Raw genomic sequence first — 61,617 nt, forward strand, 5'->3', positions numbered from 1 at the left:
AATACATAGAGCACGGCTAATATTAATAGTCCATTTCATACTGCAGTATTATTTTGGCCCATTGGCGAGGAAAGATTTTCGGCTTGGGCACTTTGGGCACCAAGCGAGGAAGACAAAACATTATTTATTTATCAACGAAAGGTGAAACCGGTGTTGAAGGCCCACCCAGAAATTAAAAAGAGTAGAAAAACATATTGTTCAAGCAGAAAATGCTGTATCTCATCCGATAGTATATAAGGTTATAGTATGTAGCTCATTTAAAATACATGATTTTTCAGGATAGTTCGGATAGTTAATTTTCTTAGCGAATTTACGATAAGTAATTAGTAAAATCCTCCAAATCCATACATGCGATTTGTTTTAGGTGGGCTACGATATACAAGAGCCCATTCACAACATGGAGAATGGGCCTTAGACCAATCCGAAGGCTGCTTTCGTTTTGTGCTGTTGGGAGCTATCTCTACGCACGTGAAACGAAACAACTCATTAGCATATGATTAATTAAATATTAGTTATTTTTTAAAATAAAATAGATTAATATGATTTTCTAAAGCAATTTTTCTATAGAAAACTTTTTCGGAAAAAAACATTGTTTAATAGTTTGGAAAACGTGCGCGTGCAAAATGAGAGCGGTGAGTCGGGAAAGAACACACCCGAAATCGAGTTAATCAGTACTTCAGTAGTAGTTCGTTTTTCCTTGTTATAATCTCGTTTCACAGTTTGGAGGCAGAATTTTGAAGTAGACTTATCTAAAACTTATTTCGTTCTAAAAAAAAATCTAAAACATATTTGTTCATGCGGATGAAGATTGAAGATGTTGATGATGAAGACGCCGCGTGCGCTTACACGGATGAAGATAAACAACGTTTTGTGCTCATTTACAAGAGGAGGAAGAACTGAATATATGAGAGGTGCAGAAGTGCCAAGCTCAAGAGTTATTCAGAAGACCAGAACCTGAAGATAACTTCAGATGATAAAATTCTGAAGGATGACTGTGCATCCGTATTCACCTTGTTCAAATCAGATACACTAGAAGTTTCAGAGACGCAGCCAGAAACTCATAATCACCGGAAAATTTAGCTGAAGATTGTCTGCGAAATTGCAAATCGACAACCTTTTTCTGAATTCTGAAGGCAAACAACCTGGAAAAGGTTAGGCTCAGGTTAGTGAAATAGAATTTCTGAATATGTAAAATCAATCTAGGTCCCCCTCCCTTCGTGGCACAAATCATACGATCTTCCTCTTCTTGGCGCGCACTCACGCTGGCGCAGGCCAGGAAGAGATGAAGAGGTGATGTAAAACTGATTATTTTTACATTTTATACCTTTTTAAAAACTTATTTTACAAATATACTCTTAAAAACTTATTAGATCATTGGTGCCATGATCTTGTTACTTACTTCTATCTATTAAACGTTACGGGTACTTAGTTACCGTGACTTAATCATGCTCTGTACTAAACCTTTACTACGTAGTTCATTCAAGCTATACTGACCTTTCCATGATTTGTACTCATCACTTGCCTCTTCGCTTAGTGCACTCGAAACAGAGCTTCAAGTAAGATGTTTGTGGAACATCTCTATAGCTTGTCTTACCCTAACATGACAACGCCAGCGCCGTTCCCCTTATCCCCCGGAAAGCTAAGCCATCAATGTGAAGGGGATCTGCGCAAATGACATATTTGTAAAAAAATATAAAAAGGACAAACATGTAAATATATCTATTTTTTGAAATAGGTTATCGGCCAATGAAACTGATGTCTAGAATCTATTTATAAATATATTTTTTATTACAAATAAGTTATTTTCAAACAGGAAAAAATAAATTGGTCTTTGGTGTCGACCCTCTTCACGCTAATGACTTAACATGAATAACGCCAATAACTCTAGCCACGAAAAATGTTTATTTCTGAAATAATTTTTTTCAAGTGTTTATTTGTAAAACAAATTTTAAAAATATCAAAATGTTAAAAGAAAAAAAATCGGAGTGATGTAAAACCTACCGAACCCACAAGGAGAAAGGACGAAAGCAACATGAGAATTGAGGAAGTCAGCCACGTCGCCGGCGGTGTCAAGACGCCCCGGGGGTCAAACGCCATGCACACGCCGAAGCAAGGAATTTTTGCGACACGGCGACGACACGCACAATCGTCGCCTCCTCACCAGCGGCACAACCACGCGCTGTAAGCTGTAACCTGCCTAACCTGCGCGCGCGGTATGCAAGAAAAATGAAAAAAAGAAGAAAAGAAAATCCACAGGAGCCTTTTCTTCCCGTTCTTTCTCCATCGGCAAAGTGCACAGATGCTTTCATCAAGACGACAACATCCCCGGTCCGGTTGTAACTCGTAATCCATTTGTCCCATAAAAAACCAATCTATGCTAAATGTAACATATTCTAGTAATATAAATTTAGATATACCTATGTTTAGATTCATTGTACTAGAATATGTAACATTCAGTTCTAGATTTGTTTTTTTCGGGACGAAACCTCTCTGAACAAATTTGTTTCCCTGTCAACACACACAGTGATCTGATCTCTACTGATCGATATTCTTTGGCAGATTTGGCTCTCCCTCCCGGTGCATTGGTCGGTCGTGCACGGGTGTCGCCGTGTCGGTGTCGTCGTACGTCGCCCGCCGCGTGCGAATGCAACACCCTCATTTCGTAGCTGCAAACAGTGCATACGCGCCGCGGAGTCCTGCAAAGCAGCGCAGACGGGTGGTGGTCGGCCGCCACCTTAGCTCCAAGGCTTTCTTCACCAGCATGCACCTGAGCCGTCCAGCTGCTTTGCCACACACATGCCTCTTTCGTTTCGTTGTTTCTAATTAGAGGGATTTTACGGTAGGTGAGAAAGTATTTTGAGGTATCTAAATTTTTCACTAAAATTTTTGGTACCTGGAACCTAAAGTATTAAATTCTACATAAAAAAATATGATACCTCTACGTATGGTAAGATTATCCTTCTAATTAAGATATAGACTTTATTTTAGTTTTTATTAGTATGTCTTTTTTTAATTGCTAAATGATACAGTTCATATGAAAACTTTGTATATAGAAGTTGTTCTAAGATATCAAATAAATATATTTTTAAATTTATAATAATTAAAACACAATTTATCATACGTTAATGGTTTTCTCATTTTACATGCTCTTATTTAATCTTGATCTGACTAACGTTCGAAGGGACCAATATAGTAGGAACTTCCAAACAAAATGCAAGGAATAGGGGCACTGGTATCAATTTGTTTGACAGGATAAATTATCAGACTTACATTTTTTTTAGGACTCACATTGTGAGGGGTTTTGTTGAACAGCGGCAACTTTTTTTTTTTTTGCCGGAATGACCGAAGGAGGTCATTCAATATAATTAAGATTAGAAGAAAAATTAGAAAAGTTTTACATCGACAGCTGGCTGTCGAGGAAGGAAGTGCACCAAGGCACACACCCCGAACCATGTACCAACCGCCCAAACACACGCTACAGAGAGGGAAGCCGAGTACCGAACCGGCCGTCGCTATGTGAGACCGATCGCCACCGGGCCAACAACACCACAACGGCGTGAATACTCTAAAATGACGCCCTCACGAGGGTCGCGACGCCAAGAGACGCCGTCGTCATCCGTCCCAAAAACGGGACAAGGTTTTCACCCAGAGCTCCTTACCAAGGGAGGAGGGGTACCTCAACAATGCCCTCAGGAGGGTTACCACGCCCGAAAGCATAGTCACTGTTGGCCCAAAGATTGAGCTAAGCTTTCGCTCGGAACCGCCTACCGCCATGGTCCATCGCTTAATCCGAAACCACCCACTAAACATCGGCGACACATGGTTTCTGCCACACCCGACCGACACAAGGTTGCATGGCACAAGAAACGAACAACAATGCGGGAAAATTTTCCAAAAGGTTGCATGACAGTTGATCGTCTGACGAGTGACGAGATCTAAGATAAATCTGTCGGGAGGGATAGGAAAAGAAAAGGAGCTGAAAAAAATATGTAGTATAAATGACCGAACGGGGATAGCAACAACCAGTATGGACGCCTTTGGTAAAAGATTCAGCATTAAACAGTTTGAATGAATGGACTGGATTCCATTCAAATATGTAACAGAAAGCGTTTGAAAGTGCACCTCCCGGTGATTATTACCGACGACGAATTTAGTGCGTGCTTTGCTAACTGGCAAAGAAAACACCACTGCTGAATTTACTTTGAGTAGGAGGTACTCCAATTTAATTTACCTTCGCAATTTAGAAGCAACGCAACACTCAGAATTCCATTGACTGCATAACATTAGGTAGGGAAAAAAAAGAAGAGATTTTTTATGGTCCAGCAAATTGTACCGCTTGGTACTAGTACCGCTTAGTACCAGTACAGTTCCGGCATGGGTAGGATCGGAAGAGAGTGGCACCTGCATGCGTTGAAGCAATCAAGTGGCGGTGAGCAGCGGATTTTGGCATGTGTTGAAGCAGGTCACGGCGGCGGCATCGAACTCGTCCTTCCCAACGGCGCGGCGTTGAAGCAAGCGGCGGCGGTAGCGAACTCGTCGTTCCCGGCGGCGGCGGCGTCGATGTCGTCCTTCCCGCGCGGCGGCGTCGGCGTCCAAGTCGTCCTTCCCGGCGGCGGCAACAGCGAACTCGTCGTTCCCGGCGGTGGCGGCGTCGATGTCGTCCTTCCCGGAGGCGGCGGCATTGATGTCGTCCTTCCCGGCGGCAGCAGCGTCGATGTCGTCCTTCCCGGAGGCGGCGGCATCGATGTCGTCCTTCCCGGCGGCGGCAGCGTCGATGTCGTCCTTCCCGGAGGCGGCGGCGTCGATGTCGTCCTTCCTGGCGGCGGCGACAGCGACGGCTGAGTTCACCTCCAGGAGTCAGTGGCGTCGATCCACGAGGCAGCGGCGGCGATCGAGAATCCCGCCGCTTCTAGGGTTCGAGCTACCCGTCCATCCCTCCCGATCTGGTTATTGCACACGAAGTTACGTTTTTACCCTTCTACCTCAGTTCTTCGTGTGGTACTGGATAGGGATAGAATTGGTACCGCCTGGTACCAAACTCTACTAGCCGTTGGATCGGGCCAGATCCAACGGCTAGGATTTTGGTACTGGGCGGTACTGGTACCGACCGCTGTACCGTAACAACGACTCAAAAAAGAAACTTTGAACATACCGCAACACCATTTTCCCCTACATTTAGAATTCCTCTATTAAATTATCAAAGCACCAAGCAAAAGCTCTGAATGTGTCATTCCAGCACAAAACATTAAGACCAGCACCAACTGCATGCAGATTTGCATCATGTTAAATAAATCAAATTAAAACACCAGACCTCCAAACTAGCCATGCATTTGCACTGCACTGCACTGGTGGTCAAACAGGAGGTGTAAATGCAACATCAGCAAGAAAAAGAAAAAGACGATGATGAAAAGGAGAGGGGAAGGAAGAAGATTTTGTTCAGAATCCGAAGAAGGTTAACGAGATCAAGCCTACTTCACCACTTTTCCTCCATCCATTTTGTCAACTCCTCTCCGCTTTTCATCCATCCAAAGTCCGCGCGTTCAATTCAACGCACGTCTCTTGTCCTGCACTTCTGCTATGCCTCCTCCATTTATATACACATCTTCTTCTTCCTCCCAGCCATGGCCAACCTCTGCCAATCAAACACCCTTATTACTCCTGCTCCTACGACCGCGATCTTCTTCATCTTCAAGATAGCTAGCTTGTTCGAGTGTTCTTGGCAGCGCGGCGGAGTTGGGGATGGGGTTTCGGTCGTCGTCGTCGTTGTCGCTGATGCAGCTGGCTGTTCTTGTGGTGGTGGTGTTGCTGCTTTGCACGGCGGTGGAGTGCTCGAGGCCTCTGCGTGATCACGTTGGCGGCGGCGGCGGGTTCTCGGTGGGGAGGCTGCCGGTGTTCGCCGTCGCCAGGGCCGGACCGAGTCCACGAGGCCCTGGGCATTAGTAGTCTTGTGTTGTGGAGAACTGGAGACATAGCCCTGGGGATCTCAAGCTCTGTGTGATAATCAAGATCTTCTCAGTTAGCTTCTACACTTTCTTCTCAGTTAGCTTCTACACTTTGATCTTCTACTGCTGCTGCTTCTCAGTTAGCTTCTACACTTTGATCTTCTACTGCTGCTGCTGTTTAAATATTTAATTTGTTCATTTTAGTATGGATAGTTTTTTTTTTTTTGGCCCAAGTTGTCTTGGGTTCATTCTATGTGTAGGATGACAATAAATTGTAAGTTGTAAAGCATCAAAATTTGAGAGAGTTGGCTCACTAAATGTTCCGTGAAAATCTGTTAGGCATCAAGCATGTCTCTTATCTCTTATGCAACGAAAGATTCAGTAGAGAGGAGAAATATTTCATTGCACGGTTGCACCACATAGTAGGACTTGTCATTGTTTTTCTTCAACCAAGCATAGCTGCACAAGAGTCAGACAGTACACATACGTATATATACATACAGAGAAAACTCTGATATTGACTAAGTTAAAGGTATATATTCCAAGTTATGCCAGGAGCCACTTCTCATCGTGTTGAAGTAAGAAGCATTCATATCATGCTGACAAGAATGTAATTTTGATTTTCATTTCAGAAGAACAAAGCAACACGTGTGAGATACAGTTGGCAATCTAGATTGCTATGTGCCTTTAGTTTTTTTGGAAGACAACCATCTCCCCAGCTTTGGCCGAGTTCGAGTATCTCTCTTTTCGCAGGAGGATTGGATGGCATCCTCTGAATGTGTCCTACTGTTGCCCCTCAATCTAGAATAGGAGAACCAACCGCTAAAGAAGCCTCCCTTCTTGCGACTCTCTTCCATGCGCTCCTCATCGTGCTGATAAACATATAGCCCTTCCTCCAAAACACTAGTAGAATGCCTCGTGTCGATAAACTTATCACCATCATCTTCGCCGAGATCGTCCAACAAACTCCTTGACCTAGCACTGAAATCATCCAATGAAGTCCTTGACCTAACATAAGAAATCATTAGGAATGTCATCAATTCTGAACATCCAATAAAGTTGTACAAAATGGAAGATGTAGATCAAATAGACGAAAAGCCCTCAGGGGCGTTTGAAGCTCAGGGTACCTTCTGAGGGAAAGGGACTTGCAGGGTCTGTATTCAACAGAAAGATGCTGGGCAAAATGAAGCTGCACAAAAGATTGAAGGCGGTAAACACAAGGAGAGTTATTTAGAATCATGACTCAATTTACAAAGGATTTCTTAAGACTCGAACAGATGTAATTAGTGGACATGCATGCTTGAATGTGCTTATCCAGTCAAACCCATGTGAGCTGTAAGAGTGGATCCTTTTCTTAGTTTAGTCGTTCTTTACACAAAGCAGACCATGCAAGATCTCGGTAACCACCTAAATCTCTAAGACCAAGAAATAGAAGAGATCAAAAGTAGTGCAAGATTTTGCTGAATTAGATTTGCTCTTACCCTATTTCTGAAAACTGAAACAATAATTTGATGTGAGAGGACCACAAATGGCATCATGAAAAGTCAACAGGAATTCAGACAAATCAATGGTAGTACTTGACTAGAGAGCTTACCCACACGCAATAGTGTCTATTCTGAAAATTGCCTAATATCATAGGCATATCTTGTGCATGAACAAAGAAATTATGCCTATTTTTATTTGCAAATACAGCAATCTATCGTGTACTAATGTGTCACAATTGCATAAACATGACACATACTCAAGAAAAATAGGAGAATTAGTCGGCACTAAAGATTCATCCATGAACCAATCACAAATAGAGATCATGCATATACCTCATCACCATCTCTTATACCAAATGCACGCAATGTTGCCTTGTCATCTGTCAATTTCTCGTCCTTGAAACATAAGCAAAAGTGGCTCCACACGTGCTGCCTAAAACAAGCAAAACAATGCTTAGTTACCAATATATCAACCCAACACACAGACTAAACTAAAAAAAATCTCAGGAACCACCGAAATCATTTTCACAAACCAAGATAGGAAACTATAATGAATATTAGAAATTCACAATGTAATGCAAAGAGGGGAAACTTTTTTTTTTCGCCGCATTTGTTGGTACATTTGCAAATCAAGATTGATGTGCATGCAGCCGTACCAAGAGATGGCCTTGTTGTCCGTTTCATCGTAGAGCGCGGCGAACACGTCCTCGATGGCCGCCTTGAGCTCCCACACCGCGGCTGACCTCGCGATTTGCACATCTACCCAAGCAGCAAGAAACGAACGAACACAGCAACGCGTCACCCCAAATCCAATGGGAGGGGATTCCATGGCAAGAAGGAAGAGAGCCGATTTGGTATACCGAAGTAGGAGTCGTCGAGCTTGCGGACGGTGAGGCGGAGGCGGCGCGGCTCGGGGAGGCGGCGGTAGGAGAAGCTGGTGCGGCCGCAGGCGAGGGCGGCGGCGATGCAGTCGGCGTCGGCGCGGGCGAAGTCGTCGAGGGCGCTCTCAATGTCGCCGGCGGCGGCGTCGGGGGACGGCATCCCGCAGCATCGGAGGCGGAGGCCGACGAGCCAAGAGAGCAAGAAAGCGGTCGGCCGCAACAACCACACGAAATCCACTCCTCCAATCTTCGGTGAAGAAGAAGATGCAGCAGCCACCTCCTCCAGGATCAAAACTAGAGGAAAACTGGAGGAGAAATCTTTCCCCCTCCACCGATCGAGACCCGCCTCGCCCTTCCTGCTCCTCCAAGAACACAAACAAATAATAAATCCACCGATCAAGAAATCAAGAAATTGAAAAAAACAAGAATAAAAAAGAAAGAAAGAAATGGTATGTACATGAAGGCTGCTGCTCCACCGATCGGAGGAGGAGCAGCGGCGGCGGCGGGGGCGAGGAGAGAGAGATGGTTCCCCGTGGATTTGTTAGGAGGAGGAGGCGGTTGGGTTGTTGAGGGGGGAGGGGAAGGAGGAGGCCGCGTGCGGCGGCGCTGCGTTGGAAGCAGCGGTAGCCGTTGGAGGGGGATGAATGTCGTGCCGTTTCTGGGGTTGCGTGAGCTGGCCCGACGACACGGAGAGAGAGAGAGAGAGAGATTTTGGGCCGTTTCTGGGCTCCTGGCTCTGGTTGTGATGGGCCGAGGCCCAGTTGTATGGGCTCCCATATGGGCCTGATTGGGCAGCCCAAACTTGGTGGGTTGGATTTGGGTTGCTGCTGCCACCGCTTCAGCTCTCGGCCGCCCACACCGTCGCTCGAGCGTCCGTCCTCCCGACCCCGCTCCTCGTAGACGGGCTAAGGAGAGAAAGACAGAGATAAGGGAGGGAGAGAAGAATAAGGGTTGGAGGGAGGATGACATGTGAGCCCTACATGTTAGGGGTTCCATTTTTTTTGTGTGAACAATAAATAGATCTCACATATTTTTTTAAATTCTAAAGTCACATAAGCACCGTGGAATAAAATCCTGGTCAACATAATCACGTAAGCACCATGTCAGCGAAACTGTTCTCCAAAACCTCTGTCGGGGGGGGGGGGGGGGTCAAATTACACTTGTTTCAATTGTTCGAGCAGTCGCCCTACTCGGTCTACTTAACTCAATGGGTAAAAATTAGATTCTACCTACTTAAGGAAGTTAAAGTGAACTTAAGAAAGTTAGTTTGAGGAGTTGTCCTATTCTTTTTTTTTTAACAAATTTGGTCGCCGAGATCAAAGAGGAGGCAAAAACTTAGACCCTGACGGGAGCAAAGAGCCTTTGTGGCCTGGTCCCTAATGACTCAAGCTTTTTCTCTCTTTTTTTAAATATTCCGTATATGTTGCCTAGATTTTTCTCATGCTATATTCAATAAAATCGGGGTTGTCTTGTTCGTTAATAAAAAAAAACGGTGGACTTTTTTCCCAATAATGGTAGCGGCCCACGTTTTGTGGGCCTTCATAGGTTGGGCTAGTAGCTGTTCACATTGACTGGGCCGATGGCCTGAGGCTACTGTTTCGCCTCGTTTTATCTGATCCACACAATCTTAATCGAACGGCGCCGCCGCCGCACCCCCCCTCTCGCCGTTCACGCTGCTCCGCCGCCGCTGATGGCCGAATCGGCCTTCCATAGGATTCGAATTACAGACGCTTCGACGTCTATGCCCGATCCTTCAACGTTCATCTCCGACGACGGCCTCCGGCGAATTCGTGGCGCTCCGCCGCCGGAAATGCAGAATTGTGAGAGACGCGGGCACAGAAAGGCAGGCGATTATGTTTGTAGAAATTTGTTCCATTTTGAATGACGTGGTTAATATATAAGTATGTTAAAGATTTTCTATAGATTTGCTTGTGATCGAACATAAACTGAACAGAGGAAGAGGCATCCTCTGCTTTCATGAAGGAGATCGATGAACACTGAAGATTGAACAATACCGATATATTAACAACAACATTTTGGAGATATCAGCTAGGAGAATCACACTCTAGCAACAATTCTACATGACATTTTCCATCTTGTTTTCAACCTTTTTTTCCCCTCTTCTCGATACAGAGCAAGCAATGCAAAATGCAAGAACCAATAAACAGAGCTACGTAGTCAGTTAAGAAGATGATGATGATGACGATGAAGATGGTGCAGCCATGGCAGCCTTGTTTTCAGTGGCCGAGGATGGTCATGTGGGTGTCGAACGACGGCAGCTCGTCGTCGTCGCCGTCGTCTCCGGTGAGGGACGGGAAGGACGGCAGCCGGACGCCGAACCCCCCTTCCTCCTCCTGGTTCTCCGGATCGTGGCGGTCGTCGTGCCGGCACGTCTTGTCCTTGAGCGGGTTGCACCCGTGCCCATTCGACGGCGCCGGCGCCGCGGCGGCGGCGGCGTGGCCGCTGGCGTGGCCGGCGCGGGCAGAGCGGACGGCGATCGCGCACGCCACGAGCACCGCGGCGAGCACCCACACGCGCGTCGACGCTGCCATGGCGGCCCTAGCTTCGCAACAATATATACCAAAGCTTTCCTCGGAGATGTCAATGCGATGCGCGGCGCGATCGAACACGGCACGACGACGACGACGACGACGACGACGGCGAGAGGGAGAGGAGGATATAAAAGGCGGCGATGGAGGTGCCGGATTTAGGCATGGCGAAGGGTTGGTCGGTGTCGCGGCAGTTGCGCCATGCGTGTGTGGCTGAGCTCCGTCTTCACGGTTACATTGGGGACCGGGTGTTGAGGAGAATATATACTTTACATTGTTAATCAAGAACAATAATGTCCTCTCAAAATAAATAATTATGAGCAAATGATTCTGCTATAGTGAAAATCTCTAGGATTTACTCATTGCTCAATAATCTTGTGTCAAAAATACAAGGGAGGTATAGAGTTAAGTACAGTAGTTTACAGGGCACACTTCATACCTAGACAATTCACATAATATGCGTTCGCGAAAAAGAAAATTCTCATAACATGTCGTCTGTTTAGCTATCTCAAATAGATTCATACTCCTATGTATTTGGACATTCATCATGTCAAGATATATATAGGATTTGTCTTTTTTTTTTTGAGACGGGGGAGTATAAACTGCTACATCCGTTTCAGGTTATAAGACGTTTTTGACTTTGATCAAAGTCAAACTGCTTCAAATTTGACTAAGTCAGTTTGACTAAGTTTGTAGAAAAAATAATAACATTTTCAATCTAAGATAAATTTATTATTAAAATATATTCAATTATTGATTTAATGAAACTAATTTGGTATTATAAATATTAATATATTTGTTTATAAACTTTGTCAAATTTAAAGTAGTTTGACTTTAACCAAAGTCAAAACATCTTGTAACCTGAAACGGAGGGAGTACTAATTAGATTATGATAGACAATTGTACAATGATAATGGTGGTATTAAAATATCTATCACCAAAATACTACTCCCTTATCTTAATTTGATCATCATATTTGCAAATAGCGCCGAGACCAAGGCAAAAAAAAAACCTTCTTCCTTAAATTAGCTCATTGATCAATGAGTTTCTTCCGCAAAACTAGCTCTCATTGATCAATGTGTCGTGTGAGGTATGTATGTGGGCAAACAACAATACCATTTACTCTTGCACAGATAAACGAACAGACACAGTGATGCCATTTAGGGGAAATATAAGGGGGTATGAAGAGAATCTTTTCACTGTAACAAAGCATCTATACATTACAAACACATGACTCAAACACCAAGCATAGCAAATGAGCTCTTCCCTTGATATCAGGTACCTCAAATTAAAAAAAAAAGAAGAAGCATAGCATAGCATAGATCCACCTTAATACTCATGGGTGTGGATCCCATTATAGGCATGTGCACTATACATTTCACAAATCTCTCTATTGCCTTATGCATATTAGGTGGACCCCATCTTAATACACATAGGATATTCTACAATGTGAATGTTCTTCCTCCTACACACATAAACGAACATACATACCACTATGCCATTTACTCCGGCATAAATAAACGAATAGGCACTAATTAGATGTTGATCAATTTGGAAAGACTAAAAAATCTAAGGCGAAGATCAAATTAGGATTGAAGGGAGTAATATATTCTTGCAAAAGCCGGTGTCACAATGTCGTAAGCAAGCACTTCTTTATTTCTTGCTAATTTGCACTTTAGTCACTCTAACGAAGAAGTCACAAAGTTTACTTTTATAAAAGGTTACAGAGGAAATTATTATTACTCCCTGATCCATTTTTAAATATTACATTATATTTCATTATCCATCTTATTAAAAATTTAGTGTAAATATAAAAAATAATGACACATAAACTTATTTTATTGATAAAACAAGTCACAACAAAACAGTTTTTTTTCCTAACACGAATGGTCAAATGTCAAGCATAAAGTAGTATTTTATTTACTTCTTGATTTTTTTTACTTAGCCATCTCATTATATATGGAATGTGGTACGATACGCAAAAATGTGTTACACATATACCATTATTAGTATAACATAATATCAGCCTTAAAATGCCAATTTCGCCATCAGGACAAACCACCCTTCTCTGATGCGAGGGGGGCTTATCATCATGCCAGACTTATCATATTTCCTTGGCAATTATAGATAAGAGTAAAGAAAGACTGAGGGTAAGATACCGGGTGATTGCTTTGAGATTCGTGTCAGACGCGTTTAGATCATGAAACCAGGTCCTCAAATTGGAGGAGGATCAAGGTTCTTGTAATTTCCTCTTTAAAACAGATACTTGAGGGCTGGGGACTCAACGCTTGACATGAGATTCACGCATGGATCGCACGAGGTATGCTCTTCATCTTGTTGCTTCTTCCCTCTTTGAATTTCATTTTTACTAATCGATTAGCTAAGATCTTGGAAAATCTCAGTCGAAGGCGTCTTCAATCTCTCGCAACACCTCCTCTGGCGAGGTGGCTTGATTAGGAATCAAGGTACGGGTAGGGAAAAGAAGGAGATCAAAGAAAACTCACTGGCTTTGGGACCTAGAGGGAAATTTTGGGATGTGGAAGCTACCGCGGTGGTTGGTGGATGTGTGGTTGGGTTAGCAAGGCCACGATGTCACCTCGCCTCAGCTGTGGTAGAGGAGGAGGGTGGTGGACCTACCCTGACGATGGGGCTACCTGTCGGAGTGGTTAGGAGGCAGGGACAGATGTGACTGGTATATATTGAAAGGTGCGAGGCACTGGAGACTTGGTAGTTGAGGCGGGGTGGAGGAAACTAACCGGACTTGAGGAAGATGAGACATCAAGATATTGGTGGTGACGATAGAAGGGGAAGGCCGACGGCAGAAGCACATTGCGCCGGTGAGGCAAGTGGTGGCGGCGCATGTGCTAGGGGGTGGATCTAGTTGGGAGGAGGGCAAGGTGCTTAGGGTATTACATTTCACGAATCTCAAAGCGATCTCAACCGTCCAAAAATTACAGTAGAAGATAAAATAGGCAAGAAGTAAATAAACAAATCCCAACTATCTTTGATATTGTCATGCTATCTCAATTCTCGAGTCCTCCTAATCGAACCATGGCTTGCTAGGAATTATGACTTTCTCTTACTAATTCTTATTCTTTCCCATTTCTGCAGCGCACCACCTGTTCGACGAAACGCTTATGCGTCATCATCGACCGCCATGAATGGCGGTTGCCCGCGCGGCAAGCGCGGGCGGGTCAGGGCCTCGCCGCACGCCACCGCAACCGCTGGCTCAGACTTTCTCAGCGCCCTCCCCGAGGGTATCCTCCACCACATCATGTCCTTCCTGAACGCGCGCCAGGTCATTCAGACGTGCGTGCTGTCGTGGCGGTGGCGCGACCTCTGGCGCTCCGTGCCCCGCATCAATGCCAACTACGGCGAGCTCAGCATGTCCCCGATCGCCGCCTTCACACCAGACAACGAGGCGGCGTTCAAGAGGTTCGTCAACCGGCTGCTCGAGCACTGCGACCCCGCCGCCGTCATCCACACCTTCAACCTCAGGTACACCATTTCCAACCCGAACAACCGCGATAACGACTCGGCGGACGCCAACAGGTGGATCAGCCAAGCGTTGCAGAATCAAGCTAGTTTCCTCAAGATCATCGTGGATGCGCACGAATTGCACCTCGATCACACGGTGTTCACATCATGCTACTTGGGTAGAATCACTCTCAAGAATGTGTTCTTGGACCAAGGCTTCTTCCAGCAGCTGGAGATTGGCTGCCCACTGCTGCAGGATCTCCTCTTGTACGACTGCATCATTGGAGATGACGAGATCTCATCCGAGACCCTGAATGTTCTCACCATGTACGGATGTCAGTTCCCAACTCTGCAGGAGAGCTGCATTTCTGCGCCGAATCTGACATCTCTGATCATGCATCAGCCTGAGAACTTCGTGCCCGTACTGGACGACGTCGCGTCGCTGGTGACGGCAACAGTTGACCTGTTTCCTCTCATCGAATTTTGTGCTTATGACATGCGCCAGTTGCTCTGGAGCCTTTCTGGTGTTAGAAATTTGGACCTCGATTACTATGCGTGTAAGGTAATGCTTATTGATCTTACATATTCCCTCTTGTTTAGTTTGGTACTTAACAGTTGTAATAAAAAATGCAACCTGTCTCTGACTTCTCGGTGATTCTTTTTCTTTTAATTATGTTGCCGTTACTAGCGTATATAAGTGAGAAATAAAAAGGTGACGTAGAGATGGAAAATGCGAATGAAATCTTTAAATATATATTATTTTGTTGTAATTTTGTGTATATATACACACACATATGTTTTAAAAATATTTAAAGAAATATACATTCCCCGTGTGGTAGAGGCGCGTGGGAACGATGGGAGGGACGGTGGCGCGGAGCCAACACACGCGTGCGCCATCGCAGTGGCCGGCACAGAAGCATATGGTCTCTGTGTGACCAATCCGTTGGACCATGTCGATCCAACGTGACCAATCCGTTGGACCGCCCCTCCATCAGTTTCATGCCTTCGAGCTACGTCGACGGTGCGGTAGCGTGGTCCGAACCCATGGAGAATGTATAGTTCCGCAAATATTTTAAAATTTTGTATATATATATATATGCAAAATTATGAACAATAATGTATATTTTAAATTTTAGTTTTGGAAAATGCTTCAACTATTGTTAAAACATGCACTCCCACAACCACCTGATGGGTTACTTCAGCAATTGTTGATGCACAGTGTAGTGGGACATTTAACTATTTACCACTTTTAAGACGTGGTATTTAATAATTTGCCACTCATAATCTGTGACATGTGGGCCCTCATATGTCTATGACATGTGGATTCAGTAGCAAATTATTAAATACCACATTTAAGAGTGGCAAATAATTAAATATCTCAGTAGTATTTAGTTATCTTACTTTCATAGAGACTAGAAAAAGCGATAAGTTTGCATATATGGGTGTTCTAGTTTCTAGTTCTCTTTTTCCATGTGCATGCTTCCTAATCTATTAAATGGTACAATTTTTGTAAAAAGTTCTTAGGGAAGTTCCTTTAGAAAAAAAAATCATATCAATCCATTTTTAAAGTTTTTAGTTGATACTTAATTAATCATGTACTAATCTACCGCTCCATTTTGCTTGTTTGAAGGGTTAGTTCCCAACATATACTAATGAACACAATGAGCTACCTGACTTTGAGGAAGTTTTGTATATAATTTGGTATAGGTGTATTGTGACCTTCTAAGAGCAAGTTTAATAGTATAGTCAACTACTACCTTTAAAAATTGGCACATCATCTATAACAACTTTAATAGCCTACCTATACAATAGTTTTATATAAATACATGATGCACCATTATTATTTAACCCACCTCTACACATATAATATTTTAGAGTCCAATCTGTAGCCCGTTTTTCTTCGAATTTGTTTTGAAAATATACTATTTTAATGAAAAATTAAAAAATAGAAGCTGTTCGGCTACAATCTCAAGTTTAATACCCTGTCGAACAACCGCAGTTGGATAGGGTTGTTGGTCCACTAAAAAAATAAAATGTACATGAAAGGGCATTGGCAGGGGGCCTATTGAACTCTGATGTTCAATAGGTCCTACATGCACACAGTGGCGTACAGTGGTTGTTCTCTCTTTTATTTACTTTTTTTATCCCCTGTCGATATATACCCTGTTGAACTTTGCTTGTTCGATGGGTGCTAAACTTGTAATTTTAGTCTGTTAACCTCTATTTTGCAATTCTCTATTAAAAAGGTATTATTTCTAAAAAAAATCATTTTCTTCTCTCTCCTCTCCTCTATCTTTCACATGTGTTTGTATCTATAGCATGCTCTTCTACATGGTCTAATAATCATTTGAATCGTGCAGATGACAATAAAAAACAATCCTCAGTTATGCCCGAAATTTATCAATCTTGTCGACCTGACTCTCGGACAATGGTGTCTAGATTCAGACTTCTACGTGTTGATTATTTTCCTTCAGAGCTCACCAAAACTGGAAAAGCTTACTCTGAAACTCGAAAAGGTAAATGATTTTCTTCAAATGTATGCTGATCCTATTTATTTTAAACCATTTCCTCACGAGTACGTCTTTTCGGGATACAACTTACAAGTTCTTTTTTATCTGATGCAGTATTATCCGCATCCATATGAACATATCATTGGTGATGAGCTTACAGAAAGATCGTTTACATGTGAGCATCTTAAGATTGTTGAGATCATATGCATGGAGGATGATGAACCCCTGGCCAAGATCGTGGAAGGCTTGTTTGTTGACAATGGCATGAACTCTGTTCGGTTTGATATCAAATATTGGAGTCAGATCCCGTTTCAGTTACCTGCATTTTACCGAGAATTGTACAACTGAAATGTCCAAGGATCTATTCAGTTGTTGCCCCATTCAGAAAGCTTCTCTTTCTTGAGAGGGCTGGATTTATATACATTTTGATTCCAGGTGACTTTTGGAAGGACATGTAGACATGTTTACATGCGATTTGCGAAAAAGAAAAAAAGAATAGTCGCTTCATTTGCTTGTAAGCTGGACGGTCAGCTGGTGTTGTACTCTTGTACTGTTGGATGATGTTTTGTTCTTCCAGAGTGGATATCTTTTTTGGCTGCAAAAACATAAATTGTGGGGGTGGGAATAGTTTGTGTTGATCTTCTGGCTGAGTTATTTTAAGGCATATACACATGTTTCCTGCTCCTTTTGGTGAAAATTTTTAAGGCATAAAACTTCTATGTTTTTAATGTGCATAATTTGGGCAGGTTTAACACTGGGTAACAGGATGAAAAATGGTCATGTAGGATTATGAATTCTCCATTTTTACTCAACTATAGGATAACATTGTATAATATTTACTCTTTTATAATTATAGGCTCATATTTGCAAAATGTATTGCAAACAAACTGGAAAAGGTACAGAGGTAAAAAAAAAAAAAGGATGCTGCATTAGCTAAGATTTAGTACATTCAAACCGTACAATTGAAGAGGAAATTAAGGCCGACAACTCATATAGTTTGTGCTTTGCGGACCAAAAAAACAATAACTCAAAACATGGAAACTTTGCATCTGAATGGCTATGAACTCCATTGTTCCACTCACAGAATTCCGTCAATCTCCCAGTTATCCTTTTCATCGTCACGAGCCCTCCTCGCGGCCTCTGAATCAGCATCGTCTTCTGGGAACCTAGGCTCCTCCATCATACGCCTGCACAACATTTTCGACAAACACAGGTCAGGTTAACAAAAGACATTCCATGACCTTGAAGTTTTTTCGCATTACAATGACGTATTCAGCTATGCAAATGCAGTCTGAAAGCTGAAGATCATCGGATTTGCTCAGCTTGTGTTCCCTAAGGATAGAATTACACAAAGCTTGGACAAACCCAATCAACATGTTATCATTAAAAAAATCCTAAGGAAGTAATGAAATGAACCAAAGCAACAATTCTGCATCAGTGCTACCACCATTTAGATGTTTTTACTCCTGTTTCAGTGATTCAGTGCTAGCACAATCTATCTTGCTAATTTTTCTTTTCCTGCAAACACCGACTCTGAACAGTCTGAAACTCTGAACTGAACAACCAAATTATCAACAGAAACTCCTACCATCAACAGCTGATGCAAACTATGCAAGCACAGTTTTATCTGCAGGTTATATCGATTTCAAGAATTCACAATTCACAATTCACAAAAAGGATTTCATCATTTCATAGACGATATCGATGCATCAAACAAAGGGGGGGAGGTGAGGTGTTTTCACCTGCGGCGGTTGCGGCGGCCGGCCTCGCGGGCCTTGCGCTTGCGCTCGTCCTTCTTGCTCTCGTAGCGGCGGCGGCGCTTGATCTCCTGGAGCACGCCGGCCCTCATCACCTCCCGCCGGAACCGCCGGAAGATGGACTCCTCCCCCTCGTTCTCGTCCACCACGATCTGCACATTGTACCCCTTGGTCGCCGCGACCGCCGCCGTCGGCGAGCGCGGGGGCGCCACGTGGACCACCGACGGCGGCGGCGGCGACCTCCTCCCGGAGAACGGGGCCAGGGGAAGCTGCAGCAGCGCGCTCAGCAGTGACGTGGTGGCTGGAGCGGCGGCCATGGCCGTGGCCTTCGATTGGTTTAGCTTAGCTTCCTCGCTCGATTTCTGGGAATGGAAAAATTGGATGAGAGGCTGAGGAGGAAGAAGCGGAGGAGGGATGGATAGTGAAGGCAAAAGAGAGAGGATTGGCGACTTATCCTCTCTAATTTATAATTTAGGAAATTTATTTGTGAATTTTGGAGGGGAATACTTTGAATAAATTTAATACATTTTTCTTCTCTCTTTCTTTTTCTTTTCTATAATCCAGAATTACGGTTTTTGTAAATGCTGTTTTAACATTTCAGGTTGTGATTTTTTTTCTTTCTCTCGATATATACTAAAGCTTTTTGTCTTCCTTTTTACGATTTTTAAGCTATATTATTATATTATATTATATGTGCTGCCAAATTTCTATTAAGAAAAACAAATTTATGTGAAAGGTTCGGAACCGTCTCCATGCTTCTCTTTTTTAAAAAAAGAAACAGTGATGAGACTAAATTACTATACATTATTTGCGGCGGGTAAGTGCTGCAGTACGGTGCTTGTAGAAACACCGAGAGAGGCGAGTCTTGCGGTCACAAAAAAATGCCACAAAATGTTATGGAAAGACTTTCACGATAAATCTACAAAAACAAATTACTACCTACGCTTTATGTTATAAATCACTTAACTTTTTTCATAATCAACTTATTTTAAGTTTGACCAAACTTATAGAAAAATATAGCAACATTTTGAATACAAATCAAACATACTACCAAAATATATTAAATGTTAGTTGTAAAAAAAACCTAATTTGGTGTTGTAGATGATTACTAATTTTTTTTATAAATTTCATCAAACTTAAATAAATTTAATTAGAAAAAAAATCAAAACGACTTTTAATATGAATAGGTAGTATCATGCATCCAACCAAAATAACTTTTTACAAAATAAACGCCCAAAGTTTAGCAAATCACACATAAATAGCGTAGCCTTATTCTACAGACGAAGCACGCAACAAGAACTGCTTTAATACGAGATTCAGATTCGATGCCAGATCTTAACAAATACTCATGTGTACTACTAGCAATAGCAAGCAAGCATGTGCAACCATTCCTTTCATTTCATACGAGTACTAGCAAGCATTCATTTCAGATTCTGTAAGGCTGAAGTGGTTACATGCAGTTTATCACTGTGCAACCACCTAAACCAACGCCCTGTAAACCTTCTGCAAGACTGAAGTGGTTACTTGCAGTTTATCACTGTGCAACCACCTAAACCAAAGCACTGTAAACCGAAGGTAAATTACATTTCATAGTTCAATGATGCCTTGTGCATTTGCAAGCTGGCTACACCGACACTCATGTTCCTTTGTAAACCGCTCAGTCACACTTGTGCCACTGTAAACCTGAAAGAAACACAGATAGCTGTGTAAACTTACATTACACACCTCTCAATTCTTGAAGGATACGAGTACATGCAAAGAATACTACTAGTAGAAATATGATGAGGAAAAAAAAACTCTATTCAACCTGGGGCATATAACAAGGTTGATCTCCATGTAGATGAAATGACAAAGATTATAACACTACACAGTCACATAGTTTTAAAAAATAGTTTATTAGGTTTCTACTTAAAAAAATAGTCTAGTTTGGTGACTGTTGTCCTTCTAAATAGTACTCCCTCCGTTTCATATTATAAGACACTTCGATTTTTTTTCCTAGCCAAACTTCTTTAAGTTTGACCAAGTTCATTAAAAAAATTAGGAACATCTACAACACCAAACTAGTTTCATTAAATATAAAAATCGAATATATTTTGATAGTATGTTTGTTCTGTGTTAGAAATATTGCTATATTTTTCTATAAACTTAGTCAAACTTAAAAAAGTTTGATTAGGAAAAAAGTCAAAACATCTTATACGGAAGAGTATCTAACATCAAGACACTCAAAAATAGTTTATCCATATGGAGCATAACATATGGATCAATGCTGGGAGTTCAAAAGAAGGGATATAGCCAACAATACAGCATACACTATCGCAAGTCGTGTAGATCTAGAGTTTAAAACTGTAAAAGCTGCCTTTGCAAGTAACTAATGTTCTTAAAACGATTTGCCAGTTGCAATTACAATGGTGCCAATACTATAACAAACTTAGAACCTAAATGGAGCACAGTTCAAACTTGGACCGGTATGAAATAACCATATAATGTTCTGATGCATCAAATAAATGACACATACAGCAACAGTACTACCATTTCTTGAGGGCTGGTACTGTCAAAACAATGGAACACATGATGCGTCTACAGCAAAGATGGAGAATGAGGAATTCGAATGGGGAAGTCGCCTGATGCATCAGCACTCACCAGTAGGTAGGTAGATAACTAGTTATCAATTAACTAGTAGTAGAACATTCCTCAATGTTCTTTTGCATAGCATCCAGCTTCTCAAGTACATATTCCACCTTTTTGCAACAAATCTCATTAGCAATCCTTGCACTGTAGTCACACTTCTCAAATGGGCGATATTCGCAAGCACTTTTGATTTCCTCACGCAATGTCGTTTGAATTTCCTGCTCCAGACATAATAACAAATGAGTCTGCCATGTATGATTTACAATGCACATTGTGTCTTAAATGTAAAGTTAGTGAAAGAGAAGAGCAGGAACATGTACAGCAATACAATTGTCATTTCACACATTTGACTTGTATTTTGGTGAAAAGTAGAAAGAGCTTGGATGGACCCAGAGAAAGGTTCACTGGTATGGTGGCACCCTTAACAACTAAGGCTCAGTTGTGATTGTTGCATGGCACTACACTTTTTTGTTTTTGTTTTTGAAGCTGCTGGGACCAAAAATCTGTGAAATGACTATTATTCTCCTCTTTTTTAAAAGGCTGTGAAATGTCTGTAATTCTCCTCCTGGTAAATCAGATTTAAGTTGATTCCTGTTGAACGTATTGCCCTGTCGAGCATCACCTCGTAAATTCATGAAACAAAAGGTAGGAACGATGTGCCTCGTAAATCCACACCTCCGCCCTGCCGCCACTCCGTCTTCCCTGTTCCGATGGTGCTCCCTTACGTTGATGCTTGAATCCCTACGTCTCCACATCACCACCGTCATCCAAGGTTTCAATCCACTTGGATCCGCCGTCACCATCGCCCACAGCGACAACCTTGCTCCCCAGATCCCATCGGCCTCATCTTGGCTTCAATATGGGAGGGGGATATCTAGTCAGCACCAGATTGTGCCACCCAATCGGTTTCACATGTTCGCTCTGTTCACCTATGTTCTTGGATCCAACGATCTGTTCAACTTTCGACTTCTTGCAGGAGACATCTCATCGTGGTGAATATTGTTGTGTTGGTCACTTGGTTGCTCAGATTCGGTGGAAGGAAATATGTTTCTATTTTTTGGTGGTTCTTGTAATTTCTGGGTAGATGTTACTGTTCTGAGTTCAATTGCTCATCAAGCTGTATTTTTTTCAGGAAAACATGCTGATTTTTTTTATCAGGAAAGTTGTGTAATTTTGATGATTTAGGTGGCTCTTGTAACTTCTCGGTAGATGTTGTGTAAATTTTATTTTCTCGGTAACAATAGTAATTGGATGAATTGGAGGCAAGACTTGATATTTTTTTCTCTAAACAATTCACCAAGATCTGTTTTTCTGTACAGAACAAATTCCAGAATGATCATCACAAAAATCTTGAAACAAAGTCAGGTTCATTCTGGTAGTTCTGATAATTATTCCACACATACAAAACCTTATGAAATGTTCAATGTTTGTTGAGGAAAAAGTATTCAATTAGCTCCTTGTTCATACTGTAACCTGCTTCTAGCATCCATAACATACCCAAACAAGGGTTTAGAAGGGAAACAAATTCTGGTGTAATACAAGGGTTATTTTGGGGCCCCAATAAATTACCAGTGGAAACAATCTGTAGGTGCAAAAGATCACCAAACATCCAAGCAGGCAAGATCAAAGGTAAGCATTTCAGATCTTAGGGCGAGGAGGTTGAGATGGACCTTCATGGCGAGCATGAACTCGCGGCAGTGGCCAGCGACGCCCTCGGTGCGGGGCCCAGTGGCGTTCCCCAGCTCCTCCATGACCGTCCCGGACAGATTCACCGCCCGGACTATCATCTGCACGCGCAAATCCCCCCCTCGCCGCATCAAGATCAAGATCCAGTGAAACCCCCCACAAGAAGACGGTCCAGGGAACAACCAAAGGGAGGGGAAATCTCGAGGGGAGAAATGGATTGATTACCTGCTCGACGTGGTTGAGCCGCTGCAGCGAGCTGCTCTGGCTCTGCGGGAGCATCGCCGCCGCCGTCGACGAGGAGGACGAGGGAGTAGGGTTTTGGGTTTCGCCGGAGTTGGAAGCTTCGAGAGGATGGCTAAGCTGGTATATAGGGTCCTTCGATGTATATGGGCCTCGCGTTTGTTTCGGCCTGTTTACCTTTCTCCTTATCCTTGGATTACTTTCATGCAATGTTTGGCTAATTGGAAATGAAAATGATTTCCCACCCACCAAAAGACATCTTTAAATCCTAACCATTCATTCTCCCTCTTTCATTTAATCCTAACCCTTCATTCATTTCCCAATCCCAATCCCAATCCCTATTTCCAATTATCCAAACACACCCTCAGGTTTCAGCCCATTTGTTATTATTAATAAGATTTATGTTCAAATTCTTTTGATATTTTTGAACTTTTTAAAATATGATTTTAAGATGAAATGCTCAAAATTTTAATTTTTTTATATGGTTTTCAAAGTGATTTTTAATTTTGCAAGCATTTGGATTAATATGATATGTTACAAATTTATTTTTTAAAAATATAGTTTTTAAGTGATTTTTTATTTTACAAGGATTTGGATGCGGGTCTCGAGCTTGTGGCATGGCTAAAATGTTTATTTATACATTCTAAATGAAAAGCTACATGGTTAATTTTAAATTTTCAAAAAAAATAAGAAAAATGTTCTGTTCATTAGTAGTACTCTGCTTGGCGGCTTCCTTTTGATCATTTTGCTGTCAAATTCCTCCGGAATTCTCGTGAAATTAGTCAAATTACTTTCCAAAAAACCGTCCTAATTAATGTAATCCTGAACGATACGACGAAGAGCAAATGGAATGGAAAGCTTCCAATGCAGTCTCCATCAGTAGTTGGCCTGAACCCGGTAAATTAAGCTTGCTTCACCTCTCTTCCCCGGCCGGTCTCCGGTAGCTCGCCGACCTCTCCAAAAGCGACTCATGGCGAGCCAAGAAAACCTGCACGCCACCAGCGAGCTCGCTCAACGATCGATCCGATGCGTTCGCCGCGTGATCTTGTGGTGGCGGTCGCCCTCTTGCAGCTGTCCGTCCTCCTCCTCCTCCTCTCCGGCGAGCCGGCGGCGGCGGCCGGCAAGAGCAAGGTCGCGGCGATCATCGTGTTCGGCGACTCCACGGTCGACACGGGCAACAACAACTACCTCTCCACGCTCGTCAGGAGCGACTTCGCTCCCTACGGCCGCGACCTCCAGCTCGCCGGCGCCGGCGTCAGCGGAAGCGGAGGCGGAAATGGCCGGCCCACCGGCAGGTTCTCCAATGGCCGCCTCGCCGTCGACTTCATCTCCGAGGCGTTCGGGCTGCCGCCGCTCGTCCCGGCCTACCTCGACCCGGCCGTCAACATGAGCAGCCTCGGCGCCGGCGCCTGCTTCGCCTCCGCCGGCGCCGGCTACGACAATGCCACCTCCGATCTTTTCGTAAGCCTAAAAGGATTGCTAGCTTAGCTCCACTTTCATGGTGTTCTTGGCTGATATCCATGGTGCAGTCGGTGCTGCCGCTGTGGAAGGAGCTGGACTACTTCAAGGAGTACGCGGCGAGGCTCCGGAGCTTCCGGGGAGACGACGACGCGGCGGCGGCGGCGGCGGCGGCGACGCTGTCGGAGGCGCTGTACATCGTCAGCATGGGCACCAACGACTTCCTCGAGAACTACTACGCCGTGGCGCGCGGCCACGCGGCGGAGTACTCGACGGCGGCGGCGTACGGCGACTACCTCCTCGGCGTCGCCGAGGCGTTCGTCCGCGAGCTGCACGCGCTCGGCGCACGCAAGGTCGACCTCAACGGCCTCCCGCCCATGGGCTGCCTCCCGCTGGAGCGCGCCACCGGCGGCGCGTGCACCGAGGAGTACAACGCCGTCGCCGAGCGCTTCAACGCCGGCCTCCAGGACATGATCGCGCGGCTCAACGGCGAGCTCGGCGGCGGCGCGAGGATCGTGTACGGCGACGTGTACGGGGCGGTGGCCGCGGTGCTCGCCGACCCGGCGGCGTACGGGGTGGAGAACGTGAAGGCCGGGTGCTGCGGCGTGACGGGGGTGTTCGAGATGGGGTACATGTGCGGCGCCGGCGCGCGGAGCCCGCTGACGTGCACCGACGCGAGCAAGTTCGCGTTCTGGGACGCCATCCACCCCACGGAGCGCCTCCACCGCGCCATCGCCGACGCCAAGATGAACACCACCCTCCACGTCTTCCTATGAACGCAACCACGTGTTTATAGGAGATGTACTTGATAGTTCAGCGATAAGGGGTGTGATTTCAGCCCTAAAGTCCCGTGTTCAATTTTTAACATGTTCATACTTTCTTCTTAAAAAAATATTTAGAGGGATGTCTCTCCCTTCAAATCTTGTTTGTTTTTAGCGCGCAAGCAAGCTTCTGCGTGCTGTGAACTACTATTCAACAAGTATACCCATTCAACACGATGATGACAATGATTAAATAGTAGGCATATCAATGCAATATGCTTAACATTTTTAGTTAAGTTTGTTTTTTTAATTGGATCTTACATATTTGTACAATGATATTTCATATTAATTTATGCTGCTATTTTTTTTCATTTTTTTATCACTATTTAGGTGGCCAAAATGCCCATCTCCTTAACATCAAAAACCCAAAAATGTGATTCTTTCGTTGGAAGAAAATAGAACAATTTAGAATGCACGAAAAGGTCCTACTATTACACATTACTTTTAATCTCTCTCTAAGTCATTCAAAAAATCAGTTTTTTTAATTAATTAGCTGTAAGTGTGTAAATCAACCATAACAAGCCTGTCCAGTAAAGCTACGCTCACATTACGCTGGAATTCATATTGCACTGTAGAAGAGTTGATACAGTGTCTCCCACTGAACGGCGACCACAGCTCACCTCGCGCCTGATCTATTTATTTCCACAACAAACACGCATGTACTCACTCTCAGTGTCACTCACTTCACTGCTTACACCGCGCGACGCGTCACACACGTACGTAGTAGCTAGCTGCAATGGCGTCGCCGCTGGTACGGCTGCTCCTCCTCCTCCTCCTCGTCGTCGCGGCGGCGAGCCGCGGCGCGGCGTCGGCGGCGAAGGCGAAGGCGAAGGCGGCGCGGGTGACGGCGGTGATCGTGTTCGGGGACTCGACGGTGGACACGGGGAACAACAACCAGATCGGGACGCCGCTGCGGAGCGACTTCCCGCCGTACGGGCGCGACATGCCCGGCGGCGCGCGCGCGACGGGGAGGTTCGGCAACGGCCGCCTCGCGCCGGACTTCATGTCGGAGTCCCTCGGCCTGCCGCCGCTCGTCCCGGCGTACCTCGACCCGGCCTACGGCATCGCCGACTTCGCCCGCGGCGTCTGCTTCGCCTCCGCCGGCACCGGCCTCGACAACGCCACCGCCGGCGTCCTGGTAATAATTAAAGCAAAGCTACACCACCATCATCACTATCAACAATCCTCAGCAAAATACTTGCAAAATTCACACGCCCATCAAATTCTATATGAAATTCTTCCAAAGAATCAAATGCGTGCTGACCTTCCTCCGTCCGTTTCATATATTGCAAGTCATTTTGACTTTTTTAAATTAAGTCAAACTTCTTTAAAGTTTGATCAATTTTATAGAAAAATTGACAATATTTATAGCATTAAACTAGTTTTATTAAATTTAAGATTGGATATATTTGATAGTTTAAATGTTAAAAGTATTACTATATTTTTCAATAAATTTGACCAAAGCTAAAGAAGATGATTGGGTTAGATAAAAATCAAAACGACAAACGGAGGTAGCAATACACACTGTGCATTGCAACTCGCAAGTATTTCTAAGAATCAAATAGTAGTACAACATTATGCACTGCTTCAAAGAACCAAATACAACATTATGCATGCAAGTTATGAAAATCCTTTCCAAAGAATCAAATGCAACAGCATTGTGAATTGCAAGTTATGGCTTTTCCAAAGAATCAATCGCAGCATTATCATTGCAACTTGCAATCTAAGAAAAATTCAGACTTGCCGTTTCTGAATAATTGTACTTTGCTGGAGTCGTCTGAAAATGTCTGCAATTTAAGGCAGTTCGTTCGACGTTAGGTCTCGTTGTTAAAACTTAAATGCATTGGGACCCAAATCTCTCTTTCCCGGGCACTGTTGCATGCACACCACTGTCATCACCTGTAACAATGAAAAAGAAAAATGGCTGTACGTTTTCAGTATTCAGTTATCTTTCGATGGCTTGTCTGAAGAACGCACATAATGGGCATGTGTTTCCCTGCTTTGTTCTTCGTTTTTCTGCAACCACTTGTGCCGGCATTAAGTAGGCTAGCTGGATTCATCCGATTGCGTCTTCTAGAGAAGAACTGTCTTGATTTGATTGCCTAATCATGGTAGGGCATGTATGCAGTTCTGAATTTATTATTAAATCATCATTAATCCAAGTAGGAATATTTCTCTGAGATTGTCTCCTGCTGTGTAGAGCTGCTCACTGGAGTAGTACATTTCTAGATGGTTTCCGACAAGTATACTATGTAGGGTTACAGCACTAGTCTCAGTGTTGATTGATGTTGTCTCAAAATAAACAAGATCTTACTGTTGTTGGATAATACTCTTACTGTTTTACAACACTCTAGTTGTGTTGATTGATTCAATGACTCCTACATATAAAGTTAAAATATAGTAATAGTAATTAACTAGGTGAAAACTATATTACCAATGACTGATTCTTGCAATAAAACCAGTACTTAAGTTTTGACCCAGAGAATCCAGCAGCATTGCTTTTGTTTCGGTTGTCCCGGTCCCAACCAAAATCGTATGCTACTACTAATTACAACGAGAAGTACTCCTGCATCCATGCAGATGCATGTGACGCATTCACACTCTCTTCTCCAAATCTCACCTGCTCCAAATCTCATCTGCCAAATGCATGTTCATAATCAGAGCTCACCTCGATCGATCGAATTCATGGCGATCGATCTACACAAAAGTGCGAAATTAATTGACGCGCGCGTGTTCCGATTAGTCAGTGATCCCGCTGTGGAAGGAGGTGGAGTACTACCGGGAGTACCAGCGGCGGCTGCGCGCGCACGCGGGCGCCGCGGCGGCGCGCGACGTCGTGCGCGGCGCGCTCCACGTCGTGAGCATCGGCACCAACGACTTCCTGGAGAACTACTACATGCTCGCCACGGGGCGGTTCGCGCGGTACAGCGTGGGGGAGTACGAGGACTACCTCGTCGCCGCGGCGCGCGCGTTCCTCGCCGCGATCCACCGCCTCGGCGCGCGGCGCGTCACGTTCGCGGGGCTCTCGCCGATGGGGTGCCTGCCGCTGGAGCGCACCGCCGGCGCGCTCCTCGGCGGCGGCGGCGGCGGCTGCGTCGAGGAGTACAACCGGGTGGCGCGCGAGTACAACGGCAAGGTGGAGGCCATGGTGAGGTCGCTCCGCGCCGAGCTCCCGCGACTCAAGGTCGCCTTCATCCCCGTCTATGACAACATGCTCGACCTCATCACCCACCCGGAAAAGTACGGTGAGTCACCTCCTTTATTATAAGTCAGTTTCAAAGTCAAACTGTTTTAAGTTTGATCAAATTTATAAAAAAAAATAGTACTCCATCCATCCACAAAAATTAGACATGTTTCACGTTTGAGTTTTTCTAAATAATTTGTTCCTATTTGTAGACTTTATGCATTCAATACTTAAATGAAGAGATAAATTAAATGTTTGATTATAACCCAATGAGTCATCTAAACACTCATTGATTGCATGTTTGCATTCATTCCTTAATTTTGTAATATCCAAGATAATTTAATTTCTCTTTGGTCTTAGTGACAAAAGTAATAGACATAACTTTTGTGGATGGAGAAAGTAACATTTTCAACTCAAGATAAATTTATTATGAAAATATATTCAATTATTGATTTAATAAAAGTAATTTGATATTGTAAATATTATTATATTTGTCTATGAACTTAGTAAAACTTAAAACAGTTTGACTTTAACCAAAGTCAAAATGACTTACAATAGGGAGTAGTAAATTGTATTTCGCATTGGATAAAGCATATATTGTTTCATTTGCTTTTCACCAGTAGTAGACTGTATCGAAATAAATTTTAGTTAGCACACCACGATACGAGAAAAATTATGGTATTTGAAAAACTACCTTGAGGTATCTAGATTTTACTCTGAAAATTTTAATTAATACTAGCTAAATGTACTAAATTTTACACTAGAAAATATGGTATCTTCCGTTAATTACGAGAGGAAGGCACATTCTATTCTCATAAGAACACGAAAAATTATAGTGAGTTTTGCTTAGGGGGCTCGGCCAGTGACCCAAGTATATTGTAATGTTTTGGGGAGGTAGGGCTGGAGAACGTGGAGGAGGGGTGCTGCGCGACGGGGAGGTTCGAGATGGGGTTCATGTGCAACGACGAGTCGCCATTGACGTGCGACGACGCCAGCAAGTACCTCTTCTGGGACGCCTTCCACCCCACGGAGAAGGTGAACCGGATCATGGCGCAGCACACGCTCGACGTCTGCTACCAGCAAGGCGTCCTCTGATCCATCCATCAGATTATCTGTAATGCGTAGGATTTGTACTGGATTCTTGACGAGAGAAAAAAATCGATAAATATATGGCGGCACATCATCATGGTCAGAAACCCCTAGATCTCAAATCAATGGGAAGAATCAAATTTGTATTGCATTTTTTACCGCATTAAGTTATGGTTTGGTTTCTGGGACCCACATGCTGACAAACACAGTCAAGTTTCCATGTCAGTAGAAACCGCTTCCCAAACCATCGAAGGAGTAGATTTGCACTGGTTTTAAAAGTTGTGAAGACGTTATACCCGGTTTTGTGGTTAAGGAAGGTGATTCGAGAGCAAGAGATTAGAGTAAATTACACCCACGGTACAACAACTTAGCAGGTGGGTGCGATATAGTACAAGAACTTGAGAATTGAACATCCGAACATCCGAGTACAACAACTTAATAAGTGACTGTGTTCTAGTATAAGAACTTAATAATTTAGTATTTTGGTGTATCAACTTGGCTAAACATGTGCAAGGTGAGTTTTTTTTCACGATGTCAATATGCCATTACATAGTAATCATACGGATATTACCTTATAATATTGAATTTAATCTTTAAGAATTATACTACACATAGTAGTACAATTTACATCCAATTACCTTTAAGATTTTTTTTGTTTTCTTCACCTTCTAAAATATCAACCAAAAACAATAATTTCTACATCTAGTTTAATTGGATTTCAGTTATTAGTTATTAGGATAAAAAATAAATATACTTATACAAATCCGTGCTAGTATATTATCAAAATTAGTACTTAAAAATTGAATTTATATAAAAATGCTCCAAATAATTAAGTTGTCACATAACCTTTTAACTTATTGTATCAAAATCGTACCTACCTTGCAAGTTATTGCATTTATACGATCACTTATAAAGTTCTCATACTAAATTGCACATACCTATCAATGTTATTACACTAGAGCACTCATTTCTCAAGTTATTGTACTAAATTACACCCACCTGCCAAGTTGATGCACCGTGGATGTAATAAGGGAGTCAAAATAGAATTGTTCCATCGGTCAAGACCACGAGGTAACCATGGGCTTAGATTCAGGGTCTGGTGATTTTCTCAGAATTTGAAGAGGCCCATGGGCCAAAATGTGGCCGTACAGGAGAACAATCTTTCGAGTCTCTGCAACAGAAAACAATTCGATGCTGGTGATAAAAGTTCACAAAATTGCATAAGAAGTTTGGTCAGATTCACCGTTTCACTTTCAAAATGATCTGGTTTGAGCGAGAGGATAAGATTGCAAAGGGGACCACACGCAAAATTTTCCGGATGTCTAAAATCAAAATTTACAATTTCCACACAAGAATAGGCAGGTAAGTTACATGTGCCAATCTCATCATATTGTGATTTGATTTGTGCCAGGGGACTGTAATAAAGAACAAGAACGAACAAATTAATTAATTACACAGTACATTTCCTGTCGGAAATACGTATACGATTGGGAGTTTTACAGTAATTAATTAAGGTCGGATTAATAATACAAATCCAGCTTCTGCATCACTCCCTCACCCTAGGGAACATGCACCTGTACACCTGCAATTCACAAAGCATGCAATTTTTTTTTTAAAAAAAAAATGAACTCGAAGAAGCAAATGAATTACAGAATTAAATAATTAATTAACTAAAGTTGCAAATGAATTATTAAATTAGATAATAATCAATTAACTAACTAAAGTTACGTGCCTTTGATAAGAAGGAACTCTTCTCGGCTTTTCTCCGAGGATGCCGCGCCGGCGCCGCCTGCGCCGGCGACATGCGCGGCGTGACGTCCGGCCCGGCGGCCTTCGCAACCTCCCGGTGCCGCTTCACCTTCTCGAACTGCACCGTGAAGCCCTGCCCCGCCGCCGCCGCGTTCTGCTCGTCCCACACGCCGAACTTGGGCACGGCCGATGCCGCCTTCGCGGCGCGGCTCACCTGCGGCAGCGCGTGGCGCGGCGGCGACGCGGCCACCCTCGGCTGCGCGGCGTGCTGCTGCTGGTGGTGGTGGTGATGCATCTGCGGCGGCGCCGCGTACGCGCCGGCGCCGGGGCCGCCGTACCCGTAGCCGCCGCCGCCGCCACCGCTGTTGCTGTTGCTGCTGTACCGCGGCTGGTACGGCTTGGGCGGCGAGAACTTGCTGCCGCGGCTGCTGGCCTCGGACGCCGCGCTGCTGCCGTTGCTGCCGCTCCTCCGGTGGTAGCCATTGCCGCTACGCTGCGACGCCGGGTAGTGGTGGTGATGCTGCTGCTGCTGCGGCGGCGGCGGCGCCCGGTGGTGGTGGTGGTGGTGCGCCGGCGGCGGCGCGTGGCCGTGCCCGTGGCCGTGCGAGCTCGGCGGGCGCGACGCCGCTTTCCTGCTCAGGTTCTCGTAGTGCTCGTAGGGATCGAACTCGTAGTCGTCGTCGTGCGTCGCCGGCGCCGGCGCCGCCGTCGCCGGCGTGGGCGCGGTCTTGTTCTCGCGCACCTTGTCGAAGAAGACGGTGTAGCCGATGTTCTCGGCGTCCCACGATCCGAATTTGGGCACCACGGGGCCTTGTCCCTGCACGAATCTCGAGATGAGATTAACCATGCCATATAACAACGTAATTTAATTTCACCATGAGAATTTTTTTTTTTACTCTAACTTTGTTTACAAAATCCAAAGAAACTAACTCGGTCCGTTTTATAATAGCTGGCACTAGACAATATTCATTTTGGAACTTTTAAAAAATATTACATACACTAAAAAATTGGTGTCATGTTACTAAAGTGAGGTATGTCCTATATGTGAACATAAATATGTGTACTCTGGTTTACCAATTTAAGGGTAAGTAATAGTCAAAGTATAAATGAGAAAGCAAAAGAAAATGATCAGTTATTAAAAAAAAACGAAGGGAGCATAACTTCCGACCTCTCCTAATTAAGAACAATCACCATATAAATGTACGAATACGCGTCTCATATGCTAAGTCAGGTGAAAAAAAGGGAGAATAAACACGAAAAGCCAACTACTAGTCCAACATCCAGCCAACTCCAGTCTGTACAAATGACCCTATTATGTCGTTGTCATTTCCAGCATGAGTCTCCTTGACGTCTACTAATCGTCTAAACCAAGCAAAGGCCAGCCAAATTTCTTTTTCCTCTCTCTTTGCCATGAAGATCTTAGCACGGATCATGCTGTCATAGATTCATAGTGTCACGCATGCATGTGCAGTGCAGCCGGCTCAGAGCATCGCATGTTCAGATCCGTCAGTCCAACTCTGCCTAACCCATCCATCTGTCCATCCATAATCCATTGCCGTGACTGTTGTGCAGTTATGCATGTTACCAACTTGCATCTTGCACATGGGGGTGGTAGTAGTAGCCTCGCCCAACTCATGAGCCTAATTTGATAGTAATTGGCTTGAACACAACGACACTAATCGAGTAATTTGAGAAACCTCATAGATCTTCCGGCTAGCTCCACAAGGTGGTGAACTAGACGATCTGAATTCGAAGCCTAACCCCTTCTAATTATTTGATATTAGATCATTCCCTAATATTTGCTTTTTTTAATCGAGTAATTTAAAGAAAAATGATGGTGATGGTGATATTATGTGCAGCAATCATGGGCACACCGTAATTGGAGCAGAGAAAGAAGAACATCTCACATGATCAAGCAAGAATGGATTGGGAGTACCATTTTCATGTTTGGAAGCAATTGAACGATTCTAGATGCAGAGACAAGCATATGCAAATGCAATCAACAAACAAGAAGATGAAGATGTAAAATTAATCAGTTAATTGTACTCACAGCCATGAAGTACTATGCTGCCTGCTGAAGAAGAAGAAGAACCGATCAGGTGAAGATGAAGGCCTCTCCTTCTTGGGCTGATTGCTCTTCTCCTCTTTCTCTCTCCCTTTCCTCTTTCTCAAGAGGAAAGGAGAGAAGAGAAGAGAGAGAAAGCAGAAGCAGGCAGGAATGATGGCAGGACAGGACAGAGAAACCAGGGATGGTTTTATGATTGGGGTTCAGAACTGACAGCCTCCCTAAATTCCTAATTAAAGGAGATCACCCAGCTGTGTGACTCTGTGCAAGCAAAACTCAACAGGGTGGCAGCTGGAAGAGAGAATGTGCTGCCCTTGCCCTGCCTGCCAGTGTATGTACCACTGCCTTTATGGAGATAGAGAGGTGTAACAATAACAGAGTTGCAGGTGAAGGAAACTGGAAAGGCAAAAGAGAGAAGAAGAACAGCTCAAGCCTTTAACCTTCTACCTACCTACCCAAGGACATGGTGGTTGTTTGTTTCTTGAGTTGGCTTCTGCTTTTGCAACCCTCCTCTCTCTCTCTCTCTCTTCTCACCTGGTCCTTGCAGCATATGAACATGCAAAGTGCAGTATTTTAGGCTTTTGGTAATGCAATCATGTTCATAAGGAGTTGTATCTTTGGCAAGTTGCAAGGTATGAACAGCACCTGGTTTTGTCCTAGGGCAACAGGTTTGTTTTACTGGACTGAACTTGAGCTACTCATGCATAGCATATCTTTCTTTTTGTTCCTGTGTGCTGTATGCAATGTCAAGATCTCTGTCAGATAGGGTTGTTTGTTCAGACTGAACAAAACCTTTTCTACCCCAATTGGGAGTATTTCTCAGCCATTGGATGAAAAAGAAGAGTGAACGTGCCTTGTTCAAAGATAACAAAATGAGGGCGAGAATTCAAGAGCTCAGATCTTCTCAAGTCAGGATCCAATGTTCTTTGTTGATTGTTTTTACACAAACTTTGCGTATTCTTCTTCTGCTGTGCATTTCAGATGACCACATCCGCCAAAAAGGAAAAAAGAGCAAACACATATCGTGCAATTTTGCATGGTCTCTCATACTTCGAGTATACTCATTCTTCATCCAGATTTGTAGCCAGAAATTGTTTTTTTATGGACAAAAGGAGTACATCTTTCAGCAATGCTCTCATGTTGTTGGTGCCATACGAAAGCCAGCAGCAATTCGTACCCGTTCCGGCACGAATTGGGAGCATGTTTCTCAGCCATTGGATGAAAACGAAGAGTAAACTGAACCGAGCCTTTGCTCAAAATAACAAAACTAGGGCAAGAAATTCAAGATCTGAGAGCCTCACAAGTCTTGATCCAGTGATCTTTTTCTATTGTTTTCACACAAACTTCACGTATTCTTCTGCTGTACATTTCAGATAATCACATGTTCACATCCACCAAAAAGAGAAAAAAGAGCAAATACATATCGTGCAATCTTGCACGGTCTCTCGTACTTCGAGTACACATCTTTCAGCAATGCTCTCATGTTGTTGGTGCCATATGAAAGCAAGCAGCAATTTGTACCCATTCCGGCACATCAAAAGCACTGGCAGTACAGACCACATTAGCTGGCTCACACATTTCATCAAATAGCTGATGCATTTAAGATATCAACACAAACCGGAAAGCGACCAAATTGCAAGAGAAATTTAAGAGAAGCAAGCGGACGCACCGCCTGTGGCTTGATGATGATGCAAAAGAAAGAAAGAAAAAATCTTGAAATGGTGACCTCAATAGGGAGTGGACATTCCATCGTTATTTGCATGCCATCCAAATGGTTATGAAATTTTTTTTAAAACAAAATCAACTAGATATATTAATATGTGATAGATTACTCCACAAGCATAGAAGTTAAAATTCAACTTCTACAAGTTGCAACAAAAAAAAATTAAACTATTGCTATTTAATGTATATCCACCGTTAAATTTGTTTTTTTTTTTGCAACTTGTAGAATTTAAATTTGACCTTGCATGTTTGTGAAGTGATTTATCACACATTAATTTATTTTGTTGATTTTTTTAAATTTTTTCATAACCATTTAGATGACGTACAAATAACGAGAGGGTGTCCTCTCGAGAATTTAGAATAGTTTCCTGATCCCAATAACTGAAAGAAGCTTCATTACGAGCGCCCATGATCGATTATTATAGCCGTCGCCGTCGTTGTCGCCGGAATTGCACACCACCGGCGCGACATCAGGCACATGGGAAGCTTTGCTCCTGCGTGCTGGTGAGCAGGCAGTGACGCGCAAGATCTGGAGCAGCAGCTGAAACAAAGGAGCAGAGAGCAGTAGTCAGTTTAATCCAGTGTGTAAAAAAGAAGAGAAGAAACTAATCAGATCATCATCAATAAACTAATGGCAACAATGTCGGAGCAGGTGCTAAGATAAAATGTTAGTATAATAGTGATAGCCATTAGCGCAGCTAACTCTGCACAACAGCACAAGCGTCCAGATTATCATGGAAAAAACCTGGAATTGTGCACGCAAGATTTGCGGCACCTTTGGTGGCTAGCTTCATGGTTTTCTTTAGCTTTCTAGCAGCAAATAGCATCGTGAGGTATATATATGTTCAGCAATATCAAGGTTAGCTCCAGAAACTAACAAGATGATATTAAAAAGAAAGTAGTACTGGACAGGAGAAAGTATGGAGGAAAACAAACTGCATCATTCATTCAGATACACGCATTTAAAGGAATGAACAGAGGTCACCAATCACCATATTCATTTTTATTTAAATAAGTTGCAACAAAACAAAGAAGGTACAACAGAAAATGGTACTAATCACTAGTGTTATACATAATGCCATAAGACAAGCACACAGGGAAATAGCCAAATAGGTCATTACCATACTTGTTACCCCATAATCTGCTCATGTTGCATTTTACTACTGGATAAACAAGTGGGTAGTCAGTGGCCGGGTCTGTTGGAACTAGTGCCACCAATAATACCTAAAATGATAAAGAAACCAGGGGCATGTGAAACCAACAATCATTGAATGCCCCAATAGATTTAGATTGTGAAAAGGAGAAAAGCAGATCTCAACAAGAGAAATAAGAGAAGGCATGCAAAACTGATGCACTAATATCACTGTAACTCCGTATGGATCCCAGAGTCACCAAGCAAAATCAAACCAGTCAGGGTTAGAAATGAAATCGGGCAAATGCAGTGATGAATTTACTCCATGATGAGCATAGCTGGGAATATTATGGCAGAAAATAGTCATCGAGCTATTTCTTTAATCAGTCATGATGCAATAAGAGGCCAAAGAAAATGTGACTAACAATTCATACAATGGGAGGCAATCAAGTATATTTAGCATTTTAGCCAGACAAATATAAATAGGGGCCCAACATGTCAAACAACTTAAGTCATAACTCATAACCGTAAGGTATATTACATCTTTGCACCAGTCCTTAGTACAGGGGGTGTTTTCTTCTGTTTCGCCTCACCTTGTCCTTGCCCATGATTGCACCATTTGGCTCATGGAGTAGATTAGAGTCCACTCCAACTTGACTATATTCATACTCATGCTATCACTGAAGCACACCTGGATAGATCAATTCTCTCTGGAGGCATCATCAAATCAATAAAATAAGACATAATGAACTTGAGCACGAAAAGACAAAAACAGAAACCCAAAGCCATCATCAATCAAGACAAGCAATGGATGCCATACAGTAACAAGACAGTTAACTTGAGAAAGAAGAATAGCACAAATGTACATTTCGTTTTTACATATTGCCTACCACACATGCTAAATTACACCTTTTCTCAAGATAAATTACATCCAAAGATCCAGATTTTAGAAGTGATTCTAATCAGGTAAGTGCTTTTTAACAAACCAGTTTCCATTTTATCCTCACAGCTATCAGCTATGCTTCTTCCCAGAGAGAGGTTTTCCAAAAGTGAATCTGCAAGCTAGGAAATCAATCGTCATGATATATTTCCCAGTCCACATGACTTGGTACAAGGAACCTGAATCTGTCTATAATTAATAGTTATTACTTCTTGCTATCAGTATCACTGTCCAATAGTATGTGAGGAAACAAACACTACCATGCTCAATAATGCCCTTAAATCTAATTGTCATGACATATTTCTCAGTCCTCAACTCATCATGACTTGGTACAGGGAACTTAAATATGTCTATGAAGAATAGTTATTACTTCTTGTTATCAGTATCTGTCCAATAGTATGCGAGGAAATAAACACTACAATGCTCAATAATGCCCTTAAATCTAATTGTCATGACATATTTCCCAGCCCTCAACTCCTCATGACTTGGTACAGGGAACTTAAATCTATCTATGAAGAGTAGTTATTACTTCTTGTTATCAGTATCACTGTCCAATAGTATGTGAGGAAATAAACACTACCATGCTCAATAATGCCCTTAAATCTAACCAGGCAGCTGGGGCAATGGAGTACCGAAGACTATTGGACATGCAAGCACAAATATGCAAAGCAGAACAGAAAAGTTAAGAAAACAAATGGTCCAGCAAATACTATCCCAAAAACATGTTTTTAGTGAATTGCACTTTACTCAACCCAGAGTTCGGAAGAATCGTCACCAGTTCAGAGTAATGTGTAAGTGTTTAGAAAGAAGCACTCACAAACAGATCACATGCATCAGTTGGTTCCAATATCTGCTGTACAGGCCCAAATCATTCTCATTCCCATTGGACTTCTACCACTTTGTTGGCAACAATGTTTCTGGTTTTATCCAATAGTAGATCAGCAGGATTATTAGTTCACGGTATGTCAGGCAAAACATGAAGAAAGGATAAAAGAAGTGCATGACTGCATGCTAGTTTTACCACTGGGACCTCAAAAATATAAAAATGTTTTCCATGTTAATAGCTACTATATAATAAGATGCGTTCACATGATATCTGGACTACTTTTTCCTACCATAGGTTCTCACTGGTGATGTTTAAAGATCAGATGGACATTTCCTATTGAACAAGAAATGTAATCATGTAGATAACTGCATAATAATTGACCAAAGTTAATAGCAACATAGAAAATTTTGATAACCTGAAGCTACAAGTAGAAAGTATATCGCGTGTTAAAGATTAACTTACATTATTAGGTAAAAAAAACCAGAGTGCATCATGCTCAGATTCTGATTAGGCGAATAGCATGATAATTTGCAAAGTCAATTATGGAAAACATGTCTACATTTTCATATATGCTACAATGGTATTTCCCAGACCATGTTTTCTAGATGACACTAAATATCCAAATTTCGCATAAATTGAAACAGTGGGAGCATTAAGAGAAAGGAGCCAGCACATTTTTGTTGCATCCCAACATAAATGATGAAATCAGAATAAAATGTTATCAATGCACACAAAAGAAAGGATAATGCAAACGGACATGAATTGATGATATTCAAGATAAAATCATGACTTGCATTAAAAAAACAAAGTGAGTTAGGTGCATAGGCATATTATACCCTTATATTTGTAATGGAACTTAATTATTTATAAGAAACTATCACCCCTGATATAAACAAAGTATCATGCAACTAACAAAACTTATTACTAACTTCATTTATGTAAGAATATTTCCTTGTCGTTTGCTTTGGTCAATGCCTCCTCCCATAAATGTAACAAGAGAACCCTAATAAGATTGCCAATGTTGCGCAGAAGAACAGGTATGAGGTTTAGTGGGAAAGCCTGCAAATCTGTGTAGGCATAAGATTTGACAAAACACAAAAACAAATGTTAGCTATATCATACAGAAAAGATTATTTGCAAAACAATGATATATTAGAAAAATACATGTTCCACATATTAGGCCACAACACATTATGTTACTAGCATAACTTTTCCACCTGCAAGAATTAATCCCGTTATCATCTTGACGCCAATGTCATATGGTGCTACAGGGCAGTTAACCTGAGTTTACACCACATAGAATCATCCACTTTTATGGGTGTGTTCGGCTGGTATTTTTCAGCTGCGGCTGCAGCTGCAGTAGTTAAGGATTGCTGCAGCTTGCAGCAAATTTCTGATGTAGCAGCCGCAGCAGCTGCAGCTTATATGGCTGCCCAACAGAGCCTATTATGGCTTGATACCCAATGAATCAGCTAATCAGATGCCAAATTATCCATGCTAATGGTTTTCAGCTAAATTCCAAAGGCTGCTGCATTATTTCATGCTGAAGGTCTTTATGTATTACCCACTAAATAATAGCTTCTAAACTTGGTTCATATGAATTTCTTTTGATCACACAAACATGGAATTATATGGAACATCCAAAGCGATCTTATGTTATAACACAAATTTAAAGCAAATGTGAAACTAGATGTAGGAACAACAGGTGTGGATCGACATAATAACATGTTAACAACACAAGCATCAAGGAAGCAAGACGATCTTATGCAGATCTAGATCATTGCTTTAACAGAACGAATTTCAGCTGTATATTTCTGGCATTTAAGCTTCCTGTTTGCTACAAGCCTTCTGACTATTCTAGTAAATAGGTGGGATGTTTCAAGCTTCCCAATTCCAAAAAGAAAGAAAAACTAAAAGAGTATAAAGGGTAAGAACAAGATGAGCACATGTAGCTAAAGATTGAAAATAAGTTACTTTAGCTGTCTGCTTCCTCACAGGAAGGAAGCAAGTAAAATGTTGCTATATTACAACAGCACAACCACAGCGAGCTGCTGCGAGACGCAGCAATCATCATCTATCGCCAGCAGCAAGCAGGCAAATACGCAGATCGGGCCACATTAATCATCATCAGATCAAGTAAACAAGAACAACACAAAGCGCGGAAGGATCATGTCGGCTACGAGAGAAGGGAAGAACCAAATATTTTTCTCCTTTTCCTCTTTCTCCAACGACCGGTGGGGTTGGGGGCTCAGAGCCGCAGCGCCGTCAGCCTCAGCTCCTCGTCGTCGTAGGCACAGCCAAAGCCGCCGCCGCCGCCGCCGCCTCCACCAGGAGGCAGGTTGAGGTCGAACTGGAACGGGAGCCGGCACGAGGGCGAGGCGGCGGCGTCCGCGCAGTCGTCGTCCACCACCGACGCCGACGACCCGCAGTCGCTGCGGCAGTCACCGTCGGGGATCGGCGGCGGCGGGGGCGGCCGCGGCGGGAGCACCGGCCGCGGCCGGGTGCCGAACGACTCGACGGTGGAGCTGAGGCTGCTAGTGGCCGGCCTGGCGGCGACAACAGCGGCGGCGGGGTAGGTGAGGTGGTGGTGGTGGTGGTGGTGGAGCTGGGGTTGGGCGTGGGGGAGGGAGAGGGGGAAGTTGGTCTTGGCCTTGGCCCCGCGCAGCGCCCGCGCCGCCGCGTCGTAGGCGCGCGCGGCGTCCTCGGCGGAGTCGTAGGTCCCCAGCCACACCCGCGCCTTCTTCGCCGGGTCGCGGATCTCCGCCGCGTACCTCCCCCACGGCCGCTTCCGCACCCCGCGGAACCTCGCCGCCTCCGCGTCCTCCTCCGCCGCGCCGCCGCGACGCATGCCCGCGCCAAGCTCGGGAATCGAGGAGATGGGAATCGGAATCGAGGCGGTGGGGATTGGGAATGGGAATTGTGAGGGGGGGAGGAGAGGAGAGGGGGAAGGTGGGGGTGGGGGGAGGAGTTAATTGGGAAGGTTTGCTTGTTTGTGCTGCCACCGCCCACGACGCTGCCCACCCGCCACCACCGCCACCGTCCCTGGCCGCGTGCCTCCTTTTTTTTCTCTTTTCTCAACCCTCTCTCCTCTCTTTTTCTTTCTCCCAGGCCTCTTTAATTCTTTTCTTTTGTTGTTGTTTAAAAGAAAAATTAATTGCTTTTTGGGTTTCTCTTTTGTTTTTCTTTTGTCTAAGGTTCTATTGTTGTTTAAAAGAAAATTTAATTGCTTTTTGGGGGTCTTTTCTTTTGTTTTTCTTTTGTGTAAGGTTAGGTTTTCTATGGACTACTGCAAGATGTTTTGATATTCCATGTGATTATTATTGCATGTTTATGTATTTATATTTTTTTATAAAGATATGGAAACAAGATCTTTCGCAATAGTAGCTTGCTGATACGACAAAGGGACATACTAACCAGCGGTAACACATTATCTCCATAATTTATGTGTAAATCAATTGACCAAATGCATCCCTCACTACTACAAAGCATCAAGTAGGTCCTGGAAGTGCTGAAACCGACACCAATAGATCTTTTCCCACTTTCGCGGGTTAAAATCGCAAAAAAACAACACCTTTAAACAATTATCGGTGCTGGCACTAAATAAAAACCGACACCTATTCTATAGGTGTCTTTTTTAAAAAAAGTACCTTTAATATATTATAGGTATCGGTTAATTAAAAACCGACACCTATAATATAGGTGTCATCGAGCCGAGCCGATAATCAGATGAGCCGACCGGCGGGCCCCACCATGACGAGGCGACAAGGAGATAAGTTTCAATCTCCTCTCTCTCTCGTCTCCTCCCTCTCTCTCTCGCTCTCCTCTCTGTCTCCTTCCCTTCTCTCTCTCCCTCCCTTCTCTCCCGTGGACGGTGGCTAGCCGGCGGAGGCGGCAGCAGCGGCCGGCGCCCTCCCCTCCGCTAGATCCGGCGGGAGGGTCGGCGGCGGCCGGGGAGGGGGATCGGCGGCGACCGGGACGACGTCAGCGGTGGTCTCCCGTCTGCGGCGGCGGACTCCCCACAAGCAGCGGCGGATTTTGTTTGTGATTATGATTGCAGTGGATTTTTGTTTGTTGATGATTTTTGTTTGTGATGAACAAGAACCGATGTTTTTTTTTAGATTTTTCGATTTCTTTTTTGGCTTGGAGGCATCGGCTCGAATTGAGCGGAGCTGAGCCGTACTTTTTTTTTTGTGATCCATACACCTCAAATGTGCCGATTCTTGAAGCTGACACCTTTGAGAGAACTCAAAAGTCCCGCCTACGATGTGTCGGTTGCCAAATCCGGCACTTATGTGTGGTTGGCAACCGGCACCAGAAAGGCCTTTCTCTAGTAGTGCCTATAGCATTTTCTCATATAGTGTAAGACATAGTAAAAGGTATAGAAAAATAAGGCGTTGTTAGTTAAAATACCCGCGCAATGTTGACGGAATCAAAAGACTATAGTAGACAACTATAGTAAACTTAGGTGGTGTTTATTTCTACTAAATATGAAGATAAAGTTAAGGGTGGAAAAAGCCACTAGCTAGTGCATGATTAATTGATTTTAATCATTACAAACACGAAAAATAGATTTATCTAATATTTTAAAACAATTTTTATATAGAAAAGTTTCGTATGAAATATAGTGAGCTATGGGGTCCACATGTTAGCCCTCTGAAAAGCTAGTAAGTTTTAGAAGATCTATTTATGTTCTATTAACATGGTATGTATGTTGGTGTTGTGAAAATGACAAGTAAAGGGCAAAAATTCCGGTAAAGAAAATCAATAAAGCTTAAAAGCACGTGTAATTAAGACACTAAAGACCTTAGGACGTCGCCTCTAAATTTTGTAACATTGTGTAATGTTATGAGTATGGAAAAACAAAACAGCAACTCATTCATGTATCTGCATGGAATAACTGAGAATTCGTGTGTGATCTATCCATGTTTTTGTTTGTTTTTTAACAAACTTGAAATGCGGTATGTTGGATCTGGACTTTTCCTTACCAAGCTTATAATAAGAAATCCACCAAACCGGACTTTTCTCCTTAGTCACACTCACACATGCCACTGTCGCGGAAAATAACAAATTAAGAGCAGTAAAGAAGGATAACCACGTTGAATCTATACACAAAATACGCAGTTAATTGGATATTCAAGTTGGCATAGTATGGTATAATAAATTTAAAGATAACATTTCACACATAGGTATAATACTATTGAAAGTATGTATCTAATTTTTTATATATTTTTTGTGATATTTACTAGTTGGTTTGTATGAAGTGTACATTGAAAATTTTGTGTGTATATAATACGTTCCCACTTTAACTACCTCTACTAATCTCATATAGTTTTGTGAAAATTAACAACCCCTTCCCCCCACCCCCACCCCCCAACAACGTTTTAGTACTTTACTCCTGTCCCCTCTTTACTACTTTACCCCCCATTGTCTTGTTTAGCCTGCCTCTTTTGCTTTCATCTCTTTTTTGCTTGCTCCATTGCTCGGTTTTTACCCCATAATCATGCCCACCGCCTTTCCATCCATCGTTAAAAAAAGTTTGGTTTCAAACAAAATAAAAAAAACGAAGGAAAAAAAAGAGAAAAGCACTAGTGCATCTACGGGCCTGTTCACTTTGATGCAATTTTCAATCTTACCAAATTTTAATAAAGTTGCTAAAAAATTGGCTATATTTAGTTTGCTACCAAATTTTGATAACTATATAAGAAATCCTGCTAAAATTTTTTGGCACGAAAGTGAACATGGCCTACATCTCTGACCTGAGAGAGATGTGAGTTGGGTTGGGTTGGGTTAGACCGACCGGGCGGCCAACCACCACCAGTCGATGCGACGACCAGCAGGCAGCAGCAAGCAGCCTGCCAACCCCACCAACCGATCAGCCGTGGATCGGAGGGAATAAAAGCCCCCGAGCTCATACGTGATCCGCCTCGTCGACGAACGACGACACATGCGTGTGGATCGATTCATCGATCGATCGGTGGATGGACAGATGCATGGAAAACCCATGCTGCTTGTGGTGGCGCTTTGCTAATTCGGTTTGTTTGTTGGGCTCGGCGTGCAGCGACGACCGCGCGGGCGGGCCGAGCGAAGCGGTGAATGTGGCGGGCGCGGATGGCAGATGATACGGGGGCCCGGCGGGCGGCGGGCTATCCCATCGTGTGTCCGTCTCCGAGCATGTTACTCTACTCCACTACGGAGCACGGGGGCGGGGGCGCGGGGGTTACACCAAAATCCATGGCTCATGATGCCGATCGGTGATGTGATGCGCGGTGTCGTCGCGCGTGTTATTAGGACTCCCTCCGCCCTAATATAACACAATTGGGATCCCCTTCACTGACATGTGGGTCCAAAGGACTGTGGGGCCCAGTGAACAGCAAAACTTAATACCGATGTGAAATACTCCCTTCATATAGAAAAAAGGCTAATTCTGGTTTCCGTGTCCAACATTTGATCGTCTGTTTTATTTAAAAAATTATGAAAAAAATTTAAAAGATAAGTCACGCATAAAGTATTAATCATGTTTTATCATCTAACAACAATGAAAATACTAATTATAAAAAAATTTCATATAAGACGGACAGTCAAATATTACACACGGAAACCCATGGTTTGTCTTTTTCTTAGGACGGATGAAGTATTCTATGTTTACGAATCTGAACAGCTAGAACCCTACTAACAACGATGTTTCTAGGATAAAGTCTTTATTAAATTGAGTGTTTATCAATAGATTTTTTTGAATTTTCTAAAAAGTTTAAACTACGATGAAAACCTGGAAATTAACTCTAAAATTTATATTTTATCCGTAACAACAACCAGAGTATCTCGCCTTCTGACAGGTGACAACACGAGACTTGAGTCTTGGGAACTCTGCGCCCAGTTAATTATTATCTTTATATTCTAAAATATAAGTATGTCTATGCTTTTTTCAAAAGTTTAGAAAACATGAAGATATATATGCTTACAGTTATAGGAGTATTTTGAAACGGAATTAGTATTTGCCACCTTAAACATTGAAATTCTCACCATGCATTTGTTTTGGGTTGGGAACACTTCTCCTAGCATGGAAAAATGAATAACAGATTAACATATGATTAATTAAATAAAAGCTATAATTTATTTTTTAAAAAAATTATATGACTTTATGAAAATAACTTTTATAAAGAAAACACACCGTTTAACTGTTGAGAATAAACATACCATTTAACCGAAAACTAAAAATTAGAATAGCTTAGTTGAGAACACACCCTCTCAATTTCATGTGACGCACAACGTTTCATTAATCTGTATGGCGATTGTATGTCACTAGGCTGATGAAAAGACGTGTAGCTTGAGCGTACAAGAGAAGGTCGATAGCGAGACACAATGGTGGAGGGGAGAGAGCGTGAACGTCTCTCCTCCTTTTGCAGAAGAAACACCGGGGCGGCGTTGAGTGATCAGTTGGTGAATGGCTCTCCTCTTTTCAAGCTCTCCTAATGATCATTCACCTGGGCCGTGCCAGACAAAAGCCATAGCAAACTTTACGTGTACACTACACTCGTTGAGAGCAAACCAAAGATGGCGTCGCCATCGTTGGATCAAAACTGTATGGACAGAGGATATGTTGTTAATGAGAACTTGAACTTGTTACTTGCCATGCTGGCTAAATAGCAGAATATTTCACTTACTTTCTGTTTGAGAAATACGACACAAACACAAGCGTTTAACCTCATTATCGACAGGTGAATCGTAAATACGACCATAAGTGTCAGATATAGGACTAGATTCGGGTGGGTTGGTTCTACCGAAAAACCAACCCATTGAGCTACGTTCGCTTCGCTATTTTAATTAGGAATGATATTTGACCATTCATCTTATTTTAAAAAATTACATAACTAATATTTGTTTTATTGCGAGTTGTTTTATCATTAAAAGTACTTCAAGAATGATTTATATCTTATACATTTATGTGAAATTTTTAAATAAAACGAATGATCAAATATATGTCCAAAAGTCAACGATATTATTTATTAATAAATAGAAGGCTTGTATTTTAGTAGTATATATGCTAGTTGCGAATATCAGGAGTACTATTCGACTGTTCGAGTGTTCGAGCAAGCTTACTTTCAGCCATTGTACCTAACTAGTAGTAGATACTGCAACAAATTTTGAGATGTATTTTTTCTCTAAGCATATGGGAGTACCCTTTTCCGGAAGGAAAAAGAAAACAGCTAAGAGAAGAAGAAGAAAAAAAAAAGAAATAAGTACACCGGAGGTCCCTCAACTTAACAGCGAGATTTTTTAAGATCCTTTAACTACAAAACAGAAATATTTACCCCTAAACTCACATAAACCGTGCACACAAGGTCCTATAGCAGTATACATGGGTAGTTTCGCTGACGTGGTATCTTAGTCGGAAAAAAAATAACGTGGGACCCACATGTCAGCTGCATATTTTTTTTTTCTTTTCCTCTCTTCTCTTCTCTCTTCTCCAGGCCGGCAGCGGGCGAAGCGGCGATGGGGGAGCGTGGCAGCGGAGCAGCGGCTGGCTGCTGGCGGAGCGGACGGCGGGTGAGCGCGGCGGACGGCGTAGGCGACCTCGGAGACGTTCGTGCACACCTTGTTGCGTCGGTCCTTGCTCCTGGACGCGGACCACACGATGCGGCCTTACCCCGAATGCAGTGGCCAGTGCGCCGACGGGCGTCGACTCGCTGCTGCTACCACCACCATGGGCAACTGGTTCTTGTCTTCCTCCACCTTGAGCTCCCTCTCACCCACAATTAACCGGAAAGGAGAAGAGCAAACATAAAAACAAGAAGCTAAATTCTATTCCTGCATGGGGTTTGCCAAGCTCAGCTCGCCATCCTGATGAGAGGAAAAAAAGATACAGTGGCCACAGGAACCCCACAGTTGCATGGGCAGAGCAAGCACGCGCACATAGAATCGCAGCCTGCATGGCCTTCCTCCTCTCAGGCGTCTCGCGGCTGCCGGTGAGAACACGGTTAGGTTGGAGAGAGGATCTGGTAGTTGATGCCCTTGCTGTTGTGCGGAGGTGGATGCGGCTGAGGAGCTCCTCTGTCCTCGAGAGCGGCGGTGGCTGAGGGGGCGGGCCACTGTGCGCGGATCCAGCCGCCCCCTCCCTCGGGCGCTGCCGGAGTTGGGCGGCACGGGCGCCAGCAACAGCAATAGTCGGCCTCCTCACCCACCCATTCCGACCGACGGCATTCAGGAAGAAAATAGAAGGAAACGGGGCGCCAACAGCCGCAGCCCGCCTGCCGCGCTCGCTCGCCCTCCACTGCTCTGCCCCCCGTCGCGCTCGCCCGCCGGCTCTCCGCCAGCGCAGGCCTCAGGAAGATAAGAGATAAGAGAGAAAAGAAAAGAGAAGAAAAAAATATGTGCAGTTGATATGTGGGTCTTATATATGTATTTTTAATTTTTTTTTCTGATTAGGATGATACATTAGCGAAACCAACCATATATACTGCCATAGGACCTTGTGTGCACGGTTTGTGTGAGTTTAGGGGTAAATATTTCTGGTTTTGTAGTTAAGTGATCTTAAAAAAAATCTCGCTGTTAAATTGAAGGACCTCTGGTGAACTTATTCAAAAAAAAACTCCCCCATCGATACGGCCCACTTTGACCGGCCCATTCATCTGGGCCACTAGAAACTGGAATAAGTTCACTGGTCATTCCTCAACTTTACACCGAGATTTTTCGAGGTACCTTAACCACAAAACCAAAAATCTCCACCCCTAAACTATACAAAACCGTTCACTCAAGGTCCCTAGGTAGTATATATGGGTGGTTTTGTTGACGTGGCATCCTAGTCAGCAAAAAAATTAAAATTAATATGTGGGGCCCATAAGTAAGTGAGACAATGTTGTGGGTTCCACATTTCTCTTTTTTTTCTTTCTCTTCTCTTCTCTTCTCTTCTCTCCGAGTTCTCTCGAGCAGGCGCGGCGACAGAGGGGGAGAGAGGTGGCCGGCGGCGGAGCGGGGACGGCGGCAGCGGGAGAGGGAGAGAGAGGCGGTCCACCCGAGGGCAGCGGCGGGAGAGGAGGAAGGTGGCGGCCGGCTCGACGGCGAGCTCGGCGGCGGAGATGTTCGAACGCGCCAGGTGCTCGACCACAGGTCCCGTCACCGCCCGCCGGTGAGCGGAGCTCCCCGTCGACCCTCTCTCCCTCCCCAAAGCGGTAGGGCTACTTCGCTGCCAAAAAGAGCTGTTGCCTCCACTAGATGAACTACCTCAGCCCCGACCTCAAGCGCGGCAACTTCACCGACGACGACGACGAACTCACCATCAGGCTCCACGCCCTTCTCGGGAACAAGCAAAACAAATTTCAACGTGTTGCCATCTGCTCTGGTTAGCTCTTCTTGTGTTCTTGGTGTTGATTGATTGGTTTTGCAGGTGGAACACGCACATCAAGCGCAAGCTCTTGAGCCAGGGCATCGATCCGCAGACGCATCAGCCAGTTAGCGCCCGGACCAGCGTTGCCGTGGCAAGCGAGCTAACCACGACGGCCAGCACTGTCGGCTTCCCGTCCCTAGCACCGGCGCCGGTGCGAGGGAGCTCAAGGAGGAAGGAGGGAAGGCTGGGAGGGGTCTTCCTCGTAGTCGTCGCTGGCGGCAGAGGGGTCGCCGCGTGCTCGCCCATTGCCGCTCCGCCACCGCGCTCGCCCTCCGCTTCTCTGCCCGCCGCCGTGCTCACGCTCCACTGCTTGGCCCGCCGCCGCTCCGCTGCCGCGCTCGCCCTCCGCTGCGCCACCAGCATCCTGGCTCGCCCTCCGCCGCTCCACCCGCCTCCGCGCTCGCCCATCGCCGCTCCGTCGCCACGCTCGCCCTCCGCTTCTCTGCCCGCCACTGCGCTCGCGCTCCACTGCTCGGCCCGCCTCGCTCGCGCCCCCCGCCGCTCCGCTGCTGCGCTCGCCCTCCGCTGCACCACTTGCATCCGCACGCGCTTCTCCGCCTATCGCCGGCCTCCCTCACTAAAGTTTAGAAAGAGAGAAGAGAGAAAAGAGGAGAAGGAGAAGAAAAAGAGAAACAATGTGCTGCTGACATGTGGGCCTCACGTACTTTTTAATTTTTTTTCTGACTAGAATGCCACGTCAGCAAAACCACCCATATATACTGCCTAGGGACCTTGAGTGAACGGTTTTGTATAGTTTAGGGGTGAAGATTTCTGGTTTTGTGATTAAGGGACCTTAGAAAATCTCGCTGTTAAGTTAAGGGACCTCCGATGAACTTATTCCTTAGAAACTTGTGCCAATCGCTGAACGGCCCAATACTAGGTCTCACCGGGAGCGTGAAGCCCGAAACGGCACGCGGAAGCGCGAAGCGGCGGCCGCCGCCGCCGGTCGAGCGGGACGGCGGCGGCGCTGCGCGGCGCGCCCAACCCCCCATCTCCTAGATCGTGTCGTGCGCCACTCCTCCCCTCCTGGCTCCGCCGCCGCGGCGCCCGGTGAACTCGTCGTGTGTCTGGGACCTCACCTCTAGGGATCCGACGAGCGACGATGGCTACTCCTCCCCTCCGCCGCGGCGCCCCCACCAGGTGATAAACTCGAAACTACACCGTACTGGCCTGAATCATCTCGTTACGGAATTCCACTAATTTGTTTTACTGCAAGATGTTGGTTGTTGTTGTATGAAATTCTCGCCATTAGTCTATGGTGGATCGGAGAAGTGGCATTATTTAGCAGTAGTAACTTAGAAATCCGCTTTAGTTCATACGAGTATTTCATACTCCTTAGTTGCGAGTGTTGATATGAGAAAAAAAAAGTGTTGGGGTATTGGCTAAACCGTGTCCCTACTTGTTGAACCACACATCAAAAGTTACAGAAGGAAGTTTTCTGCATTGTTCATGGCTCATTAGGTTCTTAGAAAAAAGAAGTGCTAACTGGAAGCAGTTGCATAAATAAATTAATAAACACATATCTGAAAGCCAAGAATTTTGAATTACAAGCCGATACTAGGTAAAATTGATTATTCCTGCCCTAATGTTTTTGCTTTGTGATTCTATTACTCCTCGACTATAAGGAGGAGCATCATTCTGAATTTCTACCGAACCTTATATCTTCTTAAAGTCCATATGGGCTATAATTCTGTCAATATATAATACCGTTATGAACATCATTTCTGCCACTGATCATGTCATCATGGTGTTACATTTGTACTAGTCTGCGTGTGCTGTGTTCAATAGCTATGGAGGTTTCCAATATATATAGCACAAAAGAAGAAAGAAATGCAACCTAATATCATCATTACAATATAATATCATCATTATAGTATAGTCCCAACAGATAATGCAAGAAAAGAAACTACAAGCTTCATACATTTCTATATACTGATAGAGCAATGTGAGGAAAAACAACCCATTGTCATAGAAAACAACTCATTTGAACCGTGTGTTGTTTGGAAATGGGTGCTGTCTTGCCATGCAAAACCTCAGAGCTGGACCTGCTGGTTGCCTGCTTGTTGCAAACTAACCAAGCTAAAATATGTTCCAGAGAAGCCCTTCGTCATGAGGGATGTGTGTGTGCCCTTCTCTACAATTGTTCCTTTTTCAAGCACAGTGATAAGGTCACACTTTTGTATAATGCTAAGCCTATGTGCCACCACCACACTTGTTCTGCCAACCATCACTCTGTCCAGTGCCTCTTGTACCACCTTCTCGGACTGGCTGTCCAGTGCACTTGTAGCTTCATCCAGTAGCAAGATAGCTGGGTTCTTCAGGATGGCACGGGCAATTGCAATGCGTTGTTTCTGCCCTCCTGACAGCTGAACTCCTCTCTCACCACACAACGTGTCATATCCATCCTTTAGGTTGCTGATGAAGTCATGTGCATTAGCAGACCTTGCTGCATCCTCAATTTCCACCTCGCTAGCTATGTCTATGCCATACACAATATTCTCTCTGATTGTACCAGCGAATAGTGTTGGCTCTTGGCTGACCAGTCCAATATGCCGCCGTAGATATCTAAGATTATATGCTTTGATATCCCTTCCATCAATCTTCACCGACCCCCTAATTGGGTCGTAGAACCTCTCTATGAGCCCGATGATAGTTGATTTGCCGGAGCCACTTTTCCCAACTATGGCAGTTGACTTGCCTGGTTGGATGCTCAATGTGAATCCTTTGAAAATTATTACATCTGGCCTTGATGGGTATGAAAAATCGACTCCTCTGATGTCCACCTCGCCTTTGAGCTTCTCTGGCTTGTATCCATGAGGGTTGTTAGGATCGATTTCTGTTTCCCGATCAAGAATAGAAAATACTGAAGCGACTGCATCTGCACCCTTGGCTAGGTCTGTTGTCATGCTTCCTGCCTCTTCAGTTACACGACATGTATTTATTAGAATATAAAAGGTTTGGAAGAGCTCCGTGTTAGTAATTTGGTGGTCAGCCACAAGCCTGCCACAATACCAAAGTTCAAGGGCCCATGTGCATATCATGAGGCTCATGGGGGTGCCAAGGCCGAGCCCTGCAAACCATGATTGACGGATGCTTTCCTTGCGTGCTCCATCTTGTGCTTGGTTAAAGAGGCGTAAGATGCGCTCTTGGGATGAGAAAGCGGTAACCGTTTGGAGATTGGAGACTGCCTCAGCAGCTAGCTTGCTACTTTTAGCTTGTGCATATTTTGATTTCTCGGACATGCTCTTAAATAAGACACGACGAACATAAAAGCAAACAATGATGGGAGGCTGCATCACTATCATGAAAAGGGCCAAACGCCAGGCAATGATCAGTCCCATGGTGTATCCAATAAGTATTGTTGAAATTGTTTCGATCATAAGAGCCATTTGGTCACCCACGAGAGACCTCACCTACAATAATAGGATAGCAGGTCACTTACTATTATGTTTTAATCATATACATACATATTTTTATATATGCACTTACTATGTTGGCGTCCTTAGCTAGCTGTGAGCATAAGGCGCCACTGGAGTTCTTGTCATGGTCAAACCACCCAATTTCGAAGGTGAGGATCTTTGCGAGCATCTGTTCTTTGATTCTCTTGGTGAGGTATTCCCCCATTGCACCAAAGTTATAATGCTGCCCAATATTTAGAAAAAATGACAGCACTGCAAGACCTAGGAAGATGAGTGCGTTGGTCCTTGTTTTGTCCTTGATTTCTGCATGATCTGTCAAGAAGTAGGCTGAGATCATGCTTCCCAAGGTGTATGAATACGTAGGTTGGATGCCTCCAAACAAAATTGCACTAAAACCCCCCATTAGTGATTGCTTCCATTCTGGTGCATTAAGCATAAGTAGCCTTCTGAAGGATGGCACTGGAAGCTTTTGCTTCTTAGTGTTGTCAGCATCTCTTGCATCACCCAATGACCTTGCGGAGCTTGACCTGCTAACTGTAGAGAACCTCCTGGTCATGATGTGGATATTGGACTGCTCTACAGCAGATGTACTACCTGTTACGCAAATTTGATCAATCTCATTTGAATCTCTGGTCTGTTGAAGGCGCACAAGAGATGAATAGAGGCCATTCTCATTAGCAATGAGCTCATCATGGGGTCCCAGCTCCATAACCTCACCGGACTGCATGACAACAATTATGTCAGCATTGCGGATAGTGGATAGACGATGTGCAATTATGATAGTAGTCCGGCCCATAGATGCCATGTCTAGGGCCTCCTGTACAATGCGCTCTGACTCAGTGTCCAATGCACTAGTGGCTTCATCAAGGAGTAGGATCTTGGGTGACTTCAGGATTGCTCTGGCAATAGCAATTCTCTGCTTCTGCCCTCCAGACATTTGGACACCGCGCTCTCCCACCTGTTGTTTTATTTCAAACTAGGTTATCACTAGGGTTGGAATGCTTATAAGCTAAACATTCTTGAAATTCTTAACGATATGTGCAAGATATTGACATGAACACTAAATTGATGGGTTGTATAGACAATATGAAAGCGTCATTATGGTAAGTATATTATTATCTTGTTTCAGCTCATTTGATTGTTAGAAGTGAGCATTCTACCCTTTATTGCTAACCACAAACAAACATAATCATGGACAATTGATAAGATCGTACTTCTTAAACTGTGAGATAATGTTGGCTTGCCATGTCTCCTTGTTGTTTCATAAAGATCTCTAAAATCTTTGTGCAACATTAAATACTTCCCTAGATTATTGAGTTACAAGGCAGCAGATTGCTATTATCCTCCTACAGATATAATCCAGAATTCCAGATCATACTCTTACTTGTAATAATACCCTGTTCCTTTACCCACGTCAAAACCCTGCTTTACAACTGATTGAAAACACTTGAGAATCAGTAGTAAACAAATACTAGTAACCACTCTTTAGGGGGGATGTGCACATCAGGTTATCTTGATTCCTTAGTTCATTTCTTCAGTAGTTATATATTTATAAGTACAGTATTTTAAACACTTCAACTGGTATTCTGCATTATTGATATGGACCATATTCTTTCAGATTTATCTTCTAGGAAAAAAATTATGCTTCCTATCGAATAAAAAAGAAGTCAGGTGACAAAACATCTATACAAGTAGAAACATACAAGGTAATTTTTATCAGCACCAAAGGGCCTGTTCTTTATTTGTACGAGTTAATATAAACCATCTATATGTGTCCTTCAATTTAATATTAGACCTACGACAGTACACATGTGAACGTACATGCTCTGGAAAAGCTTGGTGAAGTAATAGTTGCACAATACGGAGTACTATTTACCACTGGATACTGTCATTTTGTAGAACTCTTTCCTGTCTTGTTCCTATGAGTTCTTGAACAATTAAAACGAAAGTTCTCAGCTACAAAGTTCCTGAAGTTGTTATTGTCAAACTCACAACAATGCAGATATTAGTTGTTAGATATCTGACGGTGGATATTATTCGGGTCATCTTGTTAACAGGTTTGGCCACATGCTCAGTGCCCCACAGCAGGTTTGCACAAAGTAGATATTACTAGTGGTGGGGTCAAACCAATGTTTCAAGGTTTACATGCATGCCACTTAGGATCTGTATCATTAGAGCTATTTCTATTATCAGGTCGGGGGCTGCATGTCACATAAGTCCTATGTTGGAACAGCAAGTAGCAAAAAAAAAAAAGATATAATCTTTTCCCATCATAAGGTTAGGTTCTTTCAAGTATTAGTTTGCATTGGCAGCAAAGGAACATATAAAAACTACTTCCTACATTTCAAAATATAAGCCATATATGGTTCGTTTCATTAGAAAAAAAGTGACCAACAGTAACTCGATCTATCACGGAGTTGGATATAATTTTTTTGACAGAAAATAGAACTTATTAGATTCATATTCAAAGGTACTTACTTAATTATGATTATGCTTTTGTATCACATAATGATATTCTAATAGGGTGGTAATTGTTGGTCAAAACCTTTTACATAAATAATAGCCAGTAACTAGCAGGTCTGCTGGGGAATTGGTCTGGTGGAGAGGAACTATATATGCTGAAGCAGCGGCACCGATGATTGCACCACCAGTACCACAAGTTATATTATAGGTCATAGACTGCCCTCACAGACCAACACAAGTCTTTTCTGCACACTTTGTCCTCACTCGTAAGAATTTCCCGATTGGTCACCCAGACTGCCCTCACAGACCAACATAAGTCTTTTCTGCACACTTTGTCCTCACTCGTAAGAATTTCCCGATTGGTCACCCAGACTGCCCTCACAGACCAACACAAGTCTTTTCTGCACACTTTGTCCTCACTCGTAAGAATTTCCCGATTGGTCAACTTGTTGTTATGAGTATTCTATTAATCCTATTAAGCCCTGGGCTAGGATGTTACATCCTATTAAGAGAGATCGACGCCCCCGTCGATCAACTCCAGGCCAGGAACGTCCCCTCTTGGCCACGTCCGTGTGTCCAGTGCCATGATGTGTGACCATTCCGGGTCCACACCAGCACGCTTAACCCAGAGTTCTTTCGAGATTAGCTTCCGGAAAAGATGTTGCAACTTATTGGTATGAGTATTCTATTAATCCTATTAAGCCCTGGGCTAGGATGTTACACATGTACCTTACATTATGGATATATAGCTATGCTATGTTAACCATGTTGATCTTTCTTTATTAGACGAGACTAACGATCCAGTGCCCGATCCAGACGTGCAAAAATGCAAAATCACTTTAAACTATTTTTTTAAAATTATTTATCCAAATCATGATCTGATTGCACCATTAAATTCGTTGCAATTAAATCTTCAAAATAAGACCGCACATGGATATATTCCGACAAATTTTTTTAAGCTTATTATTGAATTATTATTTTTAAATGTTGTACGATGTTCCACCAAGTATATTGGAATTGTTTCACTAAGTAGATCGAAAATGTTTCAATCGTTTAAATCGGGCGTTGTTTCACATTATATAAAAACAATGTTTCAGCAAATAGCGAAAGAATATTTCAGTTTACTGCAATATTAGATCTATACATAGTAAAACATTGTGATTACACTAGGTGAAACAATTTTTGGTGGAACAAAAAATGAAACGAATTCCCTTAATAGAGGGTTTCCAAAATATATGGGTAATTTTTTGCAAAAGAATATTTCGTTCATTACAACATTAGATTTATACATAGTGAAACATTATGAGTACACTAGGTGAAACATTTTTGGTGGAACAAAAATGAAACGAATTCCCTTAAGGGTTTCCAAAATATGTGGGTGATTTGCTGCAAAAGAATATTTTAATTCACTGCAACATTAGACCTATACATATTGAAACATTGTGAGTACACTAGGTGAAACATTTTTTTGAGACACGTGGTGGGGCCAGGGGAAGGTGCGCACGTGAGGGGGGGGGGGGGGGGGGGAGGGCCCGATCGTGCTCCACCCCCGCCGGTCGCTCGGGCCTGAGCATTTTCGTTCTTTATTGATTACATATCTACACAATCATTCACCTAGCCATCGGTAAGCTCTCAGCAATACATTGGTCTCGTGGCCGATACCCTCATCTTTAATTTCTTAAATTTTGGCTTCACCACTAACCGTAATTATGATTTTCTTATTGCTTTGATGGCAAATTTTCGTATTTTTGTACGAATAACAGTAACATAATCAAAGATTTCTTTTCTCAGATTGATTAACAATAGAAATTGATGCTAATAAATTCTAAGGAAGATTCTGGTGGAATTGCTATCGAAGACTGATTGATTACCTGTGTATCGTAGCCTTGCGGCAGCTGGGAGATGAAGTTGTGGGCGTTGGCCGCCTTGGCCGCGGCGACCACCTCCTCCGCCGTGGCGTCCTCCTTTCCGAACAGGATGTTCTCCCTGATGCTGGTGGCGAACAGCGCCGGCTCCTGGCTCACCAGCCCCATCTGCGCTCGCAGCCACTTTAGCCGGAGCCTCCGGATGTCCACGCCGTCGACTGTCACCTCGCCGGCCGACGGGTCGTAGAACCGCTCCAGCAGCGCGATCACCGTCGACTTGCCGGACCCGCTGCCGCCAACTAGTGCCACAGTGCGCCCCGCCGGCACACGGAGGCTGAAGCTGACGAAGATGGGGCTCTCTGGCCGTGAGGGGTAGCAGAAGTCCACGTTCCGGAACTCCACCTCACCGGCGACGTTGGCCAGCTCCTCGCCGGTGTCGCTCTCGGAGTCGATCTTCGGCACTCGCCGGATCACCTCCAGGATCCTCTCCGCCGCCAAGCTCGCCTCCAATAAGAACTTCAAGCTCGACAGAGCTGAACCCAGCGCACTGCAATCGCATGCATGTCAGAGCGAGGCGTTCGACGTCTAAGAATTAATTGTACATATATAGTATGTGGATGGTGTTACGCACAGGCCGCCACGGATGGTGACGAAGGAGACGGCGAAGACGGTGCCACCCTGGTATCCATGGTACATGACGAGGCGGCTGCCGTACCAGACATTGAAGGCCAAGATGGCGAAGGCGATGCCGTTGCTGCCGATGGCGACGCCCTTGGCGAGCCCCTGCTTGAGCCCGAGCCGCACCGACTCCTCCAGCGCCGCCGAGAACTGAGCCATGGTGGTCCGCTCCGCCACGAACGAGTACACCGTCCGCACCGACGATATGGCTTGCTCAGCGATGGCACCAGCGTGGGTGTACTGCTCCCTGCTCCGGCGAGCGAGGCCGATGACGACGCCGCCATATATGAAACCCGGGATGATGAGCAGAAGCACCGATGGCAGCGCCGGTAGCACGAGCTTCCACATCAGCGCGAACCCGACGCCGTAGCTGCCGGCGAACAAGGCGGCGTTCATCACGAAGTTGGGTATCTTCTCACTCAAAACGTCCTGCACCACCGTGGTGTCGTTGGACATGCCGGTGATCACCTCCGCCGTCGAGCCCTTTTTCAGGTCCAAGTACTCCATGTCTTGCCGGAGTACCGCGCGAAGGTACCGTGCCCGCATCCGTGACACCTGCCGCTCCGCTGTCCGAGCCCAGCAATACCCCTCTGAACACACGCACACACCACTTGCGCTTGGTGAGTGAGTCATCTTTTAACGGGTGGTGAAACTACATTTGTCACAGATCACGAGTTATCTGTGAGTCATCTGTGACGGGTAGTGTTGGTTTTAGGTCGACACAGATATATTTGTCGGTCCGTTGCCTTGACACGTTACAGATGACATGTGTGACCCTGCAGCTTCATCTTGTTTTGCTATTGGTTTAAGTTTGATCGATTACTATTGGTTTGTATTTAAGTGAAATTATTTCTTTAATTTTTCTATATTTATACATCAAAATCAAGATTAGATTTATAAGGGTGTTTTTTTATGAAACTGTGGGTCCAGCCTACCCCACAACTTATGCATCATAAATCTGCCACTGGATAAGTTCATCTGCGATCAGTCACACCGACCCATATTAGATACTCCCTCCGTCCTATAATATAAGAGATTTTAACTTTTTGTTTGTAATGTTCGACTATTTGTCTTATTCAAAAAATTTTAGAATTATTATTTATTTTATTTGTGACTTACTTTATTATCCAAAGTACTTTAAGAACAATTTTTTATTTTTTTATATTTTTACAAATTTTTTAAATAAGACGAGTGGTCAAATAGTGCAAGAAAAAAAAATTAAAATATCTTATATTATGAGACGGAGGGAGTAACTCATAAACGATGGCATGTTCTGTACAAGTATCACCAGCAGCCATGGCAGCACTGACATGCAATAGGTAACCATCGTAATAATGCTAAGCTCACCTAGGAATGCCATGACCCACAAACCGGCAGCCAAGAAGACGAGGTTCCTCGCGTTCTGGTGAAATCGATATCATTTCAATTCAATCATTTCATTCAGTAGTGATTTTACGGTGCTGGAGAAGATGGAGAAGATAGCGAAAGGTCTCATATTTTATAGTGTAAAATTTACACTAAAAAATTCTGGTACCCCTCGATACCTCTCAAGTACCGTAACCTCTCAAGTACTGTAAAATTTCACTTCATTCAGGTTAGAGCTAGATAACGAGGAGACGGCATACCATGTTGACTTTGGAGCCGAACTGCTGGCCGACGATGTCGGTGCCGTGGCCGAGGTCATTGTAGACGTGGCTGAAGGTGAGCAGCATCACCGGCATCGAGATGCCGTTGGCAATGGCACCCAAGAGCCCAAGCACCATTAACACCACGTCCACCTTGTCCGCGTGCACGAACACCGTCATGAACGACACAAGCACCGGCTTTGCCTTCGTCTTCGCCTTCCCGCCGCCGCCACCGCCGCCTCCTTCGCCACCCATGGCCGGTGTGACCGTGGGCTATAGTTCAGCTAGGGTAGCTGCTGCTAGCTTAGATGGTAGTAGCCTCTCTGACTTGAGAGCGAGATCTAGAGGCGTATGTGTGATTGTGTGTAGACGACGCCTTATATATACACGAGAGAGTCTCAGGTACGTGGTACCAAGCTTTTCCATCCTATCAAACAACTAAACCTAGAATGTCCATCCAAAAAGTCAGAAAAAATGGGGGAAAAAAATCTGAGATGTGCAAAGTTATGACATGTAGTTCCCTCCAAAAAATAATCAACTGAAAATTTCGTGTACACATGGAGTGATACTGTCATGGGCTTTGGACTGGGCGTCCTAGGCCCATTGGATAGGATTAGGGTTTGTTAGGATTAAATAAGGTTTGTTAGGATTAGATTAATAAGTCCTCCATCTATATTAGGAGGGATTCTATCCCAGGTCAGTTAGGCATTAGATCAATATTTATCTTAGTGCCCATCGGCTTGCCTTCTCAGTGCGACGGAGAGCGTCGCACCGTTTAGGTTCAGGACCGTTCCTTGTTATTTTATCTACTATAATTCAACCTATCCCATTCTTCCCGATTCTTCTCCACATAATCCTTGCTCGTGACAACTACCGTTGAGGTAACATAATTAAGATTCATCTTTTCTTTACAAGGAATTTGGAGTTTTCTTTTTTGGTAGTACTACATATCACAGTACTATATATGTGTACTTCTCGGAATTTTGTCATATTTTCTTTGACTTTTTAGATGCATTTTGTAAATTTGGTATATATTTTTTAAGTGGTACTACAATATCATAATACCATAGCGTTGTACCTTTTTTCACTTTTTTTTGACTTATTAATTAGATGCATTTTTGTAAGTTTGGTAGCACAACACTAGGTTTGTCTTTGGCTGTTATTTTTGTGGCTGCGGCTGCGGGGGATGTGCTCCGCAGCATGTTCACACTAGGCGCATCAGCAGTAGTTGCTGTAAAAATCACAGCCGAACTGCCCCACTATTAGTAACTCTTGGTATTTTTCTCTTATATATACTTTCTTCGTCCTAAATATGTTTTATTTGTCTCATCCTATTTCTCATAAAGATCTCAACTTTGAATCAATCATTGCATTGAGATTTCTTAAATGGGGGACAAATATATTGGAATTTGAAAAGGTAGAGAACAAAAAATACATTGTATTTTGTTAAAGTGAAAGGCATTCTAATATTTTTCAACTTTGTATTAATATGTGTGGATGTGCTAAAAAGAAGTCCTTTTGGGACTGAGGAATGACTAATTATGTGCCAGCAGTTAGCATGCATTATATTAGTTGGGAGAGAGAGAGAGAGTGATATCCGTGTCCAGCATTTTGACCATCCGTCTTATATGAAAATTTTATGAAAAAAATTAAAAATATTAGTGACACATAAAGTATATGTTGTGGGTCTCCCGCGTATGTGATAGTCTACATCTCATAGGCTAGCTAGGTTTAAACCGTGATAGAAAATAAGTGCTCCCGTTGGCGCGCACGCTAACTTTTTAGCCCGTAATATTATTAATTTATACTCCTACTTGAACCGGTAAATATTGTTGAGTACCACTTTTATATGTCTTTTTTTCTTTTTACCACTTCATCAAATTATTAATTACCACATATTACTTGGTCTGTGTATTTCTTTTTTTTTTTCAAAATACTTTCCTCTACTGTATTGCTTGGTCGACTTGTTTTATACCACTTGTTAAGTTTATTTTCACACAATCAGGTAGATAATCAGTAGTAATAATTCGGAGGATAATTTAAACATGTCCTTAAGGACACAACATTGTATCACTTTTAGTTTGGAATTAATTAATTAATATATTGAGTTAAAACTAACCGAGTGGTAGGAATAAGCCAAAAATTTCTATTGTCCTTGATGATGTAAAAACCTGAGTCTAGGCCCTGTTCTTTTCACTTTTTCTTTAAAGAAATTACCAATGATTATTTTCTCTATGCTTTTACAAATACAAATTATAAAAACAAATCTTTTATTGTTTTGTTTGGACCACTTGCGCTAGATTATTTCTAAATTTTGTTTCTGAAATTACTCCATCCTTCCACTTATATATGAAGTTGGTTAGTTCATTTTTAACTAACCAACATCATATATAAATAGAAGGAAGGAATATTGATTTATCTTGTTAATATAGTATATAATCTATCTCAATAATACGCAAAAAAATCCGTTTGAACCAAGACCTTAATTGATCAGCATATATAGTGTGTTCTTTTAAACAACATATAGTCTCTTTAAAATACTATTTATTTGGTTGAGCATATGCTAAGAGTAGGGTAGTCACATGAAGTGACCTTCCGAGTGTTTCTAGAATGCTCATTCTTTCTTTCCCATAGTGATTCTTTTTTCCATGTCATTTATCTTTCTCTCTATTTTTTTCCTTGTAAATGTTTGGGATTTATCTTGAAAGTTTGGTGTGACACGTGGACCAATAGGCTGGCCTAAAACTGGCCAGCTCGAGATTAGTAGATAGGCTATTGTAAGCATGTAGGAGTACAATATATGTTTTGCCACATTTTTTTTTAGTTTTGTAGCTCGTGCATCAAAACTATTGGAGAAAATTACATATATACTATAAAAAAAATGGATTCACTGGAATACCGTTATTTAAGTGAGCTTGGATAAAATATCACGCTCAACAAAAACGGGTCCGTCTCAATACCATCTTGGATGATATTACTCTTGGAGCTCGCCGGCGCGAGCGCGCAGCAACAGCGAGCACGTGAGGTAGAGCAGCGGGGTGAGCGA

The 61,617-nt window shown here is 43.5% G+C and overlaps 11 protein-coding genes across 20 annotated transcripts; 4 read left to right on the top strand and 7 right to left on the bottom strand.

The window, feature by feature from the left end:
- Window positions 1-6,342: 6,342 nt before the first annotated feature.
- Window positions 6,343-8,941, bottom strand: LOC127761542 (uncharacterized). 2 transcript variants are annotated; one of them, XM_052285848.1, is made up of 6 exons: window positions 8,765-8,941; window positions 8,287-8,669; window positions 8,083-8,185; window positions 7,760-7,859; window positions 7,070-7,131; window positions 6,343-6,950 (listed from the first exon to the last, which is right to left on the bottom strand). In XM_052285848.1, coding segments are annotated over exons 1-6 (981 nt in total). In that variant the 5' UTR covers window positions 8,767-8,941; the 3' UTR covers window positions 6,343-6,619. The 2 variants fall into 2 exon arrangements, with proteins under 2 accessions (XP_052141808.1, XP_052141809.1); XM_052285849.1 differs by having other exon boundaries at window positions 6,344-6,950; window positions 8,287-8,663; window positions 8,765-8,940.
- A 1,370-nt stretch (window positions 8,942-10,311) lies between these two features.
- Window positions 10,312-10,983, bottom strand: LOC127764214 (uncharacterized). The gene has a single exon (XM_052289067.1). The coding sequence runs from the start codon at window positions 10,857-10,859 to the stop codon at window positions 10,545-10,547; it is 315 nt and encodes a 104-aa protein (XP_052145027.1). The 5' UTR covers window positions 10,860-10,983; the 3' UTR covers window positions 10,312-10,544.
- Window positions 10,984-14,013: 3,030 nt separating this feature from the next.
- LOC127761600 (MEIOTIC F-BOX protein MOF-like) lies at window positions 14,014-17,191 on the top strand. Its single transcript, XM_052285912.1, has 3 exons — window positions 14,014-14,895; window positions 16,694-16,849; window positions 16,958-17,191. Exons 1-3 carry the CDS (start codon window positions 14,014-14,016, stop codon window positions 17,189-17,191), a joined length of 1,272 nt encoding a protein of 423 aa, XP_052141872.1.
- Window positions 17,192-17,663: 472 nt separating this feature from the next.
- Window positions 17,664-19,037, bottom strand: LOC127761654 (30S ribosomal protein S21, chloroplastic-like). The gene is made up of 2 exons (XM_052285981.1): window positions 18,586-19,037; window positions 17,664-18,030 (listed from the first exon to the last, which is right to left on the bottom strand). Exons 1-2 carry the CDS (start codon window positions 18,915-18,917, stop codon window positions 17,922-17,924), a joined length of 441 nt encoding a protein of 146 aa, XP_052141941.1. The 5' UTR covers window positions 18,918-19,037; the 3' UTR covers window positions 17,664-17,921.
- A 941-nt stretch (window positions 19,038-19,978) lies between these two features.
- Window positions 19,979-23,297, bottom strand: LOC127761116 (mediator of RNA polymerase II transcription subunit 11). Its single transcript, XM_052285340.1, has 4 exons — window positions 23,140-23,297; window positions 22,899-23,015; window positions 21,241-21,446; window positions 19,979-20,283 (listed from the first exon to the last, which is right to left on the bottom strand). The coding sequence occupies exons 1-3, from the start codon at window positions 23,191-23,193 to the stop codon at window positions 21,270-21,272; spliced, it is 348 nt and encodes a 115-aa protein (XP_052141300.1). The 5' UTR covers window positions 23,194-23,297; the 3' UTR covers window positions 19,979-20,283; window positions 21,241-21,269.
- A 769-nt stretch (window positions 23,298-24,066) lies between these two features.
- On the top strand, window positions 24,067-25,547 carry LOC127763796 (GDSL esterase/lipase At2g04570-like). The gene is made up of 2 exons (XM_052288588.1): window positions 24,067-24,615; window positions 24,684-25,547. The coding sequence occupies exons 1-2, from the start codon at window positions 24,181-24,183 to the stop codon at window positions 25,386-25,388; spliced, it is 1,140 nt and encodes a 379-aa protein (XP_052144548.1). The 5' UTR covers window positions 24,067-24,180; the 3' UTR covers window positions 25,389-25,547.
- Window positions 25,548-26,117: 570 nt separating this feature from the next.
- Window positions 26,118-29,898, top strand: LOC127761928 (GDSL esterase/lipase At4g26790-like). Of its 2 annotated transcripts, none has more exons than XM_052286261.1 (3): window positions 26,118-26,571; window positions 28,177-28,678; window positions 29,516-29,898. In XM_052286261.1, exons 1-3 carry the CDS (start codon window positions 26,170-26,172, stop codon window positions 29,710-29,712), a joined length of 1,101 nt encoding a protein of 366 aa, XP_052142221.1. In that variant the 5' UTR covers window positions 26,118-26,169; the 3' UTR covers window positions 29,713-29,898. The 2 variants fall into 2 exon arrangements, with proteins under 2 accessions (XP_052142221.1, XP_052142220.1); XM_052286260.1 differs by having other exon boundaries at window positions 28,177-28,673.
- Window positions 29,899-31,016: 1,118 nt separating this feature from the next.
- Window positions 31,017-39,960, bottom strand: LOC127762447 (uncharacterized). 8 transcript variants are annotated; one of them, XM_052286967.1, is made up of 4 exons: window positions 39,070-39,960; window positions 33,506-38,231; window positions 31,439-32,272; window positions 31,017-31,288 (listed from the first exon to the last, which is right to left on the bottom strand). In XM_052286967.1, exons 2-4 carry the CDS (start codon window positions 33,509-33,511, stop codon window positions 31,253-31,255), a joined length of 876 nt encoding a protein of 291 aa, XP_052142927.1. In that variant the 5' UTR covers window positions 33,512-38,231; window positions 39,070-39,960; the 3' UTR covers window positions 31,017-31,252. The 8 variants fall into 8 exon arrangements, with proteins under 8 accessions (XP_052142927.1, XP_052142928.1, XP_052142930.1 ...); XM_052286968.1 differs by having other exon boundaries at window positions 33,506-37,084; window positions 38,132-39,960; XM_052286970.1 differs by having other exon boundaries at window positions 33,506-35,783; window positions 36,968-39,960.
- A 136-nt stretch (window positions 39,961-40,096) lies between these two features.
- Window positions 40,097-41,150, bottom strand: LOC127762449 (ethylene-responsive transcription factor 3-like). The gene has a single exon (XM_052286971.1). The coding sequence runs from the start codon at window positions 40,986-40,988 to the stop codon at window positions 40,389-40,391; it is 600 nt and encodes a 199-aa protein (XP_052142931.1). The 5' UTR covers window positions 40,989-41,150; the 3' UTR covers window positions 40,097-40,388.
- A 7,199-nt stretch (window positions 41,151-48,349) lies between these two features.
- Window positions 48,350-49,194, top strand: LOC127761147 (myb-related protein Hv1-like; the record flags this gene model as incomplete). Its single annotated transcript, XM_052285386.1, has 2 exons — window positions 48,350-48,441; window positions 48,522-49,194. Coding segments are annotated over exons 1-2 (765 nt in total), but the record flags the coding sequence as incomplete, so codon positions are not given.
- A 640-nt stretch (window positions 49,195-49,834) lies between these two features.
- LOC127761649 (putative multidrug resistance protein) lies at window positions 49,835-58,826 on the bottom strand. The gene is made up of 6 exons (XM_052285975.1): window positions 58,572-58,826; window positions 58,294-58,348; window positions 56,900-57,536; window positions 56,275-56,815; window positions 52,011-52,898; window positions 49,835-51,934 (listed from the first exon to the last, which is right to left on the bottom strand). Exons 1-6 carry the CDS (start codon window positions 58,824-58,826, stop codon window positions 50,555-50,557), a joined length of 3,756 nt encoding a protein of 1,251 aa, XP_052141935.1. The 3' UTR covers window positions 49,835-50,554.
- Window positions 58,827-61,617: the final 2,791 nt, after the last annotated feature.

This window comes from Oryza glaberrima, chromosome 2 (assembly GCF_000147395.1).
Source record: "Oryza glaberrima chromosome 2, OglaRS2, whole genome shotgun sequence".
NCBI classification, from domain to species: domain Eukaryota; kingdom Viridiplantae; phylum Streptophyta; class Magnoliopsida; order Poales; family Poaceae; genus Oryza; species Oryza glaberrima.

What these genes read in the sequence shown, in the direction of transcription:
- LOC127761116 (XM_052285340.1), bottom strand. Translation starts at nt 23,193, where the DNA reads ATGCTCCCGCAGAGCCAGAGCAGCTCGCTGCAGCGGCTCAACCACGTC. An exon ending in GGCTCAACCACGTCGAGCAG is followed by an intron (nt 23,016 to 23,139) that starts GTAATCAATCCA and finishes TTGCGCGTGCAG; the next exon opens with ATGATAGTCCGGGCGGTGAA. An exon ending in AGTTCATGCTCGCCATGAAG is followed by an intron (nt 21,447 to 22,898) that starts GTCCATCTCAAC and finishes TGTCTGGAGCAG; the next exon opens with GAAATTCAAACGACATTGCG.
- LOC127762449 (XM_052286971.1), bottom strand. Translation starts at nt 40,988, where the DNA reads ATGCGTCGCGGCGGCGCGGCGGAGGAGGACGCGGAGGCGGCGAGGTTC.
- LOC127762447 (XM_052286967.1), bottom strand. An exon ending in AGAGTTCCTTCTTATCAAAG is followed by an intron (nt 31,289 to 31,438) that starts GCACGTAACTTT and finishes TGTGAATTGCAG; the next exon opens with GTGTACAGGTGCATGTTCCC.
- LOC127764214 (XM_052289067.1), bottom strand. Translation starts at nt 10,859, where the DNA reads ATGGCAGCGTCGACGCGCGTGTGGGTGCTCGCCGCGGTGCTCGTGGCG.
- LOC127761649 (XM_052285975.1), bottom strand. Translation starts at nt 58,826, where the DNA reads ATGGGTGGCGAAGGAGGCGGCGGTGGCGGCGGCGGGAAGGCGAAGACG. An exon ending in GTGGGTCATGGCATTCCTAG is followed by an intron (nt 57,537 to 58,293) that starts GTGAGCTTAGCA and finishes GCGTGTGTTCAG; the next exon opens with AGGGGTATTGCTGGGCTCGG. An exon ending in GTCACCATCCGTGGCGGCCT is followed by an intron (nt 56,816 to 56,899) that starts GTGCGTAACACC and finishes ATGCGATTGCAG; the next exon opens with TGCGCTGGGTTCAGCTCTGT.
- LOC127761600 (XM_052285912.1), top strand. Translation starts at nt 14,014, where the DNA reads ATGAATGGCGGTTGCCCGCGCGGCAAGCGCGGGCGGGTCAGGGCCTCG. An exon ending in TCGATTACTATGCGTGTAAG is followed by an intron (nt 14,896 to 16,693) that starts GTAATGCTTATT and finishes TGAATCGTGCAG; the next exon opens with ATGACAATAAAAAACAATCC. An exon ending in TTACTCTGAAACTCGAAAAG is followed by an intron (nt 16,850 to 16,957) that starts GTAAATGATTTT and finishes TATCTGATGCAG; the next exon opens with TATTATCCGCATCCATATGA.
- LOC127761928 (XM_052286260.1), top strand. Translation starts at nt 26,170, where the DNA reads ATGGCGTCGCCGCTGGTACGGCTGCTCCTCCTCCTCCTCCTCGTCGTC. An exon ending in ACGCCACCGCCGGCGTCCTG is followed by an intron (nt 26,572 to 28,176) that starts GTAATAATTAAA and finishes TGTTCCGATTAG; the next exon opens with TCAGTGATCCCGCTGTGGAA. An exon ending in CTCATCACCCACCCGGAAAA is followed by an intron (nt 28,674 to 29,515) that starts GTACGGTGAGTC and finishes TTGGGGAGGTAG; the next exon opens with GGCTGGAGAACGTGGAGGAG.
- LOC127761542 (XM_052285848.1), bottom strand. An exon ending in GCTCGACGACTCCTACTTCG is followed by an intron (nt 8,186 to 8,286) that starts GTATACCAAATC and finishes CTGCTTGGGTAG; the next exon opens with ATGTGCAAATCGCGAGGTCA. An exon ending in GTATAAGAGATGGTGATGAG is followed by an intron (nt 7,132 to 7,759) that starts GTATATGCATGA and finishes TCTTTTGTGCAG; the next exon opens with CTTCATTTTGCCCAGCATCT.
- LOC127761654 (XM_052285981.1), bottom strand. Translation starts at nt 18,917, where the DNA reads ATGGCCGCCGCTCCAGCCACCACGTCACTGCTGAGCGCGCTGCTGCAG. An exon ending in GGCCGCCGCAACCGCCGCAG is followed by an intron (nt 18,031 to 18,585) that starts GTGAAAACACCT and finishes AATGTTGTGCAG; the next exon opens with GCGTATGATGGAGGAGCCTA.
- LOC127763796 (XM_052288588.1), top strand. Translation starts at nt 24,181, where the DNA reads ATGCGTTCGCCGCGTGATCTTGTGGTGGCGGTCGCCCTCTTGCAGCTG. An exon ending in ATGCCACCTCCGATCTTTTC is followed by an intron (nt 24,616 to 24,683) that starts GTAAGCCTAAAA and finishes TCCATGGTGCAG; the next exon opens with TCGGTGCTGCCGCTGTGGAA.